The sequence below is a fragment of the Elephas maximus genome, chromosome 1 (genome assembly GCF_024166365.1).
Source record: "Elephas maximus indicus isolate mEleMax1 chromosome 1, mEleMax1 primary haplotype, whole genome shotgun sequence".
Taxonomy (NCBI): domain Eukaryota; kingdom Metazoa; phylum Chordata; class Mammalia; order Proboscidea; family Elephantidae; genus Elephas; species Elephas maximus.
The window spans coordinates 10,061,963-10,134,051 of NC_064819.1; the positions used below are offsets into that span (position 1 = coordinate 10,061,963).

General features: G+C 41.8%; 2 protein-coding genes across 4 annotated transcripts; both read right to left on the reverse strand.

The window, feature by feature from the left end:
- Positions 1 to 18,051: 18,051 nt before the first annotated feature.
- POPDC2 (popeye domain containing 2) lies at positions 18,052 to 36,426 on the reverse strand. Of its 3 annotated transcripts, XM_049877292.1 has the most exons (5): positions 36,251 to 36,426; positions 35,477 to 36,115; positions 29,392 to 29,500; positions 23,490 to 24,040; positions 18,598 to 18,687 (listed from the first exon to the last, which is right to left on the reverse strand). In XM_049877292.1, exons 2-4 carry the CDS (start codon positions 35,965 to 35,967, stop codon positions 23,534 to 23,536), a joined length of 1,107 nt encoding a protein of 368 aa, XP_049733249.1. In that variant the 5' UTR covers positions 35,968 to 36,115; positions 36,251 to 36,426; the 3' UTR covers positions 18,598 to 18,687; positions 23,490 to 23,533. The 3 variants fall into 3 exon arrangements, with proteins under 3 accessions (XP_049733258.1, XP_049733249.1, XP_049733240.1); XM_049877301.1 differs by having other exon boundaries at positions 18,052 to 18,687; positions 23,632 to 24,040; positions 35,477 to 36,426; XM_049877283.1 differs by having other exon boundaries at positions 35,477 to 36,426.
- Positions 36,427 to 44,365: 7,939 nt separating this feature from the next.
- On the reverse strand, positions 44,366 to 49,681 carry LOC126072323 (cytochrome c oxidase copper chaperone). Its single transcript, XM_049877314.1, has 3 exons — positions 49,476 to 49,681; positions 47,023 to 47,111; positions 44,366 to 44,492 (listed from the first exon to the last, which is right to left on the reverse strand). The coding sequence occupies exons 1-2, from the start codon at positions 49,580 to 49,582 to the stop codon at positions 47,027 to 47,029; spliced, it is 192 nt and encodes a 63-aa protein (XP_049733271.1). The 5' UTR covers positions 49,583 to 49,681; the 3' UTR covers positions 44,366 to 44,492; positions 47,023 to 47,026.
- Between the last annotated feature and the right edge of the window lie 22,408 nt (positions 49,682 to 72,089).

The window sequence follows — 72,089 nt, forward strand, 5'->3', positions numbered from 1 at the left end:
ACAGAAGCAGATTGCCAGGTCCTTTCTCTCACAAAGGGGCTGGTGGGTTGAAACCGCTGGCCTTTTGGTTAGCGGCCAAGTGCTTAACCATTTCACCACCAGGGCTCCTTTATTAGCCATTAACCAAACCAAACCAAATCTGTTGCTGTAGAGTTAATTCTGACTCATAGTGACCTATAGGACAGAGTAGATCTGCCCCATACGGCTTCCAAGGAAGGGAGATGCAGATCAAAGCCACGAGAACCACCTCATTCCCATTAGAATGGCAAAGATTTAAAAAATGGAAAAAGGTGTTTGTGAGGTTGTGGAGAAACAGGAACCTTCATCCATTGCTGCTGGAAATGTAAAATGGTACAGCTGCTGTGGAAAATAGTTTGGTGGTTCCTCAAAAAAGTGAACACTGAACTACCATATGACCCACAATTCCAATACTATATACCCAGAAGACATGAAAGCAGGGTTGCAAACAGAAACCTGTGCACCAATGTTCATTGCAGCACTTTCCCTAACAGCCCAAATGTGGCAACAACCTAAATGTCCATCAACAGTAGAATGGGTAAACAATATGTGGTATATACATACAATGGAGTGTTACTCAACTGTAAAGAGAAATGAAGCCCTGATGCCACAACACGGATGAAACTTAAAAACATGCTGAGTGAAATAAGTCAGTCACAGAAGGACAAATACCACATGATTTCGCTTATATGATATAAGCAAATACATAGAAATCAAAGATTATTTGTGGTTAGCAGTGGGAGGGAGGGGGAGACAGGAGTTTTTGCTTAGGGGGCATTGAGTGTTTGCTAATGGTGGTGGAATAATTTGGAAAAGGATAGTGATAATGGTTGTACAACATAAAGAATGTAAGCAATGTCACTGAAGCAAACGTGTAGAAATTGTTGAACGGGCCAATGTTTTGTTGTGAATATTCTCGCCGCAATAAAATGACAACAGCAACAACCAAGCCAAGCATCTGACTCTTTTGTTTTTGCTTCTGTTTTGTCAATCTTCTCTGAGGCAGCAGGCTCTTCCTGGCCTGCTGCCTAAAAAGAGTAGTGTCGTGGGGTAACAGAAAATTCTTAGAAGAAGATGCACTGGTTAATTTTTTGCTAAATGTTCACGACTTATCTTCACTCCTGGATTATAAAGATCTGTTTTAGGAGACAAATTTGGGGTGGAACTTTCCCTAACATTATCTTCAATAAAATCGGAGATATGGAATATTCATTTTCTTACTCAAATCCTGAGACCAGTGTTCACCAGACATCTTCCTTTGGGACAGTTAGAGGAACACCATTGTCTAAAAATCATTTTCCTCAAGGCTATAAGGCTAGAGTGCTCTCGTAGACACCTAAACATTTTGAGCTGTCTTCTGAGCTCAAGGGTCACCCATTTACCTGACCACCCATCTTCAGGGTGGGCTCCTAGAAGCCGCAGTTATATTGTATGACCCTGCCTTAGCCCCAGCTGATTGGACCAGAAGTGGACAGCTGACTCAGGCTGGACCAGTCAGATTCTCCCTCTTGTGAATTTGAAATTGAAACTAAGAGACATCTCCTCTGGCAGTTGGAATTGTCACATATGAACTCAGGAGCAGAGGGTAGCCATATTCCACCATGAGATTAGGAAAACAGGGAAGACTGGTCTGCAGGGAGAGAGAAAAACGTTGCAGGGTCCTCTGAGAAAAAGAGAAACAAAGAAGGTGCCTGTGTCCTTTTTGTTTCCCTGTTCTAGTCCCATATTGAAGCCTGGTGGTATTACTGACCATGCATTCCATAAGGTACTCTGTGCTCTTGTGATAAATTCTCCTTTGCGTCATCATGATCATGTCGTCATGAACTGAATTAAAGACAGCGTTTTTAATGATGTAGACAAAGGCAGGAGAGAATGTCAGGGACAGAGAAGCTTAACTTTAGAGGTGCAATTGGTGTCTTTTTATAAGTGTCAGGAATGGCCTTCATCAATTCATCTGGTTTTAAAATTGAGCCTGCCAGTATCACATTTTAGCATTTTAAAATCTCTGCAGGACGATCCTATGGCTGGATATAAAGAACACTAAATTGAAACATAAATATTCCAAAATTGCTGAGTTCTTACCAACCCTTGATTCTTTGCTGAGTGGTCTGACATTCTGAAAGTGACATACACTGCCCCAAACTCAAATATACCACTCACTGACCATCTCCAATCTGTTCACTTGTGCTAGATAATTCCTTCTAAAAACATTTTAAACTTATTATTTTCCTGCTGCAAAATTTTCACTGGACTGCCTTGATATCCTTTCTTAACTTCTTAACCTGGAATTCAAGAACTTCTGAGGCCGGGTTCTTTCTTCCTTGATTTCTCTCTCATTCTTTTCCAAAAGAAATTCTTAGCTTCTGCTGAATTGATATATAATATCATAATAATAATTATTATTTTGTGTTGCTTAAATGGAAGCCCTGGTGGGGTAGTGGCTAAGAGCTACAGCTGCTAACCAAAAGGTCGGCAGTTCAAATCCATCAGGCACTCCTTGGAAACCCTATGGGGGCAGCTCTACTCTGTCTTATAGGATTGCTATTCGTTGGAATCGACTTGTCACAATGGGTTTGGTTTTTGTTGTTGTTGTTGTTGCTTAAATAAACCTAGTATATTATTCATCAGGCCACAGAGTATCAGAGAAAGAAACCGAGGCCCAGAAAGGTTACGGGAGTTGCCCGAAGTCAAACAACTACTAGAGAGTCCAGCCAATCTTCTACTTTAGTGCACTTCCAAGCCCGTACTGCTGCTTCTGTTGGATTTTAGTGATTCTTTATTACACGTGAGTGTTAGCTTTAAACTTTTTGAAGACAAACAAGGGACATGTTTAGAAGTGAATACTTTATTTACTCTCTTCCTGCTGCTGTCTTGACATCATGGGTCTGTAACACCTGCCCAAGCCTAAGCCGGTAGACAGGTTCTAAGTCAGCAAACCTTCATTGTATGTCTACTATGTGCCAGGTACTGTTCTGATGAAAATCCTCTTGTTATTAATAACTGTAATTTATTAAATGCTTACTATGTGCCAGGCATGGCTTTAAGTGCATATTTAAATACACATTTAAAATCATATATACTAATTATAAATATTAAATACATATATATATCCTTAAATCCTTGTAACAACCTTTTGATATTTGTTCTAGTTTGTGGTTGTTGTTGTCATTTTACATAGGAGCAAGCTAAGGTGCAAAGCAGTTAAGTAACTAACCCATTATACAAAGCTAAGTGGCAGAGCTGAGATTCAAACCCAGGCAATCTGGCTCCAGGGTTTTGTGTTCTTAACCCTCACTTTATTGGTAGGACATCCTTACCCAATGTCTACTAAGTCATCTCCATTTCCTTCTTTTTCTTTTTTAACTTTTGACTTCATTAAACAAACCGGTACATACACGGTGTTTGGCTGTGTGCTAGGAGCTGGGAATACAAACAGAAATAAAACAAAGAAGGACTTTTCCCTTCAGAAGCTCACAGACTAGTAGGATAATAATAAAAAGGGCTACCCTGTACCAATGTTGGTGACCAATTTACCTTAAAATACTTCAGCGTATAGGGTGTGATATTGAGTTACCTTCAGTCTCTACCCTAGAAGTGTTTGATCAATTACCCTAATCAGGAATAAATGCTCTAGGAGTAGCCATCTGGAGTTTCATCAAAAGCTCAGTCTGGAGGCAGCTATTATATAATCCCTTCAACTATCATGTCCCCATGTCAACCCTGAGGATCCCTGGGCAGGTTTTAGAACTGTGGTTGCTGGGATCAGGCACAGAGATTCAGTTTTAACTGATTTGCTATGGGCCTCCAGTCATCAGATATTTATGTGTGTGTGTGTGTGTGTATGTATGTGTATATATACATATGAATATAATGTCTATATATTGCCCAAGGTCAAACATATATATACTTTTCTATTATGAAACAATTCAAATATATACAAAAGTAGAAAGCATAGAGAATCCCCACGTATCCATCACCCAGCTTCAGCCACTATAAACTCACATCTTATTTTGTATATAACACTGGTGTTTTTAAAAAGCTTCCCAGTTTATTTAAATATGCAGCCAGGGTTGAGAATCAGTGCTCTGAACAATAATTACAGTGAGACCTCTGCAAATGTAGACATATAGCACAAAGTGGAAGCAGAGCAAGGGACCATTAACTCAGACTAACGAGAGAAAAGGGAAGCATTCCATGATCCCTCCCTGGTGCCTAGGGTCTCCAGGGCTCATCCATCCTAATTGCAGCTCTCCTGTCTGGGACCAGAAACAAAGATGCTTCTTTAGCTGGGTCTGAGGATCCCAGGTCAGGAGCTAGAATCACTTGCCCACCCACACATTAAAAGTGAAGGCCTTCTCAAATATATATTCTGTAATAATGGGGTTTACCAAGTTAGATAGAGTAACACAGTGTAAACGTGAGGTTTTGTTTTTTTTTTTTTTAAATATGTTTATGTTTGTGATGAAGAATGGACAGACATTAAAATAATTTAGGTGTTATTGGCAGGGGAAATCAAGAAGCGAGAAGAAACTGAAGATGAGAAAGAAGGAGTAGCTGACATATTCCTCTCAGACACTTAAAGAAGGGACAGACAATAGGGCCAAGCCGCCCATAGCAGGTCATGGGGGTCATGGGGCCTGAGCTCCCTGGCAGGGCCTGGAGAAACCAGACAGAAGAGACGCCCTTCCTCAGTGACCCATGAGTCAAAGAGAAACTGTCCTGGCTTGAATAGGGGGAAGAAGCAAAGAAAACTGGAAAGTGGAACTAGAAGTCTCTGTAAAATCCCAAGTGTTACCCTGACCCACGTTGAAAGGGGTGCTTGAATCATTTCTCAAACGTTTACTTAGTGGCTAAGTTTAACAAACATCTAACAAAAACCAAACAAAACCCAGCACCATCGAGTCAATTCCTACTCGTAGTGACCCTATAGGACAGGGTAGAACTGCCCCATAGAGTTTCCAAGGAGCATCTGGTGGATTCGAACTGCCGGCCCTTTGGTTAACAGCCTTAGCACTTAACCACTATGCCACCAGGGTTGCCAGGCATGGCACCATGTGAAGTGTTGGTAAATAAGTAAGTAAATAAAATCCTGCCCAGCCCCCAATTGCTCTGTGGTCTAAAGGGAGCCATCTCCTATGAGATGACCACTGAGGGAGGCAGTCAGGTTACAGAGGATCACGAGAGTCCTGAAGGGCCAGGTAAGCGCAGATAGGGTTGGGGGCAGATGGTGAAGAGTGTGGGACAGGAGCAGGAGGGGACATTTGTACTGGCCCTGAGGGATAAATAGGGTCTCTGGGCAGAAAGCTGAGAGGTAGAGGGCAATACCAGGCCCTTAAGCAAAGGTTCAGAGTGGAGGCTGGACTAATCTAATTTGTGCACTGAGTGTGTCCTGGGCTCCCCCTACTGAAGTGAAGCAATTGTGTACTTTAGACTGCTGGCAATCGTGAGTGGTGCACAGAGGGCATTCTTGGGAACGATCACATCAGAGAAGTAAATACAAAGTGAAATAAAACCCCGTGATCTCGGGAAATTTCTGAGTGGGAGATACTTGTCAGTGTGTGAATTCTATGTCAACTCTTAGAAATGAAAGTGCTGACAGCATTGGTCACATTTTTTTTCAGTTTTCATGATTTGCGTGGGCATCTGCAGGAAACCAGGGTGTCAAGAGCATAAAGGAAAGAAGGCTTAGAACTTCTGAGACGATTTGACATCCCTCCCCAAGTAATTCTTTGTCCCAGGGTCTCTCACTGATTTCTGCCTCTCTGTTCCCCTTGCCATCACTTGGTTCTGGGCCTTCGTACTCACAGCCCCACTGACCACTTCAACTGCCTTTTAACTGGTCTCGCAGCTTTGATCTTCTACTCAGCTCCATCAGAACTGACAGGCCCTGTGGTATGCCCCGACTGGGGTATACATTAGATAAAACCATCTCGAACTGCTGCGTTGAGCTTATCATTTCCTTGCTCACTTCCCATTGCCTTTGGATTAGAGCTCAGATTCCACAGCTGGTCACTTGAGCCATTGGTTCTGTTCCTCTCGAGCCACCCCTAGTACTTTCCAGCTCTGGGACTTAACTCATCCTCAGTCTCTTACCTGGCCTGATTTTGCCTTTCCAAACTCACTCTATCCTTTAGTGCACAGCTCAAAGTCAACTTCTCCACAAACCCTTCCTGATCCCGTCAGTAGGAAGTGACCTTACCTTCTGCTGAACTCCTATACCTCTTGCTTTCAACCACTCACATAATGCTTCCCACAACTGACTGGTATGGTGGTTATCTGTGAATGTGTCAGGAATACAGCTTCATCTTAAACTATTTATGAGTCACAAGAAGCCTATTCACACAGGGAGTGAGGAGTCTTCTGGAAAATAATTAATGCTAAGAAGAATCTGGTGGCTTAGTGGTTACGTTCTACGGCTGCTAACCAAAGGGTCAGCAGTTTGAATCTACCAGGTGCCTCTTAGAGATGCTATGGGACAGTTCTACTCTGTCCTATAGGGTCACTATGAGTCAGAATCGACTCGAGGGCACTGGGTTTGGTTTGGTTTTTTTAGTTTTAAGAAGAATCAGGCCAGGTAGCTTGACTTAATAATAAAGCCTTGGTGGTAAGAGGTGGAGGGTGCCTGTAACTCATGAATCTCCTTTTCTGGATCTTGAGCTCCTTGAGGGCAAGGACATGAATGATTGACCAAGTGGAGTTTGTGGTCTCCAGTATAGTGTTTGACAGGAGCGAATATTCAATAAGTTTTCATAAGATAAAAGAATATTCACTGTCCTCTCTTTGGAGCCAATCTGTCTATATTTCAGACTTTATTGTTGAAAAATTAAGTTACAATCAAAAGATTATCTTTTCATATGTGTGCACCTCTAGTGTGAGGTTATAGTAAGGGCTCTGCAAATTCTTATTATGTCAAGGTTTTCTGTAGAGTGAATAAATAAAATTATTTGTACATATATACAATATTACTTAAAATATTAATATAAAGTGGTTAATTAAAAAAAACACAAATTTATCTAAAAAACCTATTGGAATCCAAATGTCTTTGATCATTACATATATCATTAGATAATAAAAGCACAACTTCTACCATTCAAGGTCTGATACTTTTTTTTTTTTTTAACGTTAAAATAGGCACTTATGCTGAGGAGCCTTTGCTATGTACCATAGATATGTAACAACAATCTTACCTTGGTAATCCCCAGTTTGGGGAGTGGCATCACCTCTCAGGTAATGTTGAGCCTCACTTATAATTTACAATGTTTTGTTTTTTGTTATTGTTTGTTTACTGCTTCATTTACTGTCTACAAAAGTCCTCAGCAGTTCACAAGACAGCTGTTGAATTTTGTAGGACCAACAAGGGGCTTCCATTGTGAACTTACATGGAAGAGACATAAATCATACAAACAAACAAAACAAATAAATATACAATGTAATTTCAGAGAAAAAATAAGAAAAGAACCTAAGAGCTGAGAACAGAACTGAAAAGTTCTACCAAACATGTACTTGAAATTCTAAAACGAATGCAAAGTTCCCTGAAGAAAATCTGAGCAGGGCAAGGTGATGGTGAATTTGGGTGGGTATCTTAGCTGGGCTGGTGACATTTGAGCTGGGAGCTGAATGATAAGAAGAAGCTAGCCAGGAGGTGGTCTGAGTGAAAAGACTTTCAGACAGAAAGAAAACGGCAGAGGTTCTAATACAGGAAGAAGCTAGGTATGCTGAAGAACAACAAGAATACTAATGGGGCTGAAATGTGATGAACACAAATGAGGTCAGAACAGAACAAGGTTGGCGAAACAGGCAGGAAGGGCCTTGTGAGTCATACGTGGATAAAATAGTAGTACTTACCAAACGGTCATATGCTTCCTCATATTTCCCAGCCTCTTTTAATGAACAAAGTCCAAAAGAAATTATTAAGTAGGTCCATGTGACTAGTCCTGTTCAATGGAGTGTGGTCAGGAGTTTCTTCCCTGGAATGGCAGAGCCAGAGGCCAAAGCAGCCTGGATCATTGAAGGCAGTTACTTTGATGAGTCATATAGTCTCTTAGCAGACTTAGAGTAAAAGAGAAATAAACATTTGTGGTATTAAATCATATCAAGCCTATTCTTACTAATATGACATGGTAATAAGCTTGAATTTTATTCTAAGTGTAACAGGAAGTCACTTGAAAATGTTAAAGAAGAGGGTGGTGAAATTTTATACATGTTTAACATGATCACTCTGCATTGTGTATAATAGGTTATGGGGAGGAGGGACATGAGAAATCAGGAGACCAGATTTAAGTCTATTGATGTTAATCTAGGTGTGAAATAATAGTGGTTTGTAATTATTGATGGCAGTGGTAGTAGTAAGTTGAATTCATGATATTTTTTTTTTTAATTCACAATATATTTTGAAGATATAGCTAACAGGACTGATGGAAAGACTCCAAGGTTTTGGGCTTTAGCAGTTGACTACAGAAGAGAAAATTTAGTAGAAGATAGGGGAATATTTTAGTCATCTAGTGCTGCTATAACAGAAATACCACAAGTGGATGGCTTTAACAAAGAGAAATTTATTTCCTCACAGTAAAGTAGGCTAAAAGTCCAAATTCAGGGTGTCAGCTCCAGGGGAAGCCTTTCTCTCTCTGTCAGTTCTGCAGGAACATTCTTTGTCCTCAATCTTCCTCTGGTCAAGGAGTTTCTCAGGCACAGGGACCCTCGGTCCAAAGGATGTGCTCCACTTCCAGTGCCTCTTTCTTGATGGTTTGAGGTTCCCAACTCTCTGCTTTGTTCCCTTTCCTTTTCTCTCTTGAGAGATAAAAGGTGGTGCTGGCCACACCCCAGGGAAACTCTCTTTACCTTGGATCAGGGAGATGACCTGAGTAAGGGTGGTGTTACAATCCCACCCTAATCCTCTCAACATAAAATTACAATCACAAAATGGAGGACAACCACACAATACTGGGAATTATGGCCTAACCAAGTTGACACGTATTTTTTGGGGGGATGTAATTCAATCCATGACAGGGACTACGTGTGAATCAAGAGTTATGTTTTGGTTTAAATATCAAGACCCTTACTAGATGGAGGTGAAATCTGAGAATGGGAGGCAGGTGTCTTTGTTAATAAAGGGCTATAAGTATCACTTCTGATGTCCTCTTTTATGGAATTCATTGCCCACATTAATGACATTATAATGAATAAACCAAATACAAATAAAGAGTAAACCAAGAAAAAAATCCCTACTAGACATTCAAGAGGATATGATGAGTAGGCTGGAGCTACCGGATACTAAGTTATATGACCTGGAGCCCAGAGAAGAATTCAGAGATAGAGATAAAAATTTGGGAGTGATTATCATACAGAATAGTTGTTCTCAAAGTGTGGTCCATAAACCAGAAGCATCAGCACCATTTGGGAACTTGTTAGAAATGGAAATTCTCAGGCCCTATACCAGTACCACTGAGTCATAAACTCAAGGGATGGGGCCAACAAGCATTTCAGAAGATTCTGGTATAATTTGAGAACCACTGATATAGAAGTCACTTAAAGTTATAAGTTCATCTACTAAGTGAAGGTAGAGAGAGAAGAGAACAACAACAGCAACAAAAAGGAGAAAAGAAAATCTGAGGACTGAGTCCTGAAATATTCCAACATCCAGAGATCTGGAAAATCAGGAGAACCCAGCAAAGGTACTTATAAGAAGAGCCAATAAGGTAAAATAAAAAGGAGAATATGATGTCCTGAAAGCCAGGTAAAGAAAGCATATCAAAAAAGAAATTGAGATTGACAAAAAATACCTAGAATGAAGCATGGAAAGAAAATACAGAATATAGAAAGAATATAGACAAAAGCATAAAAGACATATGGGACATAGTTAAGAGGCCTGTCATACATATACTTGGACTCCTACAAGAAGTGGAGAGAATAGGGCAGAAACAACATTAGAAGGTATAATGGACAAGAACTTTGCTAACCTAATGAAAGACATCAAGCCAAAGATTGAAGATTCAAGCAGTACGAACCCCAAGCAGGATAAAAACAGAAAACTGCACAGGCACATCATATTGAAACTTCTGAAAAAATGACACAAATTAAAATTTCTAGAAAGCAGCCGTAAGGAGAAAACACGTTTTCAAAGGTGCAACAAGACAGACAGATGACTATTCAGTAAAAGAATGGAAGTCAAAAGAAAATGGAACAAGATCTTCAAGGTCTAAAATAAAATACCTGCGAACTTAGAATCCTATATGCGGTAAAAAAAAAAAAAAAAAAAAATCCTTTAAAAATAGAGGCAAAATGAAAACATTTTCAGACAAACAAAAACTAAGAGAATTTGTCATCAGTAGCTCCTCAGTAAACAGATTTCCTCAGGCAGAAGAAAAATAACACAGGTGGGAATGTGGAGATGTGGCAAGGAATAAAGAGGCACAGAAAGGATAAATATATGGGTAAATATAAATTATTATTGACTACATGAACCAATAATAATAACGTTTTGAGGAATTTAACATATATGTAGAATTAAAATACATGATAACAGCAGCACAAAAATCAGTGGTGTGGCTAGAAAATTCTAAGATCCTTGCATTGTTGATGAAGTGGTAAAAGTATTAACTGATACAAGATTTTAATAAGTCAAGGATGAATGCTGAAATTTCTAGGGTTACCACTAAAAGAGCAGTAACTTACAAGCTAAGAACAAAGAAGAAAATCCAATCATTACTAAAGATAAAGTACATTTCATAAGTATAAAAGGGTAAATCCATTAGAAAGAGGGAGTAATTCTAAATTTGTGCACAACTGATAACAAAGCCTCAACATATTGAAAGCAAAAATTGAGCAAACTATAAACAATGTGATATTTATCTCAATAGCTGATAGAAAAAAGAAAAATTTTTAAAAGCTAAGAAAAATTTGCATATCATTAATAAACTTGTGTAATTAACATATTGAACATCAATACTAACACTTCAGATATTCCTGGAAGCGCACAATGAAGTTTCTGAAACTGACCATATGCTGAACCACAGAGCAAGCATCAACAAATTTCAAAGGATTAAGATCACACAGAACATGTTCTCTGACTAAAGTGAAATTAAACTGGAAATAAATTAAAATATGAGTACTAAAACATGCCCAAATGTTTGGAAATTTAAAAAAAAGGAAAAAAAAACACTCTAAAGAAAAAAAGTAGGGACAATGCTAGGAGCCCTAGTACATGGTGTAAATTCAATACAAACCATAATTAACAATGTACAAACACCAGAAGATAAAATAGATGACTGGGAACTCCTAAAAATTAAACACTTACGCTCATCAAAAGACTTCACCAAAACAGTAAAAAGAGAAACTACAGACTGGGAAAAAATTTTTGGCTATGACACATCCAACAATGGTCTAATCTCTAAAATCTATAGAATAAACAAATAAATAAGAAAATAACAAATTTTGGAGAGGACGCAGGGAGATTGGAACTTCTATGCAGTGTTGGTGGAAATGCAAAATGGTACAATCACTATGGAAAATGACATGGGGGCTCCTTAAAAAGCTAGAAATAGAAATACCATACAATTCAGCAATCCCACTCCTAGGAATATGTCCTAGAGAAATAAGAGCCATCACACAAATAGCCATATGCACCCCCGTGTTTATTGCAGCATTATATACAACAGGAAAAAGATAGAAACTACCTAAGTGCGGATCAACAGATGAATGGATAAACAAATTATGGTACATACACACAATGGAATACTATGCATTGATAAAGGACAATGATGAATCCATGAAACATCTCACAACATGAATGAATCTGGAGGGCATTATGCTGAGTGAAATAAGTCAGTCACAAAAGGACAAATATTGTGTGAGGCCATTATTATAAAAACCCAAGAAAAGGCTTACACACAGAAAAAAACAATCTTTGATGGTTATGAGAGAGGAGAGAGGTGGGGAGGAGAAATCATTAACTAGATAATAGACAGGTGTTAACTTTGGTGAAAGGATAGGCGACACACAATACAGTGGAAGTCAGCATAACTGGACCAAGACCAAGTCATAGAAGCTTCTTAGACACATGCAGACACCTTCAGGGACTGAGTTACTGGGGCTGAGGGCTGGGGACCATGGTCTCAGGGTACATCTAGGTCAATTGGCATAATTTTGGTCATAAACAAAATGTTCTACACCCTACTTTGGTTGGTAGTGTCTGGGGTCTTAAAAGCTTGTGAGCAATCATTTAAGATACGTCTATTGGTTTCATCACATTCAGAGCAAAGGAGAATGAAGAAAACCAAAGACACAAGGAAAATATTAGTCCAAAGGACTAATGGACCACATGAACCATAGCCTCCCCCAGCCTAAGCCCAGAAGAACTATGTGGTGCGCAGCTACCACTACCAACCACTTTGACAGGGATCACAGTAGAGGGTTCCAGACACAGCAGGAGAAAAATGCAGAACAAAATTCAAATTCACAAAAAAAGACCAGATTTACTGGTCTAACAGGGACTGGAGGAACCCCTGAGACTATGGCCCCCCACATACCCTCCTAACTCAGAACTGAGACCACTCCTTAAGTCTACCTTTCAGCCAAAGATTAGACAGGCCTATAAAACAAACACTAACACACATGAGGAACGTCCTTAGTTTGATCAAAGCATACAAGACCAAATGAGCAACACCTGCCCCAAAGCAAAAATGAGAAGGCAGGAAAGGATAGGAAACCTGGATGAATGGACACAGGGAATCCAGAGTTTAAAGGGAAAGAGAAGAGTGCTGACACATTGCAGGGATAGCAGCCAATGTCACAAATCAATTTGGGGGTACGTTTTTGAATGAGAAATTAATTTGTGCTCTAAACATTCATCTAAAACACACAAAAAAATAAAAAAATAAAACACTTTTAAATAACCTGTGGGTAAAGGAAGAAATCACAATGGAAATTAGAACATATTCTGAACACCAAATATATCTAAACTTGTAGTATGTAGCTAAAGCTGTGCCCAGAGGAAAATGTGTAGCCTTAAGTACATATATTTAAAAAGAAACAAGGCTGAAAGTAAATTATCTAATCACACATCTCAAGAAAGTAGAAAGAAAAAAATAATAAAGACAAAAACAAAACAATGTAATGGATTTCTATTTCACATGGATTCCCTATTTCACTCACAATAGGGAGTATCAACAAAGCCCAAAGTTGATTTTTTGCAAATACTAACACAATTGATAAACCTGTAGCAAAAATAAGAAAATAGAGGGAAGGCATAAATGACCAATATCAGGAATAAAGAAAGGCGATATCATTACAGATCCTACAGAAATTTTTAGAAGATAATGATGATATTGTCAACATATTTATGCCAGTAAATTTGAAAATGCTGACAAAATGGATGAATTTCCAGAAAAAACACAACTTTCTAAAACTAGCCCTATAAGAAATAGAAAATTTGAATACTCCTCTAACCACTAAATAAATTGAATGCATACTTTAAACCCTTCCCACAAAGAAAACTCCAGACCTCATATGGCTTCACCTGTGAATCCTGCCAAACATTTAAGGAAGAAATAACATTTATATTACACAATCTCTTCCAGAGAATATGAAACAAAAGAGAATACTTTCAACTCCTTTTACAAAACCAGCATAATGTTGCTGTCAAAACCAGTCAAAAATATATATTACAAGATACATAAATGCAAAAATCCTAAACAAAATATTTGCAAACCAGGTCCAGAAATAAATAAAAAGGAAAATACATCTTAATAGCATTGGATTTGTTCTAGGAATGCAAGGTTGTTTTCACATTCACATATCAATTAATGTAATTCACCACATTAATAGAATAACGGAGACAAACAGTCTCAGTTGATGCAGGCAAGTCATTTGGTAAAATTCAGTACTCATTCATTGTTAAACACACACACACACACAAACACAACTCCCTTAAATTAGAAAAGAAAAGAACTTCTGTAATCTATTAAGGGAGTTATGAACACCTAACACCGCACATCATACCCAGTAATGGGTATGATTGTGTATGATTGAAAACATTTTCATTGAGGTCAAGTATGAAAGAATATCCTGTATTATTCCCTCTATTCATCCCTGTACTGGAAGAGTCTATCCAGTGCACCAAGGAAAAACCAGAAGGAGGAGGAGGAGGAATAGAAGAACAAAGAGGAGGAGAATAAATGCATAAAGTCTGAAAAGGAAGAAACAAAACTGTCCTTATTTACAGATGGATGTAATTATATCTATGAAAAGTCCTGAAGGCCCTGTGCATTAAGAATTAGAATTGGTAAATGAATTTATCAACATCACTGAATTAAGGTTAATATATAAAAATCAATTGTATTTATATATGCCTGCAATAAGAAGTAAAAAAAAAAAAATTAAGTGATAGCATTTACAATCGCATCAAATTAATAAAATACCTAAAAACAAATACAACAAAATCTGTGCGAGGATATCTACATAGAAAACTACAAAACACTGTTGAGAGAAACTAAAGTAGACAAAAGTAAATGAAGTTATGTATCATGTTCATGGATTTAAAAATCAATATATAAAAATACCGATTCTTTCCCAACTTGATCCATGGTATCAATGCAATTCTAATGAAATCACAACAGGGTTTATTTTTTTTGTGTGGAAATTGACAGGTTGATTCTAAAAGTTATAAGGAAACACAAAGGGAAGGGCCAAGAATAATCAAGACTTGAGGAAAAATAAAGATATCAAAACATATTATAAAGCTACAATAATTAAGAGTAGGTAGTATCAGCAAAGGATAGAAAAACAGACCAACAGCACAGAATGGAAGATCCAGAAATAAACTTATGGGCATTTGATTTATGACAAAGGGGACACAGCTTTGGGAATAAGATGATCATTTCAGTAAGTGGTGCTCCATCAATTGGATATCCACATGGAAAATAATGAATCTTGACTCTTATGTCATGCGCCCAGTGCCATGCCGTACACAAAAATCAGATCCAGGCTGACCCAGATCAGGTCTAACTGTGAAAAATAAAACATCTAGAAGGTAATAAGGAGAATACCTTCAGGGGAGGAAAAGAATTCTTAAACCTAACACAACAGGCACTAATCATGTTGGAAAAGACTGATAAATTACTACATCGAAATTAAGAACTTCCGTGCTATTCATCAAAAGACACCATTTAGAGAAAAAAGAAGAGCCATAAAGTGGGAGAATATATTTGAATACACATAACCAGCAAAGGACTTTTAACCTGAATATTTAAAGAATTCCTTTAAGTCAATAAGAAAAAGCACACAAACAAATGGAGAAATGGATTAGAGACTAGAATGGACAATTCACAATAGAAGATATCCATATGGTCAATAAAAATATGAACAGGTACTCAACCTTATTATTCATCAGGGAAATGAAAATTAAAACCGCAACAATGCACTGCTATAAACACTCACATTAAAAAAAAAAAAAAAAAGTAAGAATTTCAACTCTTGGTGGAGAAGCAGCTAGAACTTTCACACACTGCTAGTGGGAATATAAATTGGTACAATCACTTAGGAAAACAGCTTGGCAGTATTTACTAAAGTTATATATATTAAATTATATATATATATATATATACCCAATTGTATCTATATGTCCAATTATATCTATGTGTCCAATTATGTCTATATATTCAAATATATTTGTATCTATATATCCAATTCCTGAGCAATTCTACTCCTAGGCATATATACAAGAAATGGATACATGTGTGTACCAAAAGCTATGTACAAGAATGTTCTTAGTAGTAATTCATAATTGCTCCAAGCTGGAAACTATCCAAATGCCCACCAACATTACCCATTGCTTTTGAGTCGATTCTGACTCATACTGACCCTATAGAACTGCCTCACAGGGTTTTCAAGGAGGGGCTAGTGGATTTGAGCTGCTGACCTTTCTTTCTGTTAGTAGCCAAGCTCTTATCCCAGGAGCCACAAGGGCTCCCCATCAATATTAGAATGGTTAAATAAATTGTGGTATATTCATACAATAGAATACTATATAGCAACAAAAATAAACAAACTATTGCTAACTACAACAATACAGACAAACCTTACAAACGTAATAGTAAGCAAAAAATGTCAGACTAAAAAAGGATGCAATGTGTGATTCCATTTATTTGGAGCTCATAACCAGGCAAAACTCAACTGTGATGGTAAAAGTCATGATACTGGTGACCATTATGGAGAAAATGGGTAACGACTGGGAGGGGCATGAATGGGATTTCAGGGGCATCGGTAACTTCCTACTTCTTGACCAGAGAGGAGGTTTCATGACTGTGTTCACCGTATACATATTTATGATTTGTACACTCTTCTGTATATTTATTTATTTCAATATAATAGTTGATCATTTTTAAAAATCAAAGCAACCTTTCTGCAAGCAAATACATGCTTTCCATTTGATGTTTTGAAATGTTGAAAATAGCTGAAGCTCCCATCCTAGAATCTTTCAGTCCTTTTCAGGGTACGTCTGCATTGCCTACATGGTCATCCAGTTGAAAATATCCTCACGGGCTAGGAGGTTTGTCTCTAGTCTCTGTTAGCACAACTCCCAAATTCTACTCAGCAGTTCTCTCCTCTCAGCCATTTTTTACTCCACACTTTCAGATTTCTCTCTCTTTGACTCTGGTGAGAAGCTTCCTGCTCTTCCTCCTACCTTCCAGCAACCCAGCACCAGCTATACCAAAAATGACCCATTATTTTAAAACATGTATGAAAATTATTTGACACTGTTCCCATCAGAGGTGGAGTCTCTGTCCCTGGATTGAATTGTGTTCCCCCAAAACACGTGTGGTAAATCCTAGCCTCTATGACTGTGGTTATAATCCCATTTAGGAATAGGTTGTCTTTGTTCTGTTAATGAGACAGGATTAGTGTAGGGTGTATTTTGAGTCAATCTCTTTTGGTTATACAAGAGATTAAACAAGCGTGCTCAGAAGCAGAGATGAGGGAAGAGAGATACCAAGCCACATGAAGATTGTCCAGGAGCAGAAGCTCAGAAGAGGCAAGGATGTTTCCCCAGTGCTGACAGAGAGAGAAAGGCTTCCCTTAGAGCTGTCACCCTGAATTTGGACTTCAAGCCTCCCAAACTGTGAGAAAATAAATTTCTGCTTGTTAAACTCATCCTAATAAAATACCACTTGTGGTATTTCTGATATAGCAGCACTAGATAGCCAAGACAGTTCCCTCCCCTTAGAACTGGATGGGCCTTTGTGGTTGTCTTAACAAATAGAATGTGGTGGAAGTGAGGCTGTGTGACTTCTGAGGCGAGGTTAGAAAAGGCCATGCAGCTTCGGTCCATCTCTCTTGAGACATCCATTTCAGGGAACTTCAGCCACGAATTCTAGCTAGTTTGAAGCTGCCATGTGAGAAGGCTAGCCAGAAAGAGAGAACGAGAGATGCCCAAGGATCCCCAGCTGTTCCAGTCCTCAGCTGTTCGAGTCTTCAGCTGAGAAGACATGTATGAGAAAAGTCTCAGCCACTATCAGACTGCAACAGCATGAGAAACTCTGAGTGAGCTGAGCCCAGTCAATCTCCATATCAAAAAAAAACAAAACAAAACATAGCAACCCTATAGAACAGAGTAGAACTGCCCCATAGAGTTTCCAAGGAGCGCCCGGTAGATTCAAACTGCCAACCCTTTGGTTAGCAGGCCTAGCACTTAACCACTACGCCACCAGGGTTTCCAGCCTCCACATACATGAGCGAAATACATCATTGTGACTGTCAAGTCACTGTTTTGAGGCGGGTATTATTTTATTATGCAATAATAGATAACCAGGACATATTTTGAAGCATGTAGGGAGAAAAACATAGAATATATTAAAAGTATAAATCCATTTGAAAATGTTCAAGAAAATTTAATTAACTAAGTCCATAAAAACAGCCCCTAAAAAGTATTCAGCACTAGAGTCATAAATAGAACAAGGGATTTATAAGTTGAACTTAAAAGCTTAAGAGAAAACCATTAAAATTTCTATTAACCAAAAAACCAAACCTGTTGCCATTGAGTGGATTCTGACTAGTTAAATTTTGATTAAAAAAAATTAAAAAAGAACCACCAGTGAGAACTTCTTGGGCCGCTGACTTCACTGCTCCTTTCTGATATGTCAATGAGACAACGTGGGGCAAGGAAACGGAGTGGTTTATTGAGTGCTTACTAGGTGTCAAACCGTGTGCAAGGTGCTTTACCTAAATCGACGGATTTCATCCTCACAGCAACCCTGTGAGGGGGGTTTTAGGGTTCCCACTTCACAGATGAGGTTCAGAGAAGCTCTGGAACTTGTCCACGATCACACAGCCAGTAAAGGATGGAAGCTGTACTTAGCGCTTTCAGCTGCATTCTCCCGAAGGCAGACAGGTTTGTGAGGGTGGATTTTTAAAAGTCGTTCAGGGCCCTGTGGTGTAGCTGCAGTGCTGGTGTCTTCTGTGTTCCCTCCAGCCGTGCCTGGGTATCTTTCAGTGGGTGAGAAGATGGGTGTGCCTGCTAGTGACCTTCCTGTGACTATTAACGTGGGCAGACCGCTAGGCCGGCCGCAGAGAAAGGATCGTCCGGCCGTCCTTAAAGTTCAGGAGTGCGGGTTGGAGCCAAAGGGGGCTGTCCCTTGGACATCACTTGAGAGTAGCTCTGGAGAGGAGTTTTAGGAGCTGTGAAAAGAAAAAGGAGGATTTCAGCACTACGGCCTAACTTCATATGGAGACATTAATGGCTTTATTCAGTTTTCTTTTGCTTTTTCTTTCTCAACTACTAATGTTTGTGCCCAACCCCTGATATGGTAGGGGTGGTTGTACCTGTGAAGAATTTTACTGTGAAATATTAGGGCAAGTCAGCTTTGAAGTTATCTAGTCCAAAAACTTTTCCTGCTTCCTATGAAGAGCGTATAGAACTCTCCCTCCTACCTAACTGCTGATTATAAGAAAAACAACCTGCATAAAAGAGTGGGAAGTTTTATAAGACTCCTTTCTTTTATTTTTACAAGAAGAGGGGTAGGTAAAAGAGGCCTGCAAAGCAAAAATAGACGAATGACCCTGAGGGGGAGGAGGGGGAGGTTTCAGGGTGCCCCCAGGCTGCTGTGGTCCAGGGGACTGGGAGGACACTGATGCTTTTAACACACGAAACACCTGACAGGTAGAAGTGGTATTACTATTGAGACCCCAGGGCAGCTCCTGCCATGCTACTTTCAAGAGGAAGCTTTCTGCCCCAGAGGTCTTGCCATGGCCCTGTGAGAAATCACAATACTCTACAGCCACTTCTGAAGGAAAGAGCCTGAATATAGTGTGACTGTGATTGTCTCCCCGTGGATAAATAAAGGAAAACACCTCTCAGTTATTCAGGGGCTAGGAGGCTAGTGTACGCTTCCTTTGGACCTCCACCTTTTGCTGCTCCTTATTATTAAGGGACTCTGCCACCTGCAGTGGAGAGCCAGACTGGGGGAAATAAAAAGGGAAATTGTGTATCTCTGACAAAAAAAGAGAGAGACTGCTAAGTAACTGTATTAAAAAGAAGAAGAAGAAGAAGAAACCGCTGCCACTGAGTTGATTCCAACTCATAGCGACCTTATAGGACAGAGTAGAACTGCCCCATAGAGTTTCCAAGAAGCTGCTGGTGAATTCAAACTGCCAACATTTAGGTTAGAAGCCAAGCACTTAACCACTGCGCCACCAGGGCTCCAAACAACTGTATACACAAGAGAATTTTAAAGTATCTCATACATTTAACTAGTGTTTACAACTTACAAATTGATTCTATAGTTTATCTCAGTTACTCCTCACAGCAAGCTGGTAAGGTAGATGGAGGCAACCTAGTCCTGTTCTGAAGATGAAGAACCTACTCTTGATGGTGGTTAAGCGGCAGAGTTCAGATCTCAGAACCATAGCATCACAGGGTTAGAAGACACCAGTATAAGGACGATCTTCTGATTATTGTAACCTTCTCCCAGAGCCTGAATCATTTTTACAAAATATGGAGATTTCTTTTGGTCCCTGCTTGAACTTTTCTAATGATGAGTAATTCACTATCCCATGAGGAAACCCATTATTAATACCAAGATGAAATCCTTCCCCTTGTCACCGTCAGCCTTTAATTCAACTTCTGCATTCCATAACTAGACACCAAGTTAAACTAAATTCTAATTCCCTTTCTCTTTAAAGTTTGAAGATACTACTTTCCTGTCTCTTGTGGATTAAACATCTTCACTCCTTTCAACCATTTTCTCATGTGCAGCCTCTGAAATATAGAGTAGATAAGAATTGTTTGTTGAATTAGTTCTCTGGCCCTTGGGACTATGTCCTGGTCCAGCGCTCCTTTCCTGACCACAACTGGCCTTCGTACTGTGATATTTCTCAGTGTCTCAACTGACCACCTCAGAGATGCAATTCTAAAAGATAAACCCTTCATTCATTTCGCAAGTGTATAGTGAGCATTTCCGATAAAGTAAGACTCCAAGTGGAATCTTGTGAAAAGTGCCCATAGAATTAAAATGAAAAATTCTAGTGAAGCGAATGATAAGACGGAGTCTTGGTCTAAGACTCTGCAATAATATATTACCCTGCAGCACTGCGTTTCCTATTAAGAGAAGTAGCCCCCATTTACAGTTCAGTTTAGGGAACCACAGAATAAAAAATGTACTCCCTTCAAAAAGAGCTTCAGTGGAAGCTCTGAGCATTTTTAGTCGGGCTTAGATTGGACTGGTCTGAGAGACAAGCACTGGTGTTAGTGTGATGTCGCCATGTCACTCTTAATAATGCAGAATTCACCCAACTTCAGGTCTCTTTAAGTGCTGCTGCTGGGATGAATAGCCATGAGCCTAAAAATTTGGTAACTGAAGAGCCAGGGAATAGACAGCGAATTGTGCTTTACTTTATAAAGAATATTATAGCAAATTGCTACCAATCACAAGGGAACATGCTATTTCATTATAATAATAACCACAGATGGGCTCTGATGGCAGAATAAGTCAAACCCAACAACCAAAAACACGATTTCAGAAGAAAATCTCAGGTTTAAGTTAGCCTTCTGAAATTTACCCAATTTTGATCATGTTTTCAATTTGTTCTGAAAACTCCGGTTTGTAAAGTAAAAACTATGTATTTCTTCCTTTTTCTCTACTACTTAACCAAACAAACATAAAAAATCCTACTCCCTTCTATTGTAAATACCAGTAATTTAGAATATTAGTTATATTAGCAGTTTAATCTTGAGATTCAGAAAGGGCTGAATTTGGAAAGGGGTATCTCATAATATTCAGAGCTGAATCCTTTCGAGACCGTGTCATGACCTTCTTTCACATAAAACAGCTATACTCTAATCACCTGGTTGGGGGTTAAATAGTCTCAGATAGGGGAGAGAGGAAACTTCTAGTAAAGCAAGGCCCACCAACCACCAGGAAGAAGGATATCCCCAAGTCATTAGAGAAATCTTAGTGAAATATAGCAGAGGATTCTTGCGAAAGATATAATTTAGGCTGCATGGTCAGAGGTCCTGGAGCTTGTGCCCATTGTATTCACTGACTGCTTCCTTCTCCCCTGAAAAACTTGTCCTTTGCCTCTTCACATAACTCCAAGAAGACCCTTAGAAGCGAGCTGGTTCAACACACACAAAGGAAGAAACTGAGGTTCGGAGAGATTGTATGATTTGCAGAATGTCATGTATTTGCTTAGTAACAGATCCATACACAGAAGGAGGACTGGGGCTCCCAGGCTTGGGCTCTTTCTTATTTACCATGCTGCCTGCCTCCTAATGTTCAGAAAAGCTCATGCCCGAAATGTGTCGCCCCCTAACACTGGGGATTTTCACACATTTATTTCAGTGTGTTTCTTTATAGACAGAGGGAAAGGTACTGATCTTGGAAGAGCCAGGATTAAAAAAAAGATGGAGGGCACAGGGTAGTTTAGGAGAATGAATGGAGCAAGTCAGGCAAGTGGAAAAAAAGGAAAAGAAGGTAACGGGAGAGATAAATACATGAACAATAAAATGGCAAAGGAACAGAGGACAAATTGGGGTGGGGGGACGAACTGAGAAGGAAAGGGACACTTAGAAGCAGTAAATTTAGGCAACCAGTTTACCGGGAAGAAAGAACTAATAGAACCAGGAAAAGAGAAGAAAAACAGGAAGAACCACATGAAAAAGCAGAGAGCTGCTGTGAGTTAATAAGAGATTGTACAGGCCCAAGGCATATTGAACAATAACAGGGGTCCATAGGACATAACCAGTCTGCAGGGCTGGGGCAAACAAGTAGCAAGGTGAATATCATCACAATGGGGAAGAGGCAATGAAAGTGGACGGTGCTCTGCCAATGGAGAAAAGTGGTCATGGATGCTGGGTCCTTAGAATCACCCCAGAACCAGTCCAACTCAGGATACTAGTATCATGGGAGATTATAAACTCCATGTCTATACTATAACCAAATATTTAACCTCACGTTATTCACCTCTCTAGCCTTTTTCATCATTCATACAACCTGTTTTTAAAAATGTAGAAACATCCCCTGGTGTACCCTGGAAGGCTTCCTCACTGGGTTAATTTCTTAGAAAATTTGTCGGTGTTTCCCAAAGAATGGCGTGTCTCTGAAGGGCCCCTCACTTGGAAATGGGAACAGTGGGATTTTCCTCAGGAAAATCCAGGCCTCCACCATGGTTGGGTGGAGTCCCAGAGGAAAATGTCACAGTATTGTGACAGCAGCCAGGGGAACATGAAAGCAATTTCTGAGAACTTTCTGAGAACTACCAAGTACAATCTTTCGTGCACTCCTGAGCTGTGAGAGAAATTCTTCCCACACCACGAGGACCTCCCAGATTCATGCTCAGTCTACCTCACGTACGTCTGGTTTGCTGGGAAAGCCAGGCTGCAGCATATCTATCTGATCACAGTAATGTTTAGTCAGAGAAGCGTCCAGTTCTCGGCCTGAGTGATCAGCACATTCTCCACTGTGGAAGAGGAAAGCAAGGTGGGCACGTTCCCCCCCCCCCCGAAAGGTTATTAGTCTGTACCACTCTTTCGAATGTGCAATTTTAACAAAGATACCTGCCCAGTCCAGGCTAAATACTGACAGCTTTGCAGGACTGACTCTGTACCAAGAAGACAATCCAGTAGGTACTAGAACCATGCCAGCTTTTTTTCCCCTTTAGAACACATGCCACATATGAAGTCCTTGTTAGCTCCAGCTGTGGCCTTGGCTTTTAGCACAACCTTGTAAAAAATTTAACAAGCTACCTGCCTGCTTAACACATCAACCAGTCCTCTTTCCAAAATGCAATGACTGTTAATAATAACGAATGGGTTAAACATTCCTTCAGGCTTTGCACGCACCCTGAGTGAGTTGCTATCTGCGAGGTTGGGTTAATGCCACTTTCTGGAGTACAGGCTCCGTGAGGTGGTTTTTTGCCCTTTCAAGCCTAGTTAAGGCCGGCTGTTGACAGGAAGGTGTGGCAGCTGCCTTGGGAGTACTTACACAGGATCCTGAGCTCGGCGGCTGTGCCCATGTTAGCTCTCCCCTCACCTCATGTACTCCCCATCACTCCTATAATCCATAAATGATTCTGATCCCGACACCTCCTCAAAATCCTCCAGCGCCAGACTGGTGGAGTCCTCACCCAGGACGCCACTGTCGGGCCTGGACATCCTGGCCCGGGGAGGAGGTACAGGAGGGTTGGTGGCAGTTGGCGGGGGAGGACAAGGAGATGTCTTCTGGGCAGATGTGGGCAGGGCCTGAGGAGAGGACACTGCTGGCTCATGGACTTCCTCATCATTCTTCTTGGACTCTGGCCCTGCATCCGGGGCAGCAGAACCTAGGACACGGTAGAGGCTGGGGAGGCGGATATCAATGCGGAGCCCAAACTTGGCAAAGAATTTGTCGTTGAGAGCGTAGAGCTTCTCTGAGATGTCATAGCCCAGCAAGGCCGAGAAGAGGTGGGAGATGTATCGATCTTTGGCCAGAAGAACGTGGAGACTTTTCCGGGGCCAGGAAATGTAGCTACATGTGGTCTCAGCAGTCAGAGTGACCTGAGAAGGGTCAAGAGCAGAGAGGGAAAGTTTAAACCAGAAAAATATGTCCATATTGAGCACAGGGAAACATACAGTTACTTGGCAAATGGCTACACTTTTGTTGAAGTTGTACAGTATTATCTTTCCATGGCCTTTGTTGGGGGGAGAGGTCCAATGAGTGACTTTTATTTGTTGCACTGATATGAGGGATGTCATGGATCAGGAGCTCTGGAATCAACCATTCACTGGCTGGGCCATCACCTCCTGGAGCCTAAGTTTCCACATTTGGTCTCCTCATCACTTACATTCTATGGTCCCATGGCTGATACCACTAATGGCTGTAGAGGGTCTAAGTATGTTGTGACTTCATGAAAGAGGAGGGTCTCCTAGTGCTCTGAAGTGTGGCTGAAATGCTATTGACTTCATTTTAAGAATAAAGGAGGATAATATATTGGGGGCAGGGGTTAAAGGAGTTGGAAAGAAGCTCATTTAGCTTTTGATTTGATTAGGTATGCCCAGCGGCAGCAAAAGGTCAGAGAACAGGCCTGGTATTCAGGCCCTTGAAGTTGCTCTTGGCTTGGCCATTGAAACTAACCAAAAGGATCTGATGACGAAGCAGAGAGTCAAAGACACCCCACTCTCCATTTATTCATTCATCTAGGAATTTCTGAACACTCACTGCATTTCCATGATGCGAAGCTAAGTTACACTTCTAGGTTAAATAAGCAATAATGCATGCCCGGAACACAGTAGGTGTTTCATAAAACTAAGGTTTAAGATAGAAATGTGCTTAGGATAGTAAAGGAAAGGGGTATAGAATCACACAGCTGTATAAAATCTGATTGGCTATAGGACTTTAAAAATGAGAAGGCCAGCAGGGTTCATGATAGAAATTTGTGGATGGAGACATTAGAAATGATGGTGATGATAATCATAACAGCTAATGTTTTTTGAGAGGAAACTCTGTCCCAGGCATTGTGTTAAGTTCTTTAAATAAATTATCTAATTAAAAGTAGGATTGGCTTTACAAAATTCTTTATTAGAGACTTATGTAACCCTTTTAATTCCTGCATTGCCCACTACCCTCCCTCCTGTCCTTTCCCCTCTGCAATACCCCTCCTCCATTTCCTTCATCCATTTCCTCTTTCAGCCTCTCCCCACTCCCCCTCCCACTCCCAATACTAAGCTCTGCAGTCAGGGCCCTAAGTTACAACACCAAGGCCAGAAGTTGGTGTCAAGTAACAGCTTTACCACTTTACCAGCAGTATGACATCGGACAAATTAAGCACGTTGCCTCATGAGAAACAATTCTGAAAGTAATACTTATCATCCATCCATTACTAACAGTTCCGCAAGTATTTGTCACAATCTAACACAGCAGCCTAAACCTTATCTGTACTTACTAGCAATTCCCAGACAAGAAATCAGAGTATTGAACATGAAGTGGGTATATGTGAGTAAGAGCTAACCTGGACATAAACAGTGTCCTTAAAGCTGAGCACAAAGACTGTAGGCAACATTACGAACATGTTGTTACTTCTTCCAACTTAAAATAGAAGAAAACCAAAAAAAATGAATAACCCTTTTTCTTTATCTCACTTCCTTGGCTAGCTACCATCCATTAATTTGCTCTCCTTTTTAGCAAAACTCCAAGAAAAAAGTTATCTATATACTTGCTGTCTCCAATTTCTCTCTTCTCATTCTCTCTTAATCCAATAAGGCTTTGTCCCTAGCAGTCCACAAAGGCTGTCTGTTAAGGCACCAGTAACTTCCATGTTGCTGAACTGAGTGGTCAATTTTTACAGCATTCAACTTCATTGATTTCTCTCTCCTCTCTGATACAGTTTCTTCACTTGGTTCCCAGGATGCCATGCTCTCCTGGAGTTCCTTCCATCTCCTGATTGCTCTTTATCAGGCTCCTTTGTTATCTCCTCTTCTCTCCAACTTTTTAAGGTTAGAGCATCTCAGACCTCAGGTCTTGAACCCCTTCTCTCATTCATTTGGGTGATCCAATCCCCCAAACCCACTGTTATCGAGTCAATTCCAACTTACAGCGACGCTATAGGACAGAGTAGAACCGTCCCAAAGGCTGTATCTTTACAGAAGCAGACTGCCACATCTTTGCCCTGCAGAGTGGCTGGTGGGCTCAAGCTGCTGACCCTTCGGTTAGCAGCTGAGCGCTTAGCCACTGCGCCATCCAATCCAATGGCTTTAAATATCATTTGTATGCCAACAACTCCCAAGTTTATGTCTACAGCCCAGACCTCTCTCATGAATTCCAGGCTCAACTATCTAACTGCCTATGCAGCATCTCCACTGGAATGTCTGTAGATGAGTCACCTACCACGTCCAAAACTGAACTTCCTATCTTCTACCAAAACTAGCTCTACTTGCAGACTTCCTTATCTCGGTTGATAGCAGTTCCATCCTTCCAGTTGCTCAGGTCAAAATTCTGAGTCATTCTTGATTCTCTCTTTCTCTCCCATACCACATCCACTCATGAGGAAATGCAAGTGAGCTAATATAGAAAGCACTAGCTCGGACCCTCCATGATCTGGCTCCCCTCCCCGCCCATGACTACCTCTCCCGCTATCTTCTCCCTTCTCTCTCACAGTTCTAGCTGCACTGTTCTCCTTTCTGTACCTCAAACACACTGCCTTCTCCCACCTCATGGCCTGTCCACTGGCTCCCATTCTGTCTGATACACTCTACCCCAGAGTTCATATTGTCACCTCCTTCAGGTCTTTGCTAAGGTGTCACCTGCTTAACAAGGAGTTGCTGTAGATATTCTATTTAAAATTGCAACCATATCTCCCTTACTCTGCTTTATTATTATTTTTAACTAGCAGTTACTATCCTTTAACGTATTACATAATTTACTTATTCTTTATGTCTAAAAAACCAACGAAACCCACTGCTGTCAAGTCAATTCCGACTCATAGCGACCCTATAGAACAGAGTAGAGCTGCCCCATATGGTTTCCAAGGAGCGCCTGGTGGATTTGAACTGCCGACCTCTTGGTTAGCAGCCGTAGCTCTTAACCACTATGCTACCAGGGTTTCCTTCATTATGTCTATGGCTAATTTTTGTTTCCCTTAACAGAATGCGAATTCCATGAGGGCAGGGACCGTAGTTTTGTGCGCTAATGTATCCCAAGCACATTTTAACAATGCCTGGTATATAAGCGCCCAATATTACTGAAGTGAATGAATGAATCAGGTGAAGACTACCAATCTTGTACGCTGCAAAACAACCTAGTGATACTTTCTCATATCTTATATAAAACTCTTTCTCAGAGGTTCTTGGGAAATCTGTTTCTTGGTTGGTTCCTACATACATATGCACATGTCTGTAATAAAGTTTTGACATGTACCTAGCTTTTTCTTGAATACTCACCTCAGAGGTTGGTTTTGATGGATTAAATGAAATAACATCTATATATAGACTTTGAGGTCAGTAAAACACAATGCAAATGGAAGAAATAGTGATTTCTGTGTGCACCTCCATGCTGTGTTCTTGGTGAGTAATGATAGTGTCACAGTGCTGGACAGTCAATACATTCTTATTTAATCGACTTGTTGAGAAGTGTGATGGAATGTTGACTGATTTGTGTTAAACGTGATGTGAATCATGATTCAGGCATTCACTGTAGATATTCTCTCAGTCAACGAAGACTATGTAATTACAACAGGCAAGGACAAGATGAACTATAACTTGGGACACCGCTTGGCATTTGCAAAGAGGAAATGGGACTTTACACAGCCAGTAGCAAATGCGTGGCTCCCACCAGAGTACAAACTAAAAATAAAAATGGGAGGAATACGACTCTGCCTACGTTCCAGTCTGAGAGGACATTTGGGGTTACAGCCCTTCCTTTTGAGCATAGCTTAGGGGAGGACACCCAGCTTACCCACCACCTGTTCCTCAGTGTCAGCGTCAGAAATAGAGCCCTGGTCTGCCTGGCTGACGACCTGACTCAGCGCTCTAGGAGGTTCATGGCCCTGAGGGAGTGCCCAAAGGAGATTGCTGGGTATCAGAGAGGGTGTGTGTATGAGTGGGGACAGGGGAAAGAGGAGGAATAGGATAGGAGGGGTCTGTGGCTGGTGGACCTGGCAGTGGGATCAGGATTGCCTCTTATAGGCTCTATCCTCACAGAGCCAAAAGTCAGGGTGGGGACGGAGGCAGATCCAGCCAGGCGGCACTGCCTGGCATGTGTCTATTCAGGGGTTGGCTCAGACCAGCTTGAGGGACGCCCTGATAGAAGTGGTAGGAGACACATGGAGCCCAGTAACCACAAACTATCTAGGCAAGGAAGTCCCTATTAGGCTGACAGTATGCATGTATAAATTCCACACTCTTGGTGCTCCCTCCCATCATAAGACAAAACAAAACAAAAACATAAATAGTAGACCCAGGGAACTTGGCTTCGCTACTTTCTAGGTGTAAGGCCTTGGGCAAATTACTTGATATTTTTTAGCCTTAGTTTCCTGATCTGTTAAATGAGGTAATAACCCATAGGGCTATTTCAAGGACCACTGAGGTAATACATAGTGCCGGTCTGAAGAGGGTAGCCCGTCTGAAGAGTTGATAAAGCAGAGGCCAAGCGGCCAGGCCCCCACGTGGAGCATGCTGCCTGTGTGTATGTCAGTGCCCCATGGAGTGCTCTGAGATACCAACTGCCCACAGCCATGCCAGATCACCTGTTGTTTTCCAGGCACTGTCCTCTGGAGACTGGGGATGGAGAGAGGAAGGAGCCCAGATTTTTACTTCAAAGAGTTTACCATGGGGAAAATAAAAAGGAAACAAGACAACCAGAACAGAGAGCAACGTGTGCACCAGTCAGCATAAGTAAAAGGAGGAGAACAGGCACACGTGGGAACAATAAACTGTGGGCATGGACACTGGTGAGGTCCACCTGGGCTGGCTTCCAGAGGCAGTGTGATGCCATAACTTAGTGTAGAAGGGGAAATGCCTTTCAGACAGAGGGACAGTAGAGGCCAAGACATGGAGTTGCAAAACAACGTGGTACGTTTACGGAAATACGAGTAGTTCAGCATGGCTGGTATGAGTGAAAAGTGTGAGGGAGGGAAGAGCTGGAGATGCAGCTTACAGAAGATCTTAAGTTACCCTCTAAGGACACTGGGATCTTCTGGAAGAATTGTAGGCCCAGCTTTCAGGGTCAGCACCTCCCTACACAACTCTACCTATGTCAGGAGCCCAGGCACTCTCTTCAGATGAGAGTACTCCCCCTAGTAGCATACTGGCAGCAGTTCAATGGACAAATGTGAGAGGGCAAAGACAGAGGTGGAGATATTGCTAGCCTAGAGTGGAACAGGGTAGGGTGGTGCTGCCATGGGGTTCCCTATTACCTGGAACACCCCCTCCTCGGATGGCTGCAGTGATTCCCACTCAGGAGAGTCCATGAACTGGTATGGAAAGACGTAGTGCAGAAACTGCCCATCCTGGCTCACACGAACCCTGGCAAAGGGAGAGAAGAGACTGTATGGGAAAAAGGAAATGGCTGCCCAAACCCTGTTCAGTGAGGTTGTGTTGCTCGCCAACATGGCTCTTCCAGCAAGACTGACCGTGCCAGAAACATGGTGAAATCCAGAGCAGAAGTAGCTCGATTACTGCATAGGAGCAATTTAGAAACAGATTCCATCAAGACTTCCCAAGCCCTCACTTTCCTTCTCTTTACTAATGGTTCTCAATTCTAAGCAGCAGAGTAGAAGCCCTGGGAGAACTTTAAAAAACAAAACAAAACAAAAATCCTTGGCTTTATCCCAGATCAATTAAGCAAGAATCTCTGTAGATGGGATCTGGATATAAATAGTTTCAAAAATCTCCCCAAGTGATCCTAGTAGCCAGAAAGAAGGACGACCGCTCTGGAGCTCCACTGTCCAATATGGTAGCCACTAGCCCCATGTAGCTATTTGAATTATTTTACATTAATTGAAATTAAGTACTATTAAAAATTCAGTTCCTCAGTTGCACTAGTCACATTTCAAGTGCTCAATAGGCACATGTGGCTAGTGGCTACCTTATTAAACACCATAGACATAAAGCATTTCCATTATCACAGAAAGTACTGTTGGACAGCTCTGCTTAAGAGGTTCAGCCTGGGGCAACTTTCTGACCTTATACCCTTCCCAGTCAGCTACACGAAGGTCCATGTTTTTCACACCACATGCTTACATTGTAACTACTTTACAAGTGCTATCTTATTTAACCTCAATAACTCAAGGTAGATTGTTCTTTTCTATATTTTACACCTAAGGAAATGATGCTCAGAAAAGTCGAGTGACTAGTTTAAGCTACACAGCTGTCAAGTGGCAGAACTGATATTCTATTTGGCAATGAAAACCTCTGCTCTTGCCATGACACCACGTTGCCACCTCTTATCCGAGCTTTCGGTAGGTGGTATAGTGGACACTACTAGCACTGCTCCTTTCCTATCCTATCTAACCATATGGTGACAACACGGCTTCTGCCTTTAGACAACGAGATCCCACCCACCCTGTCCAGTTGATGGTCCTGGAGTGAACATCTAATCCAAGCTAAGCCAATCAAAGTCCTCTCCTGGGAATTTGGAACAGGAATTAAGTGAGTGTGGCTCATCTCTTGGATAAGGACAATTATCAGGCATTGGCAATGTCCATTTTCTGGCATGTTCCTGCTTCTAGTCCTATCTAAGGATCAGCTGCAACCATTTCTCCAAACTTGGTGAGAAACCCTTGCATCCTTCTCAATATAAACCATATTTTGCTTTAGCTAGCCAGAGTGGGTTTCTGTGGCTGCAATCAGGAATCCGAAAATATGTTTATTTGAGTTTTATGGATATTCTTAGTCAACACAGCCAACAGTTTAAACAACTGTTCTTGACTTGCCCACGACTATAGGCTTGGTTTTACAACTCAGGGTTAAAAACACCATCGATGCTGCTTACATTTGTAGACTTGTGTGGCCAGCACCTAGCCTGATGCTATCTACATCCCTGCAGGGAAGGGGCATTGCATTCAGTGAGGACTGTCAGATTTGATGGCATGTCACTGACTCTGTGGCGGGGAGGGGGGCAATGGCTGTATCCCAGATGCCATGCGTTTCTGAAAAATAACTAGGACCCAGTATGGGCTTTTTCTGTTTTTACCAGAAAACTCAATAGTTTTGGGTTCAGCCTACTTGCTAAAGTGAGTTATATGAAGCAAGGAGGTCCCTCTATCAGGACAGGGGACAGGCAGAAAAGATCTCTAAGTACAACTTGTCCATTTGGAGGAAGCTGTGAACTCCATTATTTCTGGAGTTTTATTCACTAAATAAACACGCTCGTATCACCTCCTGTTTTCCTGGAGGTCTGAGAATGCAGAGATGGATACAGTCTGGTCCACGGCTTTGAGGATTTCACAGTTTAGTGGAAGTTGTAGGCACATAACTGGCTGCAACTGAATGTGATAAGTGGTATAAGAACAAAACGTGGAGAGGAGCATAGAGGAGGGAGAGAGAACAATTCCATTTTCAGGTGGCAGACTTCTCAATGAAGATGACATTTGAGCTGAGTTTTGAAGGATGAGGAGGATATTGAGAAGCAGATAAGGAAGAGGATGGAAGGAAAAGCTAGGAAATCCAGCATGGCAGACTGTTCTCCAACACCTGCTTTTCTCTTCCTCCATTTGTTGTTTGTTAGCTGCTCTCAGAATTGACTCTGATTCATGGAGACATGTGCAACAGAACAAAACGTTGGCTGGCCCTACACCATCTTTAAAATCATTGGTGTGTTTGGGTCCATTGTTTTGGCTATTGTTCAGTGACTTCCAACCTAGGGGGCTTATCTTCCAGTACTATATAGGACAATATTCTGACGTGATCCATAAGGTTTTCATTGACTAACTTTTGGAAGCAGATTGCCAAGCCTTTCTTTTTGGTTTGGAATCTCCCCTGAAACCTGTCCACCATGGGTTCCCGTGCTAGCATTTGAAATACCAGTAGCATAGCTTTCTAGCATCAGGGTAACACTCAAGCCTGCACAGTAAAACAAACTGACAGACAGGTGGTGGCTTCATCCATGGTACTAGAATTTTAGCTAGGCACATGGTTGCCCAGCTAAAGACTATATTCATTTCTCTATCTCTCTTACAGCTATGTGTAGCCCTTTGACTAAGTTCTGGTCAATGGGATATTCACACTCCTGGGTCATGCTCTTAATGGATGTCTAGGTATATATGTGGTCATACAAATTACTGAGGACCATCACCAATTAATAAGGTATCACCTATTATATGATAAACTAAAGAAGGAAGACAGAAGGGGACGTAGGTCTCAAACCAAGCTACAATGTGGAGCATCAGCTCTTAGCCTCTAACAGCAGAAACACACTTGCTCCCATAAGACTAGGTAATACAGACTGCCAGGCAGAACTTCCCTGAGTAATGAAAGGATACAAGATAAAATGAAGTGTCATGTTTTCCTGCCTCAGGGTCTTCACATATTCTGTCCCCTCCAGCTGGACCTCTTTTCCATCCCCACCTTCTCCTCAAGTCTCAACTTAAACATCCCTTCTTCTAGGAAGTCTTGTCCTACCTCCCCAGGAAAGTTAGATCACTGAATTCATGTTCTCATCACACTCTGCATTTCTCCCTGGAAGTACTATGTCTGTTATTAACCAGTATGTCAAACCTTAATTCTTGACGTTCTTGATAGACTGTAAGATCCATGAGTGCAACGAATGATATTTTTGTATTTAACACTGGATCATAGTACTTTTAATAAATATCTGTGGAAGGAAGGAAGGAAGGAAGGAAGGAAGGAAGGAAGGAAGGAAGGAAGGAAGGAAGGAAGGAAGGAAGGAAGGAAGGAAGGAAGGAAGGAAGGAAGGAAGGAAGGAAGGAAGGAAGGAAGGAAGGAAGGAAGGAAGGAAGGAAGGAAGGAAGGAAGGAAGGAAGGAAGGAAGGAAGGAAGGAAGGAAGGAAGGAAGGAAGGAACTTGTATCGCTATAAAAGGGGAACAAAATCACAAGGAAAGGCTTCTCTGAGAAAGGAAGAGAGAATGAAGCTGCTGCAGCATACATCAAATCCTCATGTCATCTTCTCAGGCGAGGAATCTGGCCACTCAAGCAAGCCACGAGGAGTAATAACATCTTAGAGTGTGAGTGACATCTACTGAGCCCACATAGCTCACTGAAGTCACTGGAACTGGTATACCTATGTCCATTTAAGTCTTTCCTTCTTCATCTCCCGGATGACAGGTAATTTCCTCCTACATGATAGACTTAGACAGCTGGTCATCTACTCAGGAGCTTATACACGTGGAATTTTGTGCTTTGAATTTTATATGACAGCAACTTTCCAACAGTAAGTCCAGCTTAACAGTGTGGTAGACTTGAACAAGTCACATCACCTCTCTGAGCCTTGAAAGGGGCTGGCTACCCTTATTAAAATAAGACAAAAAAAGACTCCTGAGGTTTGGGCAAAGGATTCCAGATGAGTCCGCACACAAGACAGGGGAGGTCTGCACAAGAGGCCCCCACTTCCTGGCACAGGGTCTTTTGTCTACTGCTTTGAGGTGTTCACTTCTTCACTGTAATCAGTCCAAAAGCCAACCAAACCCATTGTTGCTGAGTTGATTCCAACTCATAGTGACCCTACAGGACAGAGTAGAACTGCCCCATGGGGTTTTCAAGGCTGTGAATCTGTATGGAAGCAGACTGCCACCTTTCTCCTGCAGAGTGCCTGGTGGGTTCGAACCACTGACCTATCGGTTAGCAGCTGAGTGCTTAACACTGTGCCACCAGGGCTCCTGTGTAACTAGTCCAAGGTACAATAATCCTCCTTTAAAACTAGAGCCTGATAATAGACTTGAAGTTTCTTCTTGCTAAGCCTCCATCTCCAACTTAGCAAAGCTGAGACAGGCTGATATTTAAAGAAAACAAAACAACAAGAACAACAAAACACTTACACTCTAAACCTTGGAAAAGCAAGAAAAAAAAACATCAAAACTGTCTAATTTCTGAATCAAATATTTATTGCCTTATACTAGGAAAAGCCACACCAAGGGGGCAAGCTTCCCTCTCCCTTCACAGGGAAGTGGTCTTATATAAGTTCACAGTAAATCCATCATACAAAGATACCAGAACAGACAAGAGCCATAACATGCTTACAGCAAATAAGGACCCACACAGTGGGGTGGGTGCTTCTCCCACCCATCCTAATTCCCTCCTTAACAGAGGAGTAATGAGGAGCAAATAACATCACGGATCTCCTGAGTGAGCAAGTTCCCTACACCGTCCTTATATGATGGCAGTGGGTTTGGTTTTTGGCTGTCAGTCAACTGGTTTCATTTTTTCTTGAAATAAGAGCCTTCTAATCACTAGTTACCTTTTCCTACCACACTGTCCTGGTCTCAAGTAAGATAAAACAAAGTGGAGCAGGGACAAAATGGAGGACAAAGCTTTTGAAATACTTTGCTTCCTTTTTGCAGACCCAGCTCAAGTATATCCAGGTTAAGTTGCTTATTGTTTGATGCTCAGACCCACATACAAGTCCAACTAGGGCAATGTTTCAAAGGACCCACAATTCCCTACCAAGTGTATTCCCTACAGGGCCCAAGATGTTTGCTCAGAAGACATAGACCAATGGCTAGCACTGGTATCCAGGTTGATTCAGCACATACTGGCCCTGACTAGGATCATTTCTGCCAATTTCTAACGGTCAGCCTTCTTAAAGGAGCAGGGTGCCTCCACCAAATCCTCAGTGAGACAAGTGTGGGCATCACCCTTCTCTCACTGTCTACCCCTCAGATTCACAGCAGTTGACTTCATGGTCAGCAAGAATCTCAATGGGACAACCAGGAGTGGAAAAGTGGACAAGAGGCATTTCCTCTACATGACTGGCTGTATATAGAATGGCTATTTGGTATATCATGCAAAGTCTGTACAGGCTATTCCTGGAACAACTGAGGCTGCTTCCTCAATGCCCTGGCAAGGAATAGGAGTTAGGGGAAATCCTTCTACATCTAGCATTGTTTCTTGCAAGTAGTTGGCACCTAGCAGATGTTTGTTGAATGCATATGGAAAAAACAAATTAATCTTATTGAAATGTTCACTTTTCTAGAAGCATTTCTGAAAAGGCTTAAGAGATATCACTGAAGCTTAGCCATGGCACACTGAGATGTGTGTGTGTGGTCATTTCAGGCCAGGGCTCTAGAAACACCCACCCCACACGTCACAACAGCAAGTACACACACAACCCTTCTTACAAACTGAGAAGATGCCTCATGATCTGGCTTCTTCTTGGAAAATTCTAAGAAAGAGGAAACATCCCCTCACTTAGAAAAATCCATTTTGATTTGTTTGACTTGCCACATCCTTCTCTCAATGGTGGAAGACACGAAATGGAAAGGGACGTGCTGGGAAATGAGAAACGTGGGCTGGGGAAAGAAACGGGCAACGGCAGAGTAGCTTACCGGCCAGCGAGCAGCAAGGACAGGCGGTCGATAGGTGTCTCGCCCTCCACAGCATAGGTCTGCTCAGTGGCCAGAGCCAAGACCTGCTCCTGGCAGCAGTGAACAATCTCCTTGTATGCCTGTAGGGGCACCTGCAGGGGCAGGTACAGAGTCTTGTAAAGGAGGTCGAACTCCTTGGGGAGGGTGTCCTCCCGGAGGCGGTATACCAGGCGTGCCAGCTGCAGCAGACAGGCCACTGCCAGCAGGGAGCTCCAGAGGATGATGTCTAGGCTGCAGGCATTGAACCAGCCCCACAGCACACAGCACAAGTAGCCCGTACCCAGGAAGCCAAACAGGTAGAAGCGTCCATATACCCCGCTGCCCCCCATGAAGCCCAGGAGCAAGATGCAGTTAGCCAGGTGGTAGAGAGCCCCTTCCAGATCCTGCCTCCAGCCAATGCACACCGGTCCCTGCCAGACGAGTTGGCCCACCGTGCTGCTGTTGGTGCTCATCTTCAGGATGTCTCAAAGCCTGGCTGAGCTCTAAAACTGCCTCCACGTGGGATACTCAGAAAATGAGTTATCGGTCCTCTTTGGTGTCTTCTCACCTCCGGCTTCCCATTACCAGCTCCTCCAGTCCTGGGGGGGATGGTGCTAGCGGCTTTGGGAGTGAATGGCAAAACATGGTACACTTCATGGAGAATTGAAAAGTTTCTCTCTCTCTCTCTCTTCCTCCCTCAGCAAAGCTCTGATTCTCCCCCACAGAGCTCTGGTGGGCTTTCTTGGCTCCACTTACCTTAGGGCCGTCTTCACACTTGGCTGTTAGCAGAAAAACTAAATTTTCTCAAGAAAAGGTAGACTGGGGGACTGAAAACTTCAGTGGAGTATGGGTTGAAGTGACCACATCCTGCTCTCTGTTGTCCCCAAGCCGAATGAAGAGAGCCTGGCGCAGGAGGCACACTTGTGTTCTATTTGGAATGCTTCTCTCTTGGCACCGGAAGGAAGGGTGACCCCAGACGGATACCATGTTTGGAATTGGAATCCAAGAGGTACTGGCAGTGAGAAAAAACAGGCCAGGCACACAGGCAGGCTGGCAGAGCACTTAACATACCTCCCAGGAGGATAAGACTTCGGGACAAGAGAGGCAGGCAGGGAGGGACAAAGGAAAAATGAACAAAGAATTTATCACAACGCTTTAGACTGGACACTGTTCAGAGCCCCCTGTGGGAGGGTCAGAGGCTGTCTGAGGTAGGAGGACACATCTAGTTAGAAAAATATGGGGCTTCCATCGGAAAATATCCAAACAGTGAAAACTGGAAAAGCCCTTGAAAGCCTTTGTTGAGTCACATCGGGAATATCATTAGGCATTTATGTAACACCCACTGAACAAAAGTAGCTATGCAAAGTGGCTGTTTCGATTCTAGGCTGACTGTCCCCTGTTTATATCTGGATCTGTTGTGTTGCTGGTGTTAGGTGCCCACGAGTCAGTTCCAACTCAGGTGACAGAGTTCAACTGTCCCATAGGGTTTTCCAGGCTATAATCTTTATGGAAGCATAGCGCCAGGTCTTTCCTCCCACAGAGTGGCTGGTGGGTTCGAGCAGCCAACATTTCAGATAGCACTTAACCATTGTGCCACCAGGGCTCCTTACATCTGGATCTAGTAATAGTCAATACAATGGTACTAGGTTGCCCAGACCATCACCCCACCCACCCCCTATTTCTAAATTATAATAACTACCACTTATTAAAGGAGCCCCAGTAGCACAGTGGTTAAGAGCTCTGTTGCTAACCTAAATGTCATTGGTTCAAATCCACCAGCCACGCCATGGGAGAAAGATGTGGCAGTCTACTTCCACAAAGATTACAGCCTTGGAAACCCTATGGCGCACTTCTAGTCTGTCCTATAGAGTCGTTATGAGTATGAATCAATTCAATGGCAACAGGTTTTTCTTTGGTTTACCACATATCAAGCACCTACTAAGTACATGACTCATAGCAACCCTGTAGGACAGAGAAGAACTGCCCCATAGGGTTTCCAAGGACTGCCTGGTGGATTCAAGCAACCAACCTTTATGGTTAGCAGCTGTAGCTCTTAACCACTACACCACCAGTATGCAGAAGTAGTACACTTCTTCTGTACTTGGAAGAAGTACAGCCAGAATGCTCCTTAGAAGCAAGGATGGCAAAGCTTTATCTCACATACTTTGGGCATGTTATGTGCAGGGACCAGTCCCTGGAGAAGGACGTCACGCTTGCTAGAGGGTCAGTGAAAAAGAGGAAGACCCTCAACAAGATGGATAGACACAGTGGCCGCAACAATGGGCTCAAGCATAACAATGGCTGTGAGGATGCTGCAGGACCAGGCGGTGTTTTGTCTGTTGTACGGTGTTTTGTCTGTTGTACACGGGGTTGCTGTGAGTCGGAAACGACTGGATGGCACCTAACAAGTATATAGCTCTAGAGCTGGCACTTCCCATGTATGCTACTTAGCCATTACAACAATTTTCCAAAATTAATATTATCGTCCTTCTAAATCTGAAAGAAGTGGATGGAGATTCAGAGAGGTAACGTGATCCCACAGGTAGTAAGTGGCAGAACCAAAACTTGAATCTATGTCTATTAGGATTATGACTCTATCCCATGTGGGTTGCACAGTAAATGAAAATACAGAACTAGATCCATGATTCCCAACTCAGACTCCCTCCACAAATCCACTCAATGGCAATGAGGCTTTTTTTTTTGCCTGCCTCGCAACCAACCCACCTACTTTAACAAGGAGCGCTGCTCATCCTTCCTTAGTCACGCGCCTTGAGCTCCCAGAGAAGCTGTCCCTGCCAGCTGTAAGCAAGGAAGTCAGAGGCACAGAAACAGAGAAGCAACCAAGGCTCTGCCCAAGATAGAATTTCAAAGCAGGTCATCTTTCCCAGGAAGCCTGCCCAATGGTCTGGCTGACCCTTTAAAGAGACAGGCACTCACTGGCCACCGTTCACCTAGTGGGCTGCCCAGCCTGAACTCAACCTGCCTTCTTTGTCTCACCCTGTACGTGCTCATCGGAGCAGAGGGTACTATGTTGCCTCACGTCATCCCATGCCTATTTTTTTTAATGGAAGAAAAAAGCTGAGAAGTTAAGGAGCTTGCCCAAGGTCCCATAGTTAGTATGTGACTAGTATGCAAAGTCTAGATAAGTGTATTTGTATTATATATTCCCTGTGCTGTACCAACCCACTACATACTTCTGGGATACATACCTATCTATCTACATAAATATATATGTACACACACATACATATATATGTATATATACTCACTTATTGCTACAGGAAGGGGCGCTGGTGGTGCAGCAGTTAAGCCCTCAGCTGCAAATGGGAAGGTAGGCTCTTCAAACCCCCCAGTCGCTCCAAGGGAGAAAGATGTGGCAGTCTGGTTCCATCAAGATTTACAGCCTTGGAAACCCTAAGGGACAATTCTATTCTATCCTACAGGGTTGCTGAATCAGCATCAACTTGACTGCAGTGGGCTTGGTTTGGTTTTATTGCTACAGGGAGATCTGAGTATGCTCCAGGGGTAGCATGTATGTCAGATGGCATATATGTGAGGATTCAAAAAATAAACCCAAACCTGCAGCCATCAAGTACAATTCCAACTCATGGCAACCCCATGTGTTAACAGAGTAGAACTGAGCTCATGGGGTTTTCCTGGCCGTAATCTTTATGGAATCGGATTGCCATAGTGCCACTGGGTGGATTCAAACCACCAACCTTTCTGTTAGTAGCTGACTACACCCCTCAGGGACCTTTGTGAGAGGACGACAGGAGCACAAACCCCACAGGCTACCTGCAGGGATAGTTGCATTGATGTCTGCAGGATGGGACCTTTGACTGGAATACAACAATGGAAAGCTGTATCTTTTTTTTTTTTAATCCAGATTCGAGAGAAGAAAAATGTATTGTATGTCAAAACGAGATGTCCATTTTGTCCACAAACATGCAGGTAGAAGCACAGTAGGAAATATTTGAAGAAAAAAAAAAAAAAAGACACAATAGCCATAGCATTTATTGATTCAACTGAATTCAATAAGCATTTATTCAGGACAAACTATGTGCACCAGGGAGTATAAAGATGAACAAGACAATTATCACCTTCAAGGACCTTTCTAGGGGAGACCAGCCTAGAAATAACTGCAACCCAATAAACAATACACCCAGAGTTCAGAGGAAGCACTAGCAGGGGAGCAAGTAATTCAGGAAAAACATCACTGGGAAGGTGACATTTAAACTGGTCTAAGAAGATGAGTAGGTGTTCCCCAGTTAGGGGAAGGCATTCCAGGAGGGTGGGGGGACAGAATGTCATGTCAAACCCAGAAGCAAAGCAAAGCTACGTGGCATGCTTGGGTAGGAGAGAACAGCTTGGTGTAGGTGAATCAAAGCAGCAGGAGAGGAGGCAGGAGAGGCAGGCTAGGGCCAGAGTCTGAAGTCAGTTGGCGAAAAATTGCTCCTCTAAGTGCGGTCATGAACTGCTGCTGGTCTGCAAACTGTCACTGGTCCATGATGAGGTAACTACAGAAACTGAGAGTATGTAAACATTTTTATAGCAATTTGATAGAGAAACTTATGGCCTTTGAACTTAATAACAAAAACCTGGGGCTTGTATTCTGTATGCATTTTAAAAAAGTGTATGATCTTTTTAAAACTTCATTTTGCTAGTATTGGTCTGTGATGGACTAGGGGAAAAAGGAAAACCTGGTCCTTCATCACCTACAGTTTTGAGAAGCATGGGGCCTGAGATTAATATTTTCCCAATATAGATGTTAAAATAGAACACAGGTATGATTTTAGGGTTTGGACACATTATTTCCAAGTTGATTTGAAGCAGATACTATTGGTTTCCTATCCAAACCATTTCTCTTTTTCCTCAGTTTACGGAACGCTGAAATTTACTTAGACAATACCTTAAGGTGGGCGCCTCCTCCAGCTGCCAGGTCCTAAGCCAAGCACGATACCCCATTCCCCTGACAGCAACTGGTATAAGGGCAGACAAGTGACCAACAAGATCTAAGTGGAAGTGTACAGGGGGCTATTTTCTGGGAAACGGTGTACTCCCTGACAAAGAGACAGCAAGGGGTCTGCTACTTTTTATCCTGGCTTGAACACAGTTAAGGAACACGCCTAAGGAAGAAAAGGAAAGACAGAAGAAAAACAGAACAAGCCTAGGTTCTTGAAAGTATCACTAAGACTTATTACAAACCTGAAACTTTCAACCTCCAGATTTCATGATAGGGGAGATCACGACATTTATCGCTTAAGCCACTAGTTGGGTGTTGTTACTTGCAGCTGAATGCATCCTGATCCAGCTCTAAGGATCTCCGTAAGAACTATTCTTCAGAGAACAGTTCTCTGAACATCCGCTGATTTTTTTTCTGAAATAAATCAAACATCAGAATATTTAATATGCTTGACTGATCATGTTCTTGCAGAAGTTGAGTGAACTATGAGAGACTGCTCCTCTAAGCTGCATCGTTCAGGACGACCTCACTGCTGAGTCAATAAGATGGTTTAGCGGGAACTGGTTGCCCAGCCAATATCCATTTATCATTTCCTCCTTTGTAACAGAATTTGTTTTCAGGTATCTAACCTACCAATGGATCCAAGGAGAGTGACCCTATCTAGCCAATCACCATAAAGCATTCTGCTAACAACTATTAGTGGCCTGTAAGAATATACATAACCTAATTTGGCCCAATCAAGGAAAGGAACTAAGAGTCCTTGCTTGAGGAATGGTTTCTCTCTTCTGTTCGACATGTATGGGAAAGTACGTTGTCTTCATCAGTCCTAGAAGAGAGAGGTCTGCGATGAAAATAACAGGTCTTGAATGGCAACACTGAGCCTGTATCACTGCATCTATAGTCTGCCCTAACTCTGGACTTCCAGTTCAGTGAAAAAGACTTCTCCTTGATCAGGACTTTCTGTGACTTGCTGTCAAAAGCACCATGATTTACACAGATGGAAAGATCACCTAGCAGTTTTTAATAGCTAAAGAAACACTGGGTACAGACACTATATATATGTATGTACACACACACCCACTAGACTATAAGCTCCTTGAGGACAGGGTCCCTGCCTCATTTATCTTTGTACACAACTTAGCAGTTTGCAGATAGTACCAAATTTTACGCAAGTAACACATGCCTTCTACGTTGACAGGTATTTTCGTTAAGTGGCACTATGCCATTGTTTTTACGTGTGGCTGTAAAAAACGTAACATAGCACACTTAGGAAAATACCTTGTGTGTGGGGGGAGGAAGGTGCAGTCGGCAAACAAATGTAGGGGGTGCACATTATTTGTGTAAACATTCAGTAGGTCCTTGGTAAATCCTGAATCAGTCTTTCATCTCTGAGGACAGGGTGTCTGATTCACGCATGGTTACTCGGCATCTAGGGCAGTTTCTTGCACGTTGGTTGCGTTGCACGCAGGAGACCCGGGTTGAATTCCTGGCCACGGTACCTCATGTGCAGCCACCTGTCTGTGATGGCTTGTGTGATGCCACGGTGAACAAATTTCAGCAGAGCTTGAAAGGCCAGGCAATCTACTTCTGAAAATTGGCCAAACACTACAGATCACAACAGTCCAATCTGCAGTCACTCATGGGAATGGTGCATTGTGTGGTGTACAGGGTCGCCGTGAGTCAGGGGCAGACGCCACAAGAGCTAACGATAAAAGGACACTGGGCTTGACCTCTCATGACCAATACTCAAATGACATACCACTAGCTATTAGACTAGGATGATTTCCTTAACCTGGGTACCTGTACTCACCTGTAGAATGGGGATCATAGCTCCCCATCAGCTTCACAGCAGACCTATGGAAGGCAGAGTTATCCTAAGGTAGGCCACGTCGAGGGATATGGTTCTATCCTCATGAACCTTTAAGTCAAATGTTTCAAGGTTGGACAAAAGTAACTAATTAGAGAGAATAAAGTGAATGTATGCATACTAAGAGTTTGAATGTTATTGTGAACGGCAGCGACCTAGCAAAGAGGGCAGGTTAGAATGTGGTAAGTACTTACTAGGAAACCCAGCCCACTTTGCAAATGGCTGTGGTAACATCCTTACTACCACCAGTGCTGTAATACTGCACATCACCTTTTGGGAGACTTAAGCACTTGGATGGGCACAGGTTCTTGTGAGGTGGGTTTCTAGCTGCAGCAGATGTCAAGAAGGGTGTTTTAAATTCCTTTACAAATCAGGTGGGCATACCACGCTGGCAAAGGGTTAAAAAATGTGTTGCTAAGGCTTCAGGGAAATCTGGCACTCTCAGATGCAAATGAGTACCTCTTCCTAGAACACTCAGGTAGTACACATCCTAGGCCTTGAAAACATGCACAGCCTCTGGTCCATTCTTAGCTGAGTATTTAGTAAAGGACGTTTATAATGACTTTCCTACGGAGACTTCACTGTTACTATAAAGCAGCCAAAAAAAGTAAAAAGTGTGTGAATACATACACAGACAAAAATTTGTCAAAAGGTCACCAAAAAGTATTCTTATTGTAAACTGGTACGATTTCAGGTGATTCCTTCCATGTTTCTATAAAACCAACCAATAAAATACAAAAATATCAGAAATAATTTAGCTATCTGATATGCGTCCTGTTCAAGGCTGAGGCCCAGTTCCTAGAATAGCATTTGACACATAGCAGGTACTCTATAAAACATTTGTATAATGAATAAACTTACAAATAAGGAATTGGTTAAATTACAGTAAGCCTCGGATGATTTTACACACAGCCAATATACATGAAAACGTAGAAATAAACTCACTCATGGTAAGATATATTAAGGGAGAAGGGCCAAAAATAAAACACTTCCATCTCACTAAAAATATGTAGCACAGAAAAATGATTCACTTTTCTTTTTAAAAATCTTATAAACACAGGAAAAGTTTCGAACAACATATACCAAAGATTAACATGAGGTGAAAAGGGCCCCCTGCCTTCTTTCTTAAAGTAACAGGACATATCCCGGCAAAGTCTGCATAACCATCTGCCAGGGATCTACGCCGGATGCGAAGTTGACTCACGCCTGCCTTAGGCCCAAGAGTCTATTTTTCACCCAGACGAATGCTCTACAAAGTGTTTACTAAAATAAAAATATTCTATCTGAATATTCATGTGAAAATATGAATAAAGAATTAGTGTTAACAACACAAAGCGCTACATACTGTGCCAAATACTTTATGTAAATCGTTTTAATTAGTACTCACAATCTTCTAAGTATTGCCACTGTCCCTGTTTTTTTTCTAACCTTTTTTCTTTTGCCAGATGAGAAAACAGACCCAAAGAAGTTGTGGCTTGTTTAGGGTAACACAGCCAGCCGCTGAGCCTAAGTCTGTGACACTTTTCAAAGCCATGCTCTTAACTAATGAACTAGGATAGTAATCTAAGAAATCGTTTAATTCCATTCCTTTATTTCCTAAAGGAGGCAATTTTCCCATCACTCAATGACACATCTATGCTACGTACACTTATTCACACTCTTCATTAACTTTTGGTCTAACAAATTCCTTTTCCAAGAGAAAACTAGTGAAGAGCATTAATAATTTAAACATTAAGACTAAAGGCCTGTCCAGTTCTTGCCTTTAAGAAAGTTAAAAATAACACGTTAGTTTTGAACAAGATCGTATTACGGCCACCACACTCGTCCTGAACTGGTTAGGCGTGATTTATTCCTACTTCCATGAACCTACTTTTGGAGATGTCACTGGGTAACATCAGTACCTGTTTTCTCCTTAAAACAAATACCTGGAATTCCCAGAATAACACAGTAACAAGAACAAAGAAACTTGTATTACAAGATCTTTTTACTTTATATCCTTTATGAAGAGTCACGTGAGGAACTCAAAAAAACACTTCTGAAGTTCTTTGACCAGAGTTTTTTTTTTAATAATTTATAAATACTTTTTCCATTTATTGAGACATTAAAGAATTCTCAGTTATTTAATCTTCTTCATTCTTCTGAAATTATTCATTCACAGAGCAGGCCACCTAAGAAAAAGACTTATTTTAGAAAGTCAAATTTCAAGCATCACGCATGAGGGAACTAAGACCACCAGAAATGAATGCCTCCCCCAAATATTACTAATTGCCACAATGACTGTAAATCAGCACTGAAATAAAAGGTCCACATTTTTAGATTTTAATTTAGTCTAAGATCATCACTGAAACAGTTCAATTCATTACACTGTTTAGTATTAAAAGCCTTTGTTGAAGTAAAAATAATTTATATTTATTTTCTTAAAAACAGCTTCCAAAAAAGCCTAAGGCAGTTTATTTCCACAGATACTCCAGAGAAGAGACTTGCAAACCCCTCCTTGCTGATTCAAGTATGTTTGGCCAAGTCCTTGACATGGAAGGCAGAAGGTCAGCTCACTCAGTACACAAGGCACTTCCTGTGGAAAGTTACTCACTTATCCCAAGGGTGAAGTAAGGGTAACCCTCCTGAGTCCATTTGGAAAGACTGAACATGGAGAGGAGCACAGAGGGTAGGCTTGCTGGTCTAGTCAGTATCAGGCTTCTGTCCAGGAAGCTCTCACCCACCCAGACTCCCAGTCCCACGGGAGAAGACACAGAACAGTGCTAACAAGGTAGCTCAATAACTGGGCTAGTCAACTCCGCACGGCTGATGCTACTGCTTCCCTCATCTCACTGTTCCTTTATCTGGTAGAAAAAATCAGGCAAACCTTATTAACAGCAGGAGCATCTAAGCTCTCTCTTTTCTGAAAGGCTCAAAGCAAGAATACACTAAGGGAAGTGTAGGACAGGAAGGAGAACCAAAACGAATGCCCTCAACCTTTCCAGTGATAGAAGCCCCTCCAATTGTTGCCTGTTTCACTAATGACGGTTTGGGAATTGCCTACACATTTTACCTTCTTTATCTGAGTGTAAGCTCCTTGACAAGAGAACCCATTGCCGTCCAGCTGACTCCCACTGTCTACCCAGCCCCCTCTTTAACCACACGTTCCTTTGAACTCAACTCTCCAGAGATACTAACGACTCGCATATGTCATGTTTTCTCATGGTGTGCCTTTGCCCCAACTGTACTGGCAGCCCAGAATGCCCCCTAGCAATAAATATACCATACTATATATACGATCATGAAATATATCATGGCTCTCTTTTTATAAATGAAAAAAAAAAAACCTAAAATCCAGAGGATTAATGTCTTGATCAAAGTCAAACGTAGCTAAGCTAGACAGCAGGATGGGAAGACCAATGTCAAGCCTCAGGACGTTCAGCCTACACTGTCTGTACCACATTGTGGTATTTCTTATCAGGTCAGGACAGGCTCCTTATCCCTCCTTTCTACAACTCAGTGAGGAAGACTGGCCCTGAAATTCCAGAGGGAGGAAAGAGGTGAAAGGGAAAGAAGCCAGGCTCTCTATCACTGTCGTATGGGCATGCGGCCTAGTGTTATCGGCTATTCTGAAGTTAAAACGGGCAATGGAAGGGAAGGGACACAACGCAGAGGGGGTCAGCCTGCTAACCCACCTTAGGCAAGTCATTTCATACCTTTAGGTCTTAGTTCCCTTGTTCATTCATTCATTCACTGACAATCCTCTACCGAGCACCCACTAGGTGCCAGGCTGGGAATGCTGGGGGTATGGCAGTGAGCAGAAAAAAGAAAATTCCTGTGCTGGTAAACAAGCACGTAATGTGCAGGTGATGGTAAGCAGTAAGACTACAGTAGCCACTGCCCACATATAAAATCAAAAGTTTAGTTCCTCAGTCTCACTGGCCACATTTGAAGTACTCAACAGCCACATGTGGCTAGTGACCACATTAGACGGTGCACTACAGGACATTTCCATCAGAGTTCTACTGGACAGTGCTGGGGTGGGATGATGGGAGAGGGCGCTATTTTAGGTGGGTGGTAAAGAAAAGCCTCTCTAATAAATAACGTGGCGTTTGAATAGACACCTGAATGAAGTGAGGGAGTGAGCCAAGTATCTATCTGAGGGAAGCGCTTCTCAGCAAAAGGAAATCATTTACTTGTAGTACGACTGGTATCACCTGAGGTCCCTTTCAGCATTAAAGTTTCGATTCAAAGTTCAGTAAATTTTATTAGAATGAAGCAAGATATAAAATTCCATGCTTTTTGTTTTGCAAAAGCAATGCGTCTGTGTTACCTATTTAAAAGAATTTCCCAAAGATACACAGGAAAAAACAAGGAATAGAGAACATTTTCCTTTTAGTTCCTGTACGTCAGACAGCTGAGGATTTTGAACTTCATACAGCTGAATTCCTCTGACAACCGTAACTCCAAAGGCTTCTGATAAGCCCTTTCTTGAAAGCTAACTTCCCCATTCCCAATCCCCAAATCCTCTGAATGTCTCTCAATTTACTGGCATCATTTACTCCCCACATAGAGAGCTAAAAAGTTATTTTCTTCAGCGATACTTAAGCATGTCTGAACTGCCGTTCAAATAGAATGTTGCAAAATGGCTGCCAGACTTGTAAAGCAACACACAACTCGGAAGCAATAAGCTCACGTAGTATCTTGCTGAGCTCTGCTCACCATTTCATATCTTAAATCCCAGGGCTCTCATGCATTCCTTGTGGGCCTCAATTAGGTGTCCACAGTGCTCTTCTCCTTTCTCGATGATACTAGAAAACAAAATTTACTTGTTATCTAACAAAGGACGCATTAAGCACTTTACTAAATAAGCATGACCACAGTGATGGTGGTGAGGCAGAACATGGTTATACTGGAATGTAACTGGTGTTTTTAAAAAATATGACACCAAACAGTTTTGTTCTCATTGGATCTTGTGATATTTCCACGCCCATGAGAACGGCCCACAGAGAACTAGTTTTGGGGGTAATGTGATTTCAAGAAATAATTAAGCATGCCACATACCGCCTCTGGTTCATACTCAAGGAATACTGCTACTCTATAATGAAATAAAAGGGGCCCCAGTGGCACAGTGGTTAAAGTGCTCAGCTGCTAACTGAAAGGCTGACAGTTTGAACCCACCAGTCCAGTGAGGGAGAACAAGTGGTGATCTACTTCTGTAAAGATTACAGTCTTGGAAACCCTACGGTGCAGTTAGTTCTATTCTGTCCTACATGGTCACTACAAGCCCGAGTCAACTCGACAGCAAAGGGTTTGGTTTTTGGATAATGAAATAAACTGACAGAATAAAATATTTATGTTAATGGATGGACAGAGAGAAGAGCTTAATTTTTTACCTGCTATCACAAAGAAATTAACTTTCTGATTGTGCCCCACATTCAAATACCACCTAAATGAATCTACTTCTGATCACAAGACGTTCTATAACAAACAGCAAAAAAGATCTGGGAGCCAGGAGCAGCAAGATGAGCCCCCTCATGATGCCCAAAGAACTTCTAACTTATAAAATTCACAATCTAGAGACTAGGACCACCCAGCTTTATCTCTACGAAGAATAATTTTAGCCAAGAATTAAGTTAAGCCAAATCCAATTACAGGAAAAAAACCCTTGACTCCAGATATTTGGAGAGAAGTCATAGGGGCCTAAAGCAATCAATGCAAAAGGAATTCAAGGATCAAATAAGTTCTCCCTTCTATTGTGCTCGGCTGCTAACCAAAGGTTTGGAAGTTCAAGTCTACCCAGAGGTACCCCGGAAGACAGGCTGGGCGACCTACTTCTGAAAAGTCAGCCATTGAAAACCCTACGGAGCACAGTTCTACTCTGACACACATGGGGTTGCCATGAGTTGCTGTCAACTCGACATCAGCTGGTACTGGTTCCTGAATCCTACTCATCCTTCAATAGGTAGCTCAAGAAAGGGCTGCCTGAAAACGCGAGAAACTGTCTGGGATAGCGCATGTCTCCCTAAGATTAACAGCTCGCTTTCACTGGGCATTTACTGAATGATAGCCTGGTACTGTGCCAGGCACTTAATGTGGCTTATATCATTAACCCTTACAATAATTCTGGAGGCAGATACTTTTATTAGACCCATTTAACAGACAAATGACGCAAATAGGTTAAACAACCTCCTAAAGGTCACAAAGTTGGTGAACCTGGATTCAAACCTCAACTCTATATCCTGGGCTCTTAATTTGATGCTACACTATGGGAAGGCTCAATGAGCACTTACTATGGAGGTTAAGTTCAGTGTCAGAAAAAAACAAAACACACACCAAACCCGTCAAGTCGATTTGACTTGTAGCAACCCTACCCACGGTCTTTCAATTCTTCCCTCACAGCATTATTTGCCAAGTACTGAGCTCCTACACTCTTATTACCTCATTATGCCAGGATTTCTCAACTTTTTAATATGAGGACAAAAAGGGGGTGAAGGAACAAGGTACGTATTCACGTTATCTGAGGGCTTCTTGTAATGACATTGGTTCCATAATAGGAGCAATATAAAATGAAAACAAAACCTTTTGATGGATTGACAGTAACCTACACGTGCTATTCTGAACACTATATAATCCCTAAATCCTAGACCAGCTGATTTTTAAATCCTCTGTCTTAAAAAAAGCCCCTCCACTTCAGCAAAGAACTGTGAGGAATGTACTCTGTGTGCTGCTGTCTTTAAATTTTGAGAGAAATCCCCAGACAGCCCCAGAAACTTTGACTCTTTGGTCTCGCCCTATCTATTATGGCTCTTACCACGTACTAGAACGACTATTGGTATTATGTCTCCACTAACTTGGAGCTCCCCTTAAAGCAGGCAGTACCTTTATCCATTTTTACATCTTCGGTCCTGACACCTAAGAGATACTCAAGAATTCTGCAAAAAGGAAGGAACGGGTGAAGCGAGCCTCGAGTGATCCTGATCTCTCGCCTCTCCCTTTCCCCAGCAGCCCGGCCAGAGCAGGTGCCTCAGGCAGCAGAGTCAACAGAGCTGACTGCGAAGCACGCCGCACACCACGCAGGGGCCCTGAGGGACCCCAGCTGGGGACAGAAGGCAGAGACCCCAACACGTGGGGCGCGGGGCCGCCAGCCGCCCCTTCCCCGGCTGCGCACTGACCACGCATCGCGCGCCTTCTTGGTCTCTGGGCAGGCGCAGCAGGGCTTCAGCGGCTTCTTCTCCTGCGACTCAGGCGGAGCAGGGCTTGCGGCCACCAGGCCCGGCATCTTTCGTGCCGAAAGCAGCTAAATACAGAGACCCGCGAAACGCCTGCAGCCCCGGCAAACGTCGTCACTTCCGTAAACCACTCGGGAAAAGGGACAGGAAGTCCTGCCTCTCTCGCACCGGAAGAGGAGAGTGGGTATAGCGGGCGCGTGCGCAGTACAACTTAACCGAAGCGAAAGTGGATGATTGACAACGCGGGCGCCAATTCAGCGCAGGCGCACAAAGGCCGGGTAGACGGTCTCGGCGTTTTCGTAAACCAACGTTGGAGGGCTCGGAAAGGATGAGAACAGGAAGTCGTCTCTGAAGTCAAAAATGGAGCCGCAGGAAGTGCCGTGACTCATCGAAACTAAACAAGAGAAACCACAAGTAAAAGCCAGTTCCCCTGAATAAACGCAGTTCCTATATTTCACGCTGTAGCAGGTCTTTCCTGTCTTTCACTGCCCTAGGTAAAAATAGGTAGCAAAGGCGTTTGAACAATCCCATCAACAAATATCGGGAAAGAAAAAAGGCCTCCCCTGTATATTTTAAAGTCTCGGCTAATTTAAGTTTATGGTCCTGAACAGATTTATTTCAGAATGAATTGTCCAATCCGAGGCTTCAAACTAGTTGGTTCAGTTGGAAACGCCGCTGAGAAAATGCATTTCTAACAAATACCCTGCTGAGAATTTGCATTTCCACTCCAGGTGTACTGAATCAAACTACATTTTAACAAGATCCCTGGATTGTGCTTATGTATAACTTTCTTGGGATTTGGAAGAAGGCAGGCCTCCACCCCTGACCCTGCCTCCAGCTCTGTACCCCTCTCCCTGTCCCACTATCCCCCAAGGCACAGCCCTAGCCAGAACCAGTACCTGTTCTGTTCAAAGTGGAGGAACCAGGAGCAGAGGAGGAGCATGGGGCTGAGACTGACCCACACTGGCCTCCTAGGTACTCCCCTCCCAAGGGGAGGTGGAAAGGCAAGGAGGAAGCCGTCCAGCAGGGCCTTCTCTCCAGAAAGCTTGTTGGAAAAGACCCCTCTGCCCCCAGCCCTGCTGGAAGAGGGGACTGAGGATGGGGCTGACAAGGTACCACCCCACCAGAGACATCTGCTGAAGAAGACATGGAGATAGAGTCAGAGGCTGCCGCTCTTCAGGAAAAAGAGCAGGATGACACAGCTACCATGCTGGCTGACTTCATTGATTGTCCCCCTGACAATGAGAAGCCACCACCTGCCACAGAGCCTGATTCCCAGCCCTCTCCTGCACCCCCACTCCCCGTTTTCAATAAAGTTATGTCCTTAGATATTGGGAGAAAAAAAAGTTAGAACTTGTTAGGGAATGAACCAGTTTGAAGCCCTTGTACTTAAATCATGGGGGGGGGATGTATTGATTAATAAAATTGAAAAATGGCTTTTCCTTAGCATTTCCTGAATTCACTTAGGTAGATAAGTAAATGGGTATCATGTTACTTATTCAACAGAATGAACATAATCAAACTGTAGGACTTGGGGCATTGTTCAGATAGTTGCCTGGTGATAGATGTGTCGGATGGTCGAAATTTCAGTATTGCCTAACCAAGGTTTGTCTCTGTATTTCAGTGATTTAGCTCAGGGAATCTATTGGTGTTTCTGTGAACTGGTGCCAAATAGGAGTAATTTCTCTGTGTGTATCTTCAAAGGTACTAAGACCATCCCTATTTTGATATCTGAAAACTTAATAAGCATGGTTTTTACTTCATTCTGGTTGGAAATATTTAATACATTGTATTACCATTATGGCAATGGGTTTTTTTTTTTGTTTTTTTACCCGTATGCTCTCAGTTTATATGCACCTAGTATTATAAATTCTTCAACTAGTTCTTCACTCAACTTATTTAGAACTTCGCTGTGCCAGCAGTGGTCCCTGCACAAGCAACATCAGCATCACCTGGTTACTTAATATATAATAAAAGTAGTTCAATAAATCAATGGGGAAAAGCCTTAGCCATATGGAGAAAGTTAAACTGAATCCCTACCTTAACACTGCATCTGAACGGGGGCTCCAGAAGCATTAAAAGCCTAAACGTGAAAGCTCAAACTAAGGAATTAATAGACATTAATGGAGGATATCTTTACACCCAGGGGTGGGGAAGGATTTGTTAACAGTATTTCAAAAGCACAAATTTAAGTTAAAAAATTGATTAATTTGATTAAAAAAATAAAGGCTTAGAGACCAAATAGATGACAGATTGGGAGAAGATATTTGAAATAACTAAATCCAACAAGGGGTTCGTGTCTAGAATATCCAAAGAATTTACAGAAACAAACAATAAGGGTATTGTTGTTAGGTGCCATCGAGTTGATTTCGGCTCCTAGCGACCCCATGTGACAACCCCCAGAGGATTTTCTTGGCCGTAATCTTTACGGGAGCAGATCAAGAGGTCTTTCTCTTGTGGAGCCACTGAGTGGATTTGAATTGCCAACCTCTCGCTTAGCAGCCAAGCACTTACAGGAACCCCAGTAAAAGATGGTGAAGGGATGTGAGCAGACAATATACGGAGGAAGAAATGTTCAAGCAACACTTTTTATTTGTTTTCCTGCTTATTTAAGATACAAGAATATAGAGAAGAGAAAACCCTAGAGACCAGCACTTATAAGAAAAGCTGTTCTGAAACAGTACTAATCGTAGAAGGGAAATTAAAACAATTATGAGGTATCACTTTTTACCCAATAGAGTGACAAAAGTTAGAAGACTGGATAATGCCAAGTGTTGGGTGGAGATGTGAGGGTGCAGGAACCCTCTCAGGCTGCTGTCGGTGGTGCAGACTAGCCCTGCCATTTTGAAAGGCATTCAGGCGTACCCAGTTAATTTGAAAACAGATGCATGTAACTCAACAATTCTATGGCTTGATCTATATTCCAGAAAAATTCCCCATAAATCCGTAAGGGATCATGTATGGGGATAATCATCAGAGCACGTTTTTGTGGCAGGGAGTTGGAGGCAGTCTGGGCATCCATCACTGAGGAGGTGGCTAGGGAAAATACAGTATATCAGGCCCAAATAAGAAGAAATTGAGAACGTACACACAGGTAACATGGATAGATTTTCAAAGCAATGTGTGTGGAGCGGGGGAGGAAGGGTGTAGTAAGAAAGAGAAGAAATAGGTAACACAATACTATTTACCTAAATTAAAAGGCAAGGCACAAAACCAAACATACACATAAGAACACAAGAATGTAAAAGATTTGCTTTAAAGGGTTAGAATGGTTGCCTATTTTGTGGGGAGGCAAATGCGAGTTGAGGATGGAGATAAATGCAAATAAATGAAGTGACGTTGCAGAGACCAATGACGATAATGTGGCATGCACAGAGGAAGATAATTAAGTCAATTCTCCGCACCTGATGATAAAGGAAAACTGCTGGTCACATCCGCTAAACGCAGTTCGAAAAAGTACTACCTTATGGGGTAGAAATTGCATTTAATTATTTCGATGTTCTTTTTCAGCACTAAGAGACTACACTTGTAGGTGGTGTGGAGCAAAGCCAGTTTTATACTAAAGGCTTAAGCTGCTTCCTTGCTTTTAAGTGAAAAATCATCACTGTCATAAAGAGATTGTGAATTCCTAGCTGACGTACTGTGATCGCGTCATACCCATTTTGGTGCCTCAGCATGGTGGACACAGCCTAAGTGCTTTTTACCCAAACACATTATTCCCAATGGAACTTTATCTTGCCTGGCTGCTGCCAAGAATCTAGAAGTTTTTTTTTTTTTTTTCTTTTTCTCCCCCATACAAAATAAACAGGGAAAAAAATGTTTATACTGATTTTCTCTCATAGTACTGCCCCGTGACTCGTATTGGCGCTGATTGTTCTTAATAGAAAAGACAGTATTAAAAAAAAATTGGGAGGCTCGATTAGTGTATAATCCGTTGAAATGACAACATAATTTTCAGCCATAATACCCTCTATTTATGCAGGGCTGTTCAGCTTCTGAACCATCATTTAATCTTCACAGCAATTCAAATTATCATCCACATTTATACATGAGAAGATGGAGATTCAGAGAATACATGGTTTACTCAAGGTCACATAACTTGTAAGTGGCAGCCTGGGTCTCCATATCTCCCTGTAAGGCCTATGATCTATCTCCTATCCTATTTAATTTGCTTAAATGCAAGGCAGATATTTCTTATTTTGAAATTAATAATTAACCTATTTTTAGTTGTGCTACTGGACATCTGGGTGAATGAGTAAGAAAAGGGAGGAAAAACAAGAGGTAATATCTAAGAGAGTTTAGGGAGTTAAGAAGATTGGGATAAGCTGTAAACACAGATTGTAGACCAAAAGACTGAGCAGCTTTCCTGCAGTTAAGAAAAGATCGCCCATTCTCCTCCCCTGCTTCACTGAAGAGCAGGTCCAGTGGTGACAACCCCTCTGTGACTTCCTCAGAGTAAGCTAGTATCAGCAGGCCTCAGGCAAAATGCCTGGCCCTGCATTTTCTTTAACTTGCTGCATTCAGGACACTAATATGCCCTTACTTTTCTCCCTGAGCATTGTGACCACTCACACTCTTTCAACATGTTCTCTTTGCCTTCAGAATCCCTGCGCGGTGCAGGGCCACCCAGAGGCTGCGGAAAAAAGGCATGGCAATCTACTTCTGAAAAAATCAGCCATTGAAAACTCTACGGTGCCAGGTCTACTCTGACACACACGGGGTCACCATGAGCCAGAATTTAATCTATGACAACTGGTACTGGTCTTTGGATTGGAATATTCCACTCTCCTTGATGGGGGCGGGGGGCAAAGGATGTTCAATTCCAACTTGGAATATTCCATCATTTATATCTAGCTGCAAAACTTTCCTCTTGTTTCAGAGTGGTGCAGTTAACACACATTTAACTGGGTCATTTCTTCTTCTACCTTATAATTTATAAATAAGTAAGCTTTAAGGCTAGCTATTGATTTTTAAGTTATTGCTATGCTTACTTTAAAATGAAATCATTGCTTTCATACTCAGCCCAAATGCCTTTTGACTTGGGGGCTGGCCTGTGTTCCTATTAAAGGTAGAGATATAAGATATATGAAATTTAACGTTTCTCATTCTTCCCCAAGAAAAACCTCAGTAGGTCACAACCCCAAGGAAAACACAACAATTTTAGAAAGCTGTAATTAAAGATTAAATTGAGAGTTGGCATGTGGATCTTAATTAAAGATGGAATTCAACTATTTATCTTACAGAAGCAACTCTGAGGTCAGTACCATTTGTATCAACTTCTCTCTCCTCAGTTTTTATTTTAACCAGCAATAATTTGCTCTTTTAAGCCTCTAGGGGCTCTTTGCTATTGCTATACTTGCTAAATTAACAGACAGCAAGACTTGAAATGAGAAGAAACAGCTGCAAACAACCATTAATAATCGGACCATGGAATGTATGAAGTATGAATCTAGGAAAATTGGAAATTGTCAAAAATGAAATGGAACGCATAAACACTGATATCCTAGGCATTAGTGAGCTGAAATGGACTGATACTGACAGCTCTGAATCAGACAATCATGTTGTCTACTATGCTGGGAATGACAAATTGAAAAGGAATGGCGTTGCGTTCATTGTCAAAAAGAATATTTCAAGATCTTTCCTGAAGAACGATGCTGTCAGTGAGAGGCTAACATCCATACGCCTACAAGAAGATGGGCTAATATGACTATTATTCAAATTTACCCATGAACTCCTACAGCCAAAGATGAAGAAATCTGTCTTGGAAGCAGTACAGCCAGAACGTGCCTTAGAAGTAAGGATGGTTAGACTGGGTCTTACATACTTTGGACATGTTATCGGGAGGGACCAGTCCCTGGAGAAGGACACCATGCTTGGTAAAGTAGAGAGGTTAGGGAAAAAGAGTAAGACCCTCAAGAAGATGGATTGACACACTGGCTGCCACAATGGACTCAACCATAACAATGATCATGAGGCTAGCTGTACATAGGGTCACTATGACCCAGAAACCACTCAAGGGCACCTAACAACAACAACAACAACAAAGGTTTGAAAAGGTGGTTGTATTGGAATTTTTCATAGTGCTGTGAATATATTATTGAATGACACTGAATGGGGACATTAGCTACCAATGGCACCAAGCAACCGTTCTGTGGATGGGATGACAGCCCTGGTAATGTAACAATCAACACTAAAGAAATACTCCCTAAAATCCCTTCACGATACAGGTATTCTCAGCCATTTTTTCATGCCTAACTAACCCAAGCATGGATACTCTACCAAGTAAGGGTAGGTAGTTGAAGTTGATGGAGGAGTGCCACCATATGCCGAGAGAGAAGAATTACAAGGCATAAGTTATTTGCCTAGGTGATAGGTTCAGAGGTAACTTTTTACAGTATTTACACTTTTTTTCTGTAGAAAAATGCTTTTCAATTTCCACAGGTAAATATGAGCGTTCTTTTAGCTGTTCAAGAACTTTGGAGGCTCTGAGATTTTACGCTACTTGCTTGCCACAGTTCCATGCTTGCTGGTAGAAGCCACCAGATTGTTGGCTCAGATGAAGGACAATTTATTCCTTACAGCTGTAGCAGTAGTCAGAGTATCAGCATTTTTATGCCGGTTCCCTGACCCCAGTTCCCACAGGGTGATGTGAAGAGGCCAGATGCCATCTGCGTACCCCTTGGGTTACATTATAGGAGAGGAACACTGAGCTTAGGGATCCCAAATCTTTAATAATGGACAACAAGAATGCCTGCCCTTTGCTCGAAGGGAGACACTGTGTGTCTTGTAAGGGTATAAGCAAACCTGCCCTTTGCTCCAGAAATAGGCATTATATCTACCTTCCAAGGTTGTTTGCTATACAAACAAACAAAACAAGAAGTACAGACAGTGCCTGCCTTGTAAGAGATGCAGAGATATGAAGAACTGTGGAGATCTGTCTCCCAATATGGCTGAGAATAACTTTCATTTTAATGGCATTTTATCAAGTAGCATCACTCTCTATGATCAAGTTTCTTCTATACAAGTAAACTTCAAGACACAGATCTAATCTCCTGAAAGCTGTGTGTTAGTCATCTCTTGCTGTGTGACAATATTACTGCAAGCAGTGGTAATACCCCTGGTGGTGTAGTGGTTAAGAACTACAGCTGCTAATCAAAAGGTTGGCAGTTTGAATCCACCAGGCGCTCCTCAGAAACTCTATGGGGCAGTTCTACTCTGTCCTATAGGGTCGCTATGAGTCAGAATTGACTCGATGGCAACCGGCTTTGGTAGTGGTAATACACATTTCCTGGCTCACAGTTTCTGTAGATTAAGAATCTGGGCATGGCTTAAGTTGGTCCTCTGTTTAGGGTCTCGCAAGGCGTCAGTCAAGATGTTAACCAAGACTGCAATCTCACTGAGGTTCTTCTGAGGAAGGAAATGCTTCCAAGCTCACTTGGGTTGATGACAGAGTTCAGTTTCTTACAACAGCAGACTGAGAGCTTGGGGTTCTTGCTGGCTGTTGGTTGGAGGCCGTCCTCAACTCCTAAAGACGACCTGTAGTTCCTTGCCACTTGGGATTCCCCAACATGGCAACTTGCTTCCTCAAAGCTAGCAAGGGCATAAGAGAGAAACTCCAGCCAAATGAGCCCTACAATCTTAGGTAGCATAATCATGTAATCACGTATATCCCATCACCTTTGCTGTATTCTGTTAGTTAGAATCAAGTCACACTTACCAACATCACGCTCAAGGGAAGGGGATAAACATAGACCATAAACACCAGGTGGCAAGGACCATGGGTCCACCTTAAGAGTCTGTCCAGCATAGGCTAATTATCTAAAGATAAATTCAAAACAGAGGCTGTGTGGAACACATCCACCAAAGAAGATAAGTTGTCCAACTACCCAAAAAATAAGATCAAAGATGTATGTTTGTATTTAATTCTTTGTTGGGGATAATGTCCTTCTTAGAATCAGAATAAACCACAGTAAATTGCTGGAACACTAACCATAATCAAGTGTTATTTTTTTTTTTAAACCAAACTGTAAATTTAAAAATTCACCTAATAAGCCAGCTTAAACTGGAACTTTTGTTTTCAAATACTGTTTGTTTATTTTGTCTGATTGAATCTAATTTTTTCTAAAATCACTAAATGGAAGGTAAAGGTATTGAGTGTGCATTTAGGTATATGGATTATATCTTCAACAGTCATTTCTGTTCTTCAACAACACATTTTTCTTTTGTATGTTCACAGAGTTTAAGAAGAACCTCAGATGTTAAAAACAAAAACAGTTTCTCCTGAGTCAATTATGACTCATAGTGACCCCATACATGCTCCGTAAGGTTTTCAATGGATGATTTTTTCCAAAAGTAGGTCTCCAGGCCTTTCTTCCAAGATGCCTCTATGTGGACTCACAGCTCCAACCTTTCAGATAGCAGCTGAGTGTGTTAACCATTTACACCACTTAGGGACTCCTCCCGGATATTAGTCCTATGTAACTGAAAAACTCATGGTGTGAAATAACATAAATAGAGAAATTGGGAAAGTAGTTGGACCTACAAGAGAATAATAGCTAACATTTATAGTTCACCCCCATGATGGGATTGGCTGTTAGTAGCCAATCAGTTGAAGTGGAGTTTCCTTGGGCTTTTGTGGCCTGCATCGAGTTGGGTGGACATTGAGGCAGGGCTCTTGCTTGTTCTGAATCCTGCAGCTGGCTGCTATTCCTCTGACCTCCGGTTCTTGGGACTTGAGCTGGCAGCTTACCTGCAGTCTTACCTGCTGGTCTTGGAATACATCGATCTTCGCACACTGTGAGCCCAACAGCCCTGACCTCTGGCCTGCCGATCTGGGGTTTGCCAGCCCCTGTGGCTACGTAAATCAGGAGAAGCCTCTTTCCTGACCTGTGGACTCGGGATGTTGCAGCCTGTGTAACCAAATGAGCCATTTCCTTGATATAAATCTTTCTCTCTATGTATTTTTATATGCTTTACTGGTTTTGCTTCCCTAAAGAACCCAGTCTAAGACATTTGGTACCAAGAGTGGTTCTAGAGAAACGAAATTGTAAGGATGAATTTTCTAAATTTGTTCTCAAGTCTGGTTAGTCTTAAAGATGTTGCTGACTCTGCTTCCAGTAGTAAAGAGGGCACTGCTAATCCATGGCGTGAGGTAGCAATTCAAATACGCAAAATATCACTACCAATAGATCAGGTATTGGTGAAACACGAAGCTGTGGGTGATTGCACATAAGATACCTTTGTACAATTTCATCGTATTGAGATGTCTTAGTCATGTAGTGCTGCTATAACAGAAATACCACAAGTGGATGGCTTTAACAAAGAGGAATTTATTTTCTCACAGTCTAGTAGGCTAGAAGTCCAAATTCAGGGTGTCATTTCCAGAGGAAGGCTTTCTTTCTCTGTTGGCTCTGGAGAAAGGTCCTTCTCATCAATGTTCCCCTGGACTAGGAGATTCTCTCGGTAGGAACCCTGGGTCCAAAGGACATGCTCTGCTCCTGGAGCTTCTTTCTTGGTGGTATGCTGCCCCCACCAATCTCTGCTCACGTCTCTTTCCTTTTTTAATTGTGCTTTAAGTGAAAGTTTATAATTTCAGTTTCTCATACAAAAACTTATACACACATTATTATGTGGTCCTAGTTGGTCTCTCTGAAGTAGGGGAAATATATTTTCTTTGGTGTTTCAGTATTGAAGTAGAGAGAATATATTTTCTAGTGTTTTAGCGTAGCTGTATAATCTGAGATTAAATCTCTAATCTTTGAAACATTGATTACTTGCTCTGGAGTCTGTCTCACCATTGTTCCTTTGAAGAAAAACAAGGTTATCAAGATTTTTTGATTGATTAAACTATGTTCTTCTCCCAGGGGGTGAAGCAATCAGTGATACCAAGGTAGTTGAACAAAACACAGATCCATCTCATGACCGAAACCAGGATGGCATGAAGAGACTTGCAAGACCTCCATAATAGGTCACTTTATCATTATGTCCACCTCAAAGAAGAATCAACGTTCCTGGAAATCTCTTAACCCTGACCTTCTCCCTGTGAAACGCTCCAGTTAGCCCTTTAGAGTCAGACAGAATTTGGGGGAGCCTATCCCCCCTGTCTCTTGGATACCCGTACTCAATAAAGCCTTCTTGCTGCTTACCTCCTCCTGTCTTAATATTGGCTTTGCGGCAGGCGGCTCGAATCCGTGATTTGCAGTAATATCCCTGCAATGTGACAGCACGCTCCTCCTCTCCACCCTGTATTTTCCATGTCTATTCAACCAGATCCTGTCCCACCCTGCCTTCTCATCTCACCTCAGGACAGGAGCTGGCCACATAGTCTCATGTGGCTACCTGAACTAAGAAGCACACTCCTCGCCAGTATCATTTTGTGTCTTATAGTGAAGTCTAATCTTTGTCTGAAGATTTGACTTCAGGAATGGTTTTAGTTCTGGGCCAACAGACAGTCTGGGGGCCATGTCCTCTGGCATTCCTCCAGTCTCAGTCAGACCATTAAGTCCGGTCTTTTTACTAGAATTTGAGTTCTGAATCCCACTTTTCTCACTTTGTTCCTGCTCCATCAGGGATTCTCTGTTGTGTTCCCTGTTAGGGTGGTCATTGGTCGTAGCTGGGCACCATCTAGTTCTTCTGGTCTCAGGCTGATGCAGTCTCTGGTTTACGTGGCCCTTTCCGTCTCTTGGGCTTGTTTTTTCCTAATGTCTTTGGTGTTCTTCATTCTTCTTTGCTCCAGGTGGGTTGAGAACAATTGATGAATCTTAGATGGCTGTTTGCTAGATTTTAAGAGCAAGACGCCACTCACCAAAGTGGGATACAGAATGTTTTCTTAATACATTTTGTTATGCCAGTTGACTTAGATGTCCCCTGAAACCGTGGTCCCCAGGCCCCTCCCCCTGTTACTTTGTCCCTTGAAGTGTTTGGTTGTATTCAGGAAACTTCGTAACTTTTGGATTAGTCCAGTCGTGCTGACTTCCCCTGTATTGTGATTTGTCCTTCCCTTCACCTAAGATAATTCTTGTCTACTATCTAGTTCGACGGCACTGGGTTTTTTGGTATCTAGTTAGTGAATTCCCCTCTCCCTCCCTCCCCACCCTCGTAACCATCAAAGAATGTTTTCTTCTGTGTTTAAACCTTTTCTTGAGTTCTTATAATAGTAGTCTCATATAATATTTGTCCTTTTGCCACTGACTAATTTCACTCAGCATAATACCTTCCAGATTCATTGATGTTATGAGATCTTTCATGGATTCATCATTGTTCTTTATTGTTGGGTAGTATTCCATTGCGTGAATATACCATAATTTGTTTATCCATTCATCCGTTGATGGGCATTGTCATGAATTGAATTGTGTCCCCCCCAAAATATGTATAGTTGTCCCCCATTTTGTGATTCTCCTATGTGTTATAAATCGTAATCTCTGCCTGTGGTTAAAAGGATTACTCAGGTCACCTCCCTGATCCAAAAGGGAGCTTCCTGGGGTGTGGCCTGTGCTACCTTTTATCTCTCAAGAGATAAAGGGAAAGAGAAGCAAGCAGAGGGTTGAGAACCTCATACCACCAAGAAAGCAGCACCGGGAGCAGAGCACCTCCTTTAGACACAGGGTACCTGCGCCTGAGAAGCTCCTTGACCAGGGGAAGTTTGAGGACAAGTCATCTTCCTTCAGAGGTGACACAGAGAGAAAGCCCTCCACAGGAGCCGACACCCTGAGTTTGGACTTGTAACCTACTAGACTGTGAGAAAATAAATTTCTCTGTGTTAAAGCCATCCACTTGTGGTATTTCTGTTATGGCGGCACTAGATGACTAAGACAGGCATCTTGATTGTTTCCATCTTTTTGCTGTTGTAACCAGTGCTGCAATGAACATGGGTGTGCATATGTCTACTCGTATGAGGGCTCTTATTTCTCTAGGATATATTCCAAGGAGTGGGATTGCTGGATCATATGGTACTTCTATTTCTAGCTTTTTAAGGAAGCACCAATTCGATTTCCAAAGTGGTTGTATAATTTTACATTCCCACCAGCAGTGTATAAGTGTTGCAGTCTCTTCACAACCTCTCCGGCATTTATTATCTTGATTTTTTTTTTTGATTAATGCTAGCCTTGTTGGGGTGAGATGGTATCTCGTAGTTTTGATTTGCATTTCTGTAATGGCTAATGATAGTGAGCATATCCTCATGTACTTGTTAACCACCTGAATATCTTCTTTGGTGAAGTGCCTGTTCATAACCTTTGCCAATTTTTTAATTGGGTTATTTGTCTTTTTGTTATTGAGGTTTTGCAGTATCTTGTAGATTTCAGAGATTAGATGCTGATCAGATTTGTCATAGCCAAAAATTTTTTCCCAATCTGTAGGCTATCTTTTTACTCTTTTGGTGAAGTCTTAGGTGAGAATAAATGTTTGATTTTTGGAAGCTCCCAGTTATCTAGTTTCTCTTCTGGTGATTGTGCACTGTTAATAATGTTTTGTATACTGTTTATGCCACGTATTAGGGCTCCTAGCACTGTCCCTACTTTTTTCTTCCATGATCTTCATAGTTTTAAATTTTACGTTTTGGTCTTTGGTCCATTTTGAGTTAGTTTTTGTACATGGTGTGAGATATGGTCTTGTTTCATTTTTCTGCAGATGGATATCCAGTTATGCAAGCACTATTTGTTAAAGAGACTATCTTTTTCCCAGTTAATGGCCGTTGGCCCTTTGTCAAATATCAGCTGCTGATAGGTGGATGAATTTATATCTGGGTTCTCAACTCTGTCCCATTGGTCTATGTATCTGTTGTTGTACTGTACCAGGCTGTTTTGACTACTGTGGCAGTATAAGGGTTCTAAAATCAGGCAGTGTGAGGCCTCCCACTTTATTTTTCTTTTTCAGTAATGCTTTATACCTATCTGGGGCCTCTCCCCTTTCCATATGAAGTTGGTGATATGTTTCTCCATCTTATTAAAAAATGCTGTTGGAATTTGGAACAAGATTGCATTGTATCTGTAGATCACTTTGGGTGGAATAGACATTTTCACAATGTTGAGTCTTCCTATCCATGAACAATGTATGTTTTTTCACTTATCTAGGTCTCTTTTGATTTCCTATACTAGTGTCCTGTAGTTTTCCTTGTATATGTCTTTTACGTCTCTGGTTAGATTTATTCCTAAGTATTTTACCCTCTTGGGGCTATTGTATATGGTACTGATTTGGCGATTTCCTCTTTGAAGTTCTCTTTGGTGGTGTAGAGGAAGCCAGCTGATTTCTGTGGGTTATCTTGTATCCTGATATTCTGCTGAACTCTTCTATTAGTTCCAATAGTTTTCTTGTGGATTCTTTTGGGTTTTCTGTGTAGAAGATCATATCATCTGCAAATAAAGATACTTTTACTTCTCCCTTACCAATCTGGATGCCCTTTATTTCTTTTTCTAGCCTAATTGCTCTGGCCAGGACCTCCAGCACAATGTTGAATAAGAGTGGTGATAAAGGACATCCTTATCTGGTTCCCGTTCTCAAGGGGAATGCGTTCAGACTCTCTCCATTTAGGATGATGTTGGCTGTTGGCTTTGTATAAACTCCCTTTATTATGTTGAGGAATTACACTTCTATGACTACTTTGCTGAGAGCTTTTATCATGCATGGGTGTTGGACTTTGTCAAATGCCTTTTCTGGATCAACTGATAAGATCATGAGGTTCTTGCCTTTTGTTTTATCTACATGATGGATTACATTGATTGTTTTTCTAACTTTGAACAATCCCTGCATATCTGGTATGAATTCCACTTGGTCATGGTGAATTTTTTTTATGTTGTTGAATTCTATCGGCTAGAATTTTGTCAAGGATTTTTGCATTTAAGTTCATGAGGCATATTGGTCTGTAACATTTTTTCTTTTTTTTTGTGGTGTCTTTGCCTACCTTTGGTATCAGGATTATGCTGGCTTCATAGAATGAGTTTGGGAATATTCCATCCTTTTCTATGCTTTGAAAAACCTTTGGTAGTAGTGGTGTTAACTCTGAATGTTTGGTAGAATTCTTCAGTGAAGCCGTCAGGGCCAGGGCATTTTCTTATTGGGAGCTTTTTAATTACCTCTTCAATCTCTTCTTTTGTTATGGGTTTATTTAGTTGTTCTACCTCTCTTTGTGTTAGTTTAGGTAGACTGTGTTTCTAGAAATTTGTCCATTTCCTCTAGGTTTTCAAATTTGTTATGGTACAATTTTTCATGGTATTCTGTTACAGTTCTTTTAATTTCATTTGGCTCTGTTGTGATATCATCCACCTCACTTCTTATTCAGCTTATTTGCTTCCTCTCCTATTTTTATTTTGTCAGTTTGGCCAGTGGTTTATTGATTTTCTTGATCTTTTCAAAGAACCAGATTTTGGTCTTGTTAACTGTTTAAATTAGTTTTCTGTTCTCTATTCCATTTAATTCTGCTGTAATTTTCACTATTTGCTTTCTTCTGGTGCTCGGGGGCATCTTTTGCTGCTCTCTTTCTATTTGTTTGAGGCGTAGGGATAATTCTTTGATTTTGGACCTTGTTTTTTTATGGGTGCTTTTATTGCTGTATATTGACCTCTCAGCACTGCTTTTGCTGTACCTCAAAGGTTCTGGTAGGAAGTGTTTTCTTTTGAATCTATGAATTTCTTTACTCCATCCTTAATTTTTTATGTAACACAGTAATTTTTGAGCAAGATGTTGTGCAGTTTCCATGTGTTCGATTTTTTTTCCTTGCTTTTCTTGTTATTGATTCTACTTTTATGGCTTTAGGTTCAGAATAGATGTTTCATAATATTTCAATATTTTGGATTCTGTTAAATCTTGCTTTATGGCCTAATACGTGGTCGATTCTGGAGAATGTTCCATGTGTGTTGGGAAACAAAGTATACTTGGGTAAAGCTGTAGGGTCGAGTGTTCTGTATATGTTTATGAGGTCGAGTTGTGTTGATTGAGGCATTTAGATCTTCCGTGTCTTTATTGAGCTTCTTTCTGGATATTCTGTCCTTTGCCGAAAGTGGCGTGTTGAAGTCTTCTGCTATTATTGTGGAGCTGCCTATCTCTCTTTTCAATGCCGTTAGATTTTGTTTTATGTATTTTGGAGCCCTATCGTTGGATGCGTAAATATTTATTGTGGTTATATCCTCCTGGTATATCGACCCTTTAATTATTACATAGTGTCCTTCCTTATCCTTTGTGGTGGGTTTTACTTTAAAGTGTATTTTGTCAAAGATTAATATTGCCGCTCCTGCTCCTTTTTGATTGTTGATATATCTTTTCCATCCTTTCAGTTTTAGTTTGTTTGTGTCTTTAAGTCTCAGGTGTGTCTCTTGAAGGCAGCATATAGACGGATAGTGTTTTTTGTCTATTCTGTCACTCCCTATCTCAGTATTGGTAAACTTAATCCATTTACATTCAGGGTAATCATTGTTAGGTATGAGTTTAGTGCTGTCATTTTGATGTCTTTTTTTGTGTGTGTTGTTGACAGTTTCTTTTTTTCCACTTAATTTTCTGTGCTGAGATTTTCCTTTCCATATTTTCTTTTCCTCTTTTTTATTGTTGTTGCTTTTGTATTTGCTGAGTCTTTATGTTTTTCTTGTTTTTTATTTTAATGTGTAGGATTGTTAGTTTCCTTTGCGATTACCTTAATATTTACGCCTATTTTTCTAAGTTAAAAACAATCTTTTATTTCTTTACATCACCTTGACTTCCTCTCCATATGAAAGATCTATGCCTACATTTTTTAGTTCCTCTTGTTTGTCTTAATGTTGTCATCCTTTTACATAATGACATCTCTGTTTCCCTGTTTTGAGGATTTTAGCTTTGATTGATGTTTGTGATTTCCCTATCTGGTTTGATATCTGGTTGCTCCATCCTGTGTTCTAGTCTTGGATTGCTATCTGATGTTATTGATTTTCTAACCAGAGGACTGCCTTTAGTGTTCTTGTAATTTTCGCTTGGTTTTTGCAAATTCCTTAAACTTCTGTTTATCTGGAAATGTCCTAATTTGGGGATCATATTTGAGAGACAGTTTTGCTGGATATACAATTCTTGGCTGCCAATTTTTTTCATTCAAGGCTTTATATATGTCATCCCATTGCCTTCTTGCCTGCATGGTTTCTGCCAAGTAGTCCGAGCTTAGTCTCATTGACTCTTCTTTGTAGGTGACTTTTCATTTACCCCTAGCTGCTCTTGAAATTCTCCCCCATCTTGGTCCCACCTCCTTCCCTTCCTTTTATCTCTTGTAAGATAAAAGGTGGTGCAGGCCACACCCCAAGGAAACTCCCTTTATATTGGATCAGAGACATGACCTTAATGAGGGTGTTACAATCCCACCCTAGGCCTCTTTAACATAAAACTACAATCACAGAATGGAGGAGAACCACACAATACTGGGAATTGTGGCCTAATCAAGGTGACACATATTTGGAGGGGACACAATTCAATCCATGACATGAGAAGTGTAAGGAAGCTGGTTGGTTGGTCCTACTTTTAGTAGACAGACTGACGAAAGAAAGAGATGAGCTCAGGGCTTCAGAGTCAAAGCTCAAGCACCGCATAAACAACCTCAAAGTTTCTACTTGTGCCTTGAAAGAAAACCTTATTTCTTGTAGTAACAGAGCTGGTATTTCCCCAAAACCAAACTCAGAGTCTTGTAAGAGTGGCTGAATTAAAACACCAACTCAACTGCCAAACTCAACAGGTGTCTGCATTTAAAGTGAGGGCATTGATTGGGAAGAATTGGGATCCTGAAACCTGGGATGGGACACATGGGAAGGTAATTAAGAAGTTGGAGACACTGAACCTCTAAATTCCATTGAATCACTCCTGCCAACAGAACCTTTAGCCTTTCCACTCCCATCTAATGAGATTAACTCAGCTGCATCTAAAGTGATTTTGTCTGAGTCATTACCTGGGACATTGCCTGAGGCAGATGCTTTACAAGACAATGCTGAATGTTCTCAAAACATTTTCCACAGATTTTGGCTTCTAGGCCAATAACTAGACTTAAGTCCCAGTGAGCCCCAAAAGGTAAGGTATTAAGTGTAACTCAGGAGGAGGTATGCTACACTCTGAAAGAACTACTTGAATCTTCTAATATGTACAAACAGAAACCTGGGGAATATGTGTGGGAATGGCTACGATAGGTGTGAGATAATGGTGAAAGGAACATAAAGATGGATCAGTTTGAGTTTATTGATATGGGCTCACTAAGCACAGATTCTTCCTCCAATGTTTCGGCTCAAAAAGTCGGGAAAGGATCTAATAGTTTATTTGGTTGGGTTGCTGAAGCATGAATTACGCAGTGGCCTACACTAAATCTAGTTGAAGTACCGGACCTGCCTTGGTATACTTGTGTGGGGTTTTATGAGCATCTTGGATAGATATCTTCTCCTCTTTCACGATATCAGGGAAGTTTTCTGCCAACAAATCTTTCAACAATTCTCTCTGTATTTTCTGTTATCCCTCCCTGTTCTGGTACTCCAATCACTCGTAGGTTATTTCTCTTGATAGAGTCCCACATGATTCTTGGGTTTCTTCACTTTTTAAAATTATTTTATCTGATTTTTCTTCAAATATATTGGTGCCAAGTGCTTTATCTTCAGTCTCACCAATTCTGCCTTCCACTTGCTCAATTCTGCTCCTCTGATTTTCTATTGAGTTGTCTAATTCTGTAATTTTATTGTTAATCTTCTGAATTTCTGATTGCTGTCTCTCTAAGGATTCTTGCAGCTTATTAAATTTTTCATTATGTTCTCGAATAACCTTTTTAATTTCTTCAACTGCTCTATCTGTGTGTTCCTTGGCTTGTTCTGGATATTGTCTGATCTCCTTCCTGATGTCTTGAAGAGTTCTGTATATTAATGTTTTGAATTCTGCATCTGGTAATTCCAGGAAGGCACCTTCATCCAGAAGATCCATGGATTCTTTGTTTTGAGAGCTTGTTGAAGCGATCATGTTCTGTTTGTTTATGTGATTTGACATTGACTGTTGTCACCATGCCATCTATAACTTACTGTGTTAGTTTATGTTTGCTTACTGTATCCTAGCTTCCTGCTTTGTTTTGTTCTGATATGCCCAAATAGGCTGCTTGAGTGAGCTAGCTTGATTATTTTTGCCTTTGAAGCTCTAAGGCTCTGTCACCAGATGGCTAGAGCTGTTATCAGGTATATCAGCCTAGGAGTGCATTCACTTTTTTTGTATGGATTCAGCTCAGGTGTCCAGGTAGTTGGTCATCATGTGTGTGGTACAGGCTCTGTCCTACAGCCTTAGAGGAGCAGGGGTGATTGGTGTAGGTACCAGTGTCTGGTTGCAGCAGGGGGTCACACTCTGAAAGAGGCAGGGGGCTGACAACCATTCCCTGAGTGTCTGTGAAGAAAGCATATCTCTGTTCCCTAGACCACACAGGTGGGTGGGTTCTGCAGATGGACCACGTGCACCCAGGGAGGTACTAGTTATCCTTGGACCCCTGTCGCGGGTGGCTGGGTGACATGAGTGGAGCCACCAGTCCTTATGCCCCTGATGTGGGTAGGTGAGGACCCTGCTTAATAGGTAAAGTGGTGTCAAACATCAAACACCCACCTCTCCACCACACAGCTGAAACAGTTGCAGTCTGCCAACAAGGGCCTATTCTCTTGAAATAGGCCCACGCAGGTCCATGCAGGGAGGGAAGTTAGTCAAAGTCCACGGACCGTTTATGCCTGGACAGGAGCTGCTTCTGTCCGTAGCTCCCCAGGTTAGTGGAGCTGGCAGATTATCTTTTCCTCCCAGTTGTTAATTTATTCCTTCTCCAAGGCTGGGAGAATGGCTCAGAGTGCTCAGCAGAACCTATCTCAGGCTCAGGGAAATTGACAGCCATCGAAGCTAGCTTGGGGGCTGGAGGCATGGTAAAATATACACAAGTACTTAGTTTTTGCCAAGAGCACTGTTCTTCTCTGGTTCTGGAGGTGTGAGCAGACTGTGTGGCTGGCTGTTTCTCCCCGAGTAAACTGCAGCCAAATGCTACCAACAGCTGGCAACAGTCGCTCCTGGGAATGGTGCCTAAGGGTTTCCGGCAATTCAGGTCCGGCAACTCCTCTCCGCTTCTGAATGGTCTCTCCCTCCCCTTGCTGCTCTGTCCATTTTCTAACTTTGCCTTTGATGTTCAGGGCTCCTAACTTGTCATGACTATAATCATTCCACATGTTTTTTGGGGCCTTTGTTGTAAGAGGGATCACCAGAAGTATCTGATTACTCTACCATTTTTGGCCCCACCCTGGATGATCAGGGACTTGGAAGGAACGTGATTGGAAAATTGGAGACCAGATCTTATGAGGAAGACATATGTGGATAGACCTTTCTGAGCGGGCCAAAGAAGTGAAGATGTTTGTGTCTCATGTGAATGCTCACCAAAGGGTGACCTTAGCAGAGGAGGATTTTAACAATAAAGCAGATGGGATGACACATTCTCTTTATCCCCAGTTACTCCCATCATTGCTCAGTGGGATCATAAACATAGTAGCCATGGTGGCAGGGATGGAGGTTATGCATGGGCCCAGCAATGTGAACTTCCACTCACCAAAGCTGACTTGGGTACAGCCACTGCTGAGTGCTCAATCTGCAAGCAGCAGAGACCAACACTGAGTCCTCGATATGGCACCATCCCTTGAAGTGATCAGTCAGTAACCTGGTGGCAAGTTGATTACGTTAGACCACTTCCCTCATGGAAAGGGCATCGTTTTGTCTTTATTGGAATAGACATTTTCTCTGGATATGTATTTGCCTTCCCTGCACACAATGCTTCTGCCAAAACTACCATCCGTGGACTTACAGAATGCCTTAGCCACCCTCATGGTATCCCACACAGCATTACCTCAGATCAAGGGACTCATTTCACAGCAAATGAAGTGCAGCAGTGGGTCCATGCTAATGATGTTCATTGGTCTTACCATGTTCCCAATCATCCTGCACAAGCTGGCTTGATAGAATGATGGAACCGCCTCCTAAAGACACAATTACGGCACCACCTAGGTGACAATATGTTGCAGGGTTGTGGCAATGTTCTCCAGGAGGCTGTACATGCTCTAAACCAGCATCCAATATATGGTGCCTGTATCTCCCATAGCCAGAATTGGTGGGCCCAGGAATCAAGACGTGGAAATGGAAGTGGCACCACTCACTATTACCCCTAATGACCCACTCAGAAGATTTTTGCTTCCAGTCCCTGCAATCTTATGTACTGCAGGTCTAGAGGTCTTAGTTCCAAAGGGAGGAATGCTCCCACCTGGAGATACATCACTGATTCCATTGAACTGGAAGTTAAGAATGCCACCTGCCCACTTTGGGCTCCTTATGTCTCTGGATCAACAGGCAAAGAAGGGAGTTACCATACTGGCTGGTGTGATTGATCCTGATTACCAAGAGGAAATCGGATTGAGATTATGTAATGGAGGTAAAGAAGAGTATGTCTGGAATGCAGGTGATCCCTTAGGCCATCTCTTAGTACCACCATGTCCCATGACTAAAGGCAATGGAAAACTACTGCAACCCAATTCCAACATGACTACTAACGGCCCAGCCCCTTCAGGAATGAAGGTTTGGTTCACCCCACCAGGCAAAGAACCATGACCATCTGAGGTGTTTGCTGTGGGCAAAGGGAATATGGAATCAGTGGTGGAAGAAGGTAGTTCTAAATACCTGTTATGCCAATGTGATCAGTTGCAGAAAAAAGGACTTTAACTGTTATGAGTATTTCTGCTTTTTTTTTTTATGTGTGGATCAATATTTTTGTTTTCTTCACTCACTAAATATAAGGTGTAAACAGGCCTAGTGCATTTTCAGTTGTACGCATGTGAGTTGTATCACGTTAGGCACAAGTATGACTTTATAATTGTCTTTATTCAGAGATTATGTATGGTTTAAGGAGATGTGTACAGTTGACAAGCAGTAGACCATGATGGTTAAGATTTTGTGTGTATCACCTTGGCTGGGCCAAGTTGTGTAATGTTGTGATCACTTCCCTGTTGAGATTTGATAGGTGACCACCCCTATGATGGGATCTGCTGTAAGTAGCCAATCAGCTGAAGGGGAACTTCCTTGGGCATGTGGCCTGCATAGAGTTGGGCGGTCATTGAGGCAGGGCTTGGGGGCTTTTGCTCATTCTGGATCCTGCAGCTGGCTCTTGTTCATCTGACCTCCAGTTCTTGGGATTTGAGCTGGCAGTTTACCTGCAGTCTTGCCAGCTGATCTTTAGATTCATCAATCTTCACAGCCTGTGAGCAACAGTTCTGCTCTCCAGCCTGCCAATGTTGGATTCACCTGCCCCATGGCTATATGAATCAGGAGAAACCTCTTTCCTGAACCATGGACTTGGGACACTGCAGCCTCTGCAACTGTGTGAGCCATTTCCTTGATATAAACTCTCTCTCTCTATCTCTCTCTATATATTTATACACTTCACTCGTTTTGCTTCTTTAGAGAACCCAGCCTAATACAAAGGCCCATACTAGGAGTGGTGGATTCAAGGGTGAACAGGACATTTGAGGTGCCTGGTGTCATGGAGCTTATATTCTAGTGGAAGAAGATACAATTAATAAGTAAACGAATAAATAAGGAAATTTAAGTAGTATAAAGAAACAAATCAGGCTAGCGTTGTAGTGTCTTCAGGTGCGGTTATGGAGGTGGGGATGATTTTTGGCTACTTCAGATACCTATCTGATAGAGTGAGGAAAAGTTTCTTTGCGGAGGTGACAATTGAGCGAGGCCTAGAAATTTTGAAAAGGAGCCAGATGCAAGAAGATCTAAGTTGGGGAAAGCATTCTGGGAAGAAGGAACTGTAAGCGCAAAGCCCTGAAGAATGTAGCTATACCCATAGACAGAGAAATATTATGTTACCTTTAAAGCATTGTACTTGTTTCTGTGTCTGTTTTCTCCATCAGCCTGTGAGCTGCACAAATCATCTCAGAATCTTCAACACCTATTACATAGTTGTTGTTGTAGTATGCCGTCGAGTCAATTCCAACTCGCAGCAACCCTATAAGACAGAGTAGAGCTGCCCCTTTGGGTTTCCTAGGCTGTAATCTTCCCAAAAGGGAAGAAATGCGCTCATTATTTCTCCAGCTGAAAGAACTGAAGAAAAAATTCAAGCCTTGAAATGCAACATTGAAAGATTCTATGGGCAAGAAGCATCAAAGGAAGGTGGAAGGAATACACAGAGTCACTGAACCAAAAAAAAGTGGCCAGTGTTCAACTATTTCAGGAGGTAGCTTATGATCAAGAACTGATGGTACTGAAGGAAGAAGTCCAAGCTGCACTGAAGGTATTGGCTAAAAAGAAGGCTCCAGGAATTGGTGAAACACCAACTGAGATGTTTCAACCAAACTGATGTAATGCTGGAAGTGCTCACTCATCTATGCCAAGAAGTTTGGAAGACAGCTACCTGGCCAACTGGCTGGAAGAGATCCATATTTGTGCCCATTCCAAAGAAAAGTGATCCAGCAGAATGCAGAAAATATTGAACAATATCATTAATATCACATGTAAGTAAAATCTTGCTGAAGATCATTCAAAAATGGTTGACACAGTACACTGACAGGAAACTGC

What these genes read in the sequence shown, in the direction of transcription:
- POPDC2 (XM_049877292.1), bottom strand. Translation starts at nt 35,967, where the DNA reads ATGAGCACCAACAGCAGCACGGTGGGCCAACTCGTCTGGCAGGGACCG. An exon ending in TCCTTGCTGCTCGCTGGCCG is followed by an intron (nt 29,501 to 35,476) that starts GTAAGCTACTCT and finishes TCCCTTTGCCAG; the next exon opens with GGTTCGTGTGAGCCAGGATG. An exon ending in CCGAGGAGGGGGTGTTCCAG is followed by an intron (nt 24,041 to 29,391) that starts GTAATAGGGAAC and finishes GACCCTTCTCAG; the next exon opens with GTCACTCTGACTGCTGAGAC.
- LOC126072323 (XM_049877314.1), bottom strand. Translation starts at nt 49,582, where the DNA reads ATGCCGGGCCTGGTGGCCGCAAGCCCTGCTCCGCCTGAGTCGCAGGAG. An exon ending in AAGAAGGCGCGCGATGCGTG is followed by an intron (nt 47,112 to 49,475) that starts GTCAGTGCGCAG and finishes TTTGTTTTCTAG; the next exon opens with TATCATCGAGAAAGGAGAAG.